General features: G+C 40.0%; 1 protein-coding gene across 1 annotated transcript; it reads right to left on the bottom strand.

Annotated features, from left to right (window-relative positions):
* Nucleotides 1–38,517: 38,517 nt before the first annotated feature.
* On the bottom strand, nucleotides 38,518–61,988 carry mfsd3 (major facilitator superfamily domain containing 3). Its single transcript, XM_053610203.1, has 6 exons — nucleotides 61,854–61,988; nucleotides 60,473–61,264; nucleotides 52,786–52,933; nucleotides 47,396–47,496; nucleotides 41,461–41,570; nucleotides 38,518–39,436 (listed from the first exon to the last, which is right to left on the bottom strand). The coding sequence occupies exons 2-6, from the start codon at nucleotides 61,179–61,181 to the stop codon at nucleotides 39,233–39,235; spliced, it is 1,272 nt and encodes a 423-aa protein (XP_053466178.1). The 5' UTR covers nucleotides 61,182–61,264; nucleotides 61,854–61,988; the 3' UTR covers nucleotides 38,518–39,232.
* Nucleotides 61,989–63,264: the final 1,276 nt, after the last annotated feature.

Below are 63,264 nucleotides of genomic sequence, written 5' to 3'. Positions count from 1 at the left end.
GTCAGTTCCCTCACTTTCAGGTTTGATTGGAGAAACGGGACCTCTCAGAAATCTTCCACTTGGAGGTCGATGTGAGCGTTTTTTCCCAGTCGGAAGGTGGGAATTTCATGAGTCCACTCCTGAGAGCTGTTTGTATAACCCAACTGATCAAAAATACGTATCAAAAACAAACAATCAAATACGTAATCAAAAACGTATACTATATTCTTTAGATTTCTAAAATAATATCTTCTGATTATCCATATTATTTCAAGAAGGTTTCTTAAGTCCTTACTGACTGAAAGCAGTCAATAATATACAGTACACACACACACACACACACACACACACACACACACACACACACACACACCTGTCACACTGTCACACGTGTCCAGACCTCACATCTGTCAACTGCTATAGAAACACACACCAGGCATTAGTTCCCCTCCCACTATCTGCACAGACTCACAGAGTGTCTGCCTGAGCCTATCAATGACATTTGACCCCCTGCAGATTTTACTTATAAGAAGCTCTCTGTCATTAGTGAGACTTTAATCTGCCTGTTTTGTGAAACATGAATTGAAATAGAAATGAGAGAAATTAGTCATAAAAACAAACATTCTTCTTGGATGAGAAGCGAAATAATAAATACACAATAACTAAGCAATAGTGTGTTGTTGTACGAAAATAATAAACAACAGGTTCAGTGTGATGTGGCCCGAGATGAAGCTGAGTTACTCTTACCACCTCTGAACTTGATTTCCTATAACACACTTGTGCCCAAGCATTTTAATCTAAAGCGATTTGCCAACGATTACAATGCGTAACAGTTTAACGAATGACACATGACGCATTTCAGCGGTTTACAGTTAGATTTAATGTTGTTTGTGTCATCACTTACGTTATAGCTACAATAAACAGTCATTCTCTCATCAGTGTTTCCTTTTCTCTCTTTTGAAAGTAATAAGACAAAAGCAATGCAGATTGTCACATTAGAGAGAAACCAGAAAGCCCAAACCCTTCTGTCCTGAAGACTTTCCCATGACGTTAAAGCAGTCCATATAGGATTTCAGTTTCAGGATTTCAAGTTTTTTTGTGATTGTTGCAGCCAAATATAGAGTTTTCTGTGCTTTTTCTGCAGAAAACTACTTGAATTAGTCACAATGCAATTGCACGAAATTGTCTTTCGCAGTGATGCGACCTGTCGGTAAATGAGACCTTTTAGCTATACTCATGTTCAACACACGTGAATCGCAGAGGGCTTTGACTGAATGCACGTTACGATGATGTCGAATCATGCTTCTTGGCCCAAATCTGCGCAAAATCTGCGGTAATTTTGAAAAATTGCAAGCTCCTCCGAATATTGCAGAGTTTGCTTGATTTCTGTGATCGTAAAATTGTTAAATCCTGGTTAAACTTACAGCTTCTGAGTTATGATTGTTTTCAGCAATTGTTTTATTTGTTTTTATAGGTCATTGTGTCATACAGCATCCACTTTCCATTTCAATTTTGGACAAATTATTACTCAGTGATCTTGAAATCATCGATGACTTCAGTACGTTTGACATGTATTATCTATTGTAGGGTTGAACAGTGCAGTGACGGATTAACTTTATCAAGCACAACATTTTACTGCACTGACACTTATTATTCAATAATATATCAATTAGTATAAACCTTTTCTTGGCTTGTATTAGTGGTGAATTATTGTCTCTTGACTGAAACATATCAATTTAGTGAGTGATAAAGCTTTGTATTGTGGCATAGAATAAACCATTCTACCAAAGTAAGTGTGTGTGTGTGTGTGTGTGTGAGAGAGAGAGAGAGAGAGAGAGAGAGAGAGAGAGAGAGAGAGAGAGAGAGATTTGGGAGGCTCCCCACTCTGAAGCCCATGTCCAGAGGGAATGCCAGGGGAAAATTAATTAAGCATGTGTACAATATGGACACTTTCTGATATTAGTACCTTTAATGATGCTACACACTCCCAATCAAACCGTTAAAGAGACAAGCCATCTGGCTAACTTTGGCAAGTGGACTGGCGCCCCTCTACACACACACACACACACACACACACACACATTTCCCTGCTATATGAAAGTTGCAAAAAAGACATACAGTCACTGTGTGTCATGTGGCAAGTGATCCATGCTCTCTCTCTCTCTCTCTTTCTCTCTCTCTCTCTCTCTCTCTCTCTCTCTCACTCACTCTCTCACACAAGTGATCTGACAGGGAAAGTAGGAAGAATCTTCACGCATGTAATGGGATAATGAAAAGGAAATATTTATATTAAGGGAAAAACAAACTATTGAAAATCCCCTCATTAGGCTTTGTTAATAAATGCAAATGTGGGTAATTAGCGAGAGGACCTTGGAGCTTCTGTTTTGCTTTTCTTGCTTGTTTGCATGTTTTTTTGCTCTCTTTTTTTTTTTTTTTTTTGAAGTTTTGCCTCTTCGTTCCTTCTCTCTCTCTGTGAAGATCTCTCCTCCTATCTTCTCCACGGACGTGGCATGATCCTCTCTCACTTTCATCAGCAACTTCATCAAAAACCCTCCTATCCACCATAGAACCAGGCCCAATTTTGCCTATAAAGTACAAAAGTGCACTCTGAATGTCTCCAAGGGTCACACAGACACACAGACACACACACACCCAGACATTCACACATTTGCTTGTTATTCTCATGAGGAGATTCCATTGAAGTAATTATTAAAGCAGCTAATTAATGCTATGCCTACTCTGAAACCTATCCCTATCCTTAACCTTGAGAAATAATAGGACTTTTAGGGTTTTCTTTCTGTCTTTATTTCTTTCTCTCTGTCTTTACCTTTTTTTTTTTTTAATAAAACCTGCGGTTTTGGTGTTTTTTTTTTTTTTAAAAGTCCCCACAAAATCAAAACTGTCAGATATTCCTAATCCAATACCTTCTCAGAAATAAAGCTACTGGGGTGGTACCATAAAGGGGACATATTTAGTACCACTTAGTATGTGTATTTTCCCTGGAAGACTTTTTTAAAAATAAACAATTGGACTTTAAGGACCACTACTTTAAGTTAAAGTTACACCGCATGCAATTTCTGAGTTGAAGGAAATATACTAAAAGTGAAATACAACACCACCAGCAACAAGAAAAAGTACAGTTTCTGAGACTCAGCTCCAGTTTCGGTCATATACACTCTTGTATATTGCATTTTTATTTTTTTTTTTATTAAATATAAAACTGTACACTTTTCTATATCCCAAATGCATCTGATTAGCCCAAGATGTCTTGAGTGTCAAACAACCCTGTGTCTTGGGTGAAATGATACCAAAAGTAATCAAATATCTATGAAAGAAGTACATATTTATGGTGTGTAGGTTTATAATTCGGGAAAATATTTGGGGTGACGTACATTTCCATTGCTTGTTAGGTTACCATTACCATCAAAACTCCAACGGAAACCTAAATAAACTAATTTCAGACACGAAACACCTATCTGACATTATCCTAGTTCTATCTTTGTAATCATGTCAATAGCATACATTTATATTATTACTGTGATCCATGCTTTATTATAGGCCTAGTGCAGTTTGATATACTACTTGTGGTTGTAATCAAACAGTGAATATCAGTCTGTGCATAAAGTTCTGTTCTGCTACCAGCCTGCCATGTGCATTAGGATTGGAAGTTTACCTACTGTAGAACTTTAAACTTGGAGTATTAGACTGGAAATTTAAGCCAGAACTTTAGACTGGGACTTCAGGTTTGGAATATAAGGACTGGAAGTTCAGTGAGAACTTTAGGCTGGAACTTTAGGCATGAGAGGGCAGGCCTGGAACTTCAAAAGTCTTGAAATGATGGCTTGGAACATCAGGCCGGGAACTTAAGGCTTTGTAACAGAGCCTGGTAATCAAAGCAGGAGAAAATATTCCTCTGAAACATGGCATAGACATGATTATTTCAATGTTACAAATATACACAAGGGCCAGTGATTTTCACAGAACAACAGAATAAAACAAATTCAAAACGTTCCCCTGTTTATGTCCAGAAATGCCACATTTAAAGGCACAGACTTCATGTAATATTTTATTTTCTCTGCATGAGAAAGCACTCTCTAAAGATTCAAAGAAAGTGTTAGCTAATTAGAGCTAAACAAAGTTTTCCATTTTTTTATGCTCCTTTTATGCTTCCTTGCATTGTACCATCTGACTTCTTCAGCTTTCATGTCACTTCATTACTTTTAATTTATTAATGTCTAATAGTTAATGTGCCAAAAATGTCAGACTCAAAAGCTGAGAAAATGGGCCACTTCTGCACTCGGGAGGGGAGGCTCAAGCTGTTTGGAGCCTGTTGTTTTGGCTCAGGGGGTTGTGAGAGGGAACAAGGGGTGCGATGGAGGGAGTTTATCCATCTTTCACCATCACACACACTCACACACACACACACATGTAGTCACACGCACTCTCAACATCCTCTGAATCGTGCCAGAGGACGTAACTATGCACAAACTGACTTACAGTTCTCAGAACTCAGGCCAGCCAGAAAGAAGTTTCTTCTTGAGCTGAGCACACACACACACACACACACACACACACACACACACACACACACATAGTGTTATCTACCAATGAACAGAAGGAACAAACAAGCAGAGCATTGACTATAGCAAAAACTATTTTTAGTCTCCAAAGATAAAGAATCCTAGAGCAGGGTTAAGAAGCTAAGAAGTTAAGAAGCAACTTTTCATAATTTATTTTTCATAATTGATTCATTTTTCATAATTTATTCAAAATGGATACATTTTACTTGGTTGACTTAAGAATATATTCATTCATCATTGCATTTGTTTTAGCTGTTTGAGAAATCCAACACATTTGACACATCTCTGTATTTTGCATTATTGTCAGTACTGACTTATTTTTTCTATAATACTATACACTATTAGTGACGAATAATGGAACAATGTAATTTAACAAAACGGCGTTCTGCTAACTAATTAAATAAGAAAATAATGATTCTTGGTAGTGTAGTTTTTGTCCTTTTTGGAGCCTTATATCATGCCTGGAAAAGTGTGCCATGACAAAGGACCGAGACTGGGCAATGACCAATACGTGATTTAATCTTTAAGCTAAGGCTCATCTTCACTAATATGGGTTTAGATTCCTGTATGTTCGTTTCCATGATGTAATTACATGAATCAAATTTAGTCACACGCTTAGAGCTCAGGTTCAGCCTCATTAATCGATCGTGTGCCCTTGACGCCTGTCTCTCTCCTATCAGCCGATCGATCATGTATTGATTGCCCACTCGTCCGGACTGCTGCTTTCCTGCAAAATCAGACTTTTCAGTGCAAAGATAGTGCAGGCAATATGTTGTTAAAAAGTGTTGAAATGTTTCTAGTGTGTGTGTGTGTGTGTGTGTGTGTGTGTGTTTGTGTGTCATGCCACTAATCACGTGGCAGAAGTGCAATGCATAAAATCATGCAGATACAGGTCAGGAAAAACAATGTGATCTCAGTGACTTGATTTGAGCATTTCAGAAAATGTTGATTTCCTGGGATAACCCCCCCACCCCCAGCCCCCCCACACGCACACCCCCACACCCCCTTGCCTCCTAAACAACAGTGCATGAAACAAAATGCATGCGTCACATTTTCAACTGTTCAGCTTGGATTAGCCTGTGGCCACTGTAGCCTCAGTTTCCTGTTCTTGGCTGACAGAAGTGAAACCCGATGTGTGTTGTAGTCTTGATGTAGTTTGACGTGTTGCTCATTCTGAGATGCCTTTTTGCTCACCACGGTTGTAAAGAGTGATTATTTTGAGTTACCATGGCCTGCTTGTTATTTCTTCTGACTTTGCTCATAAACTTGGCACTGAACTGCTGCTCATTGGATGGTTTTATTTCCCCCCGCACCATTCTGTATAAACTCTAGACACTGTTATGTGTAAAAATTACATGAAAACAGCAGTTTCTGAAATACGATTTACCTGCCTGTCTAGCACCAACAACCATCCCACAGTCAAAGTCAATGAGATCACTTTTTCCCCATTCTGATGTTTGATGCAAACTGAAGCTTTTGACCAGTATTGGCATGGTTTGATGCATTGCACTGCTGCCATATGATTGGGTGATTAGATAATTGGAGGAATGAGCTGGGTGTTTCCATTGAACTGGCCAAAAATGTATGTGTGTGTGTGTGTGTGGGGGGGGGGTGTCTAATTGGCAAAATCAGACAAGCATACCATCTCTCTCTGTCTCATGAGGAACATGATACACTGTAATTCCATGGGTTACTTTGAAAGACTATAGGTAAGGAAAGTGACATGATTGTAGTTAGATTTGTACTTGTACATTTACATAATTCAGTTAATTGATTATATAATCTGCTCATTAATTAGCTACCGATTATCCAGCCCTGGCAAAAAACTGTGTAAACAGCCTATCAGTTCACATTCTCGTTCACAGGACTAAAGCCATGTCTGGATCAACATAGAGACAATTACAAAACAATACAGTCACCTCATTATCACACACACACACACACACACACACACACACACACACTCATCTGTTCACTCACATATGCTCAATACAGAACTATGGTTTCTATAGTAACCTTTTGCTATACAGAATGTTCAAGAGGCTATTTCTTGTGTCATTTGCCCATTTGATTAATCATGGCTTTGTAAAAGAGAGTATGGTAAAGCTAAACATTGCCCCAACACACACACACACACACACACACACACGCACACACACACACCATCCACTACTCCTCTGATCCTGAGCTGGGAGTCCATGTGGGGGACAAACAGGGATATTGTTTTCCAGGGATAGACCCTTTTACCCCCTCCTGTGGCTGGAGTCCCATGGAGCTGGAGGTTAGAGAAACAAAATGAGCGTCTGCTCTAATGAGCCGCTGCTTGTCAGCTACAGTTAGAGAGAGAGGAAAAGGGGAGAGATTGTGAGTGAGAGAGAGAGAGAGAGAAAGGGGGGATAGCCCAGGGGCTAGACTTGGGCTGCACAATATAGTGTTTGTGTTATTGGCATATTGTCCTTTCTAGTACCGAAATATATCAACAATATGCCCTCTACACGCTACTCCCTAGAGTTAGTTAGTCCCTCAACAATCTGTAAAAAAAAAAAAAACATAATTATGAAAAATCATTCATTATAAAAGTCTAATATTACTTTTAGATTTACAGCATTCAGACCATTTACTGTGAAATTGAGCTCAGGTGTGTCCTTTTTCTGCAACCTGTGCTAAATTCAGCTGACTGGACACGATTTAGAAAGACACACACCTGTCTATTATAAAAACCCCTTAATTGCAAAGGCAGACCATGAGGTCAGAAGAGTTGTCCACAGCCGTTCCTCAGTAAAAGTCTTTCCCAAAAGGCACCTCCAATATTCCGACATCTAATGAATGTACGATTACATCCTTTGGCTTGAACGCCACGTGCTACATCTAGGGGGAAATCAAACACCACTCATCATCCCCACAGTGAAGCATGGTGATGGTAGCATCATGTTGTGGGAATGGTTTTCAGCAGCTGGTCAGGATTGAGAGAATGATAAACAGAGTAAAGTAGATCTTTGAGGGAAAACTTGCTCCAGATCGCTCATTACCATAGATTGGGGTGAAGGTTGATTGTCCAGTAAGACACAGCCAAGACAACAGACTTGACTGAAACTCTGGAGATAGCTGAAAATAGTGATGTCCATTCAGCCTGATGGAGCTTGAGAGGTTCTGCAGATAAGTTATGAAACCTGGGAAATTCAAAAATGGAAGGCAATGAAAGAATTCCTCTTTTGCTGCAGTGACATGTCAGACTTCCTTTGTTTCGTTTATTTAACCACACTACACGTGACACTGCCCCCTAGTGCACCCATCCACATTATGTGTAAATATACTTGTTAAATATATCTGTGCACAACACACTCACATGATCAAAGTATTAATAAGTCCTTAGTTAATTCACACACACTGTGCTCTTTCATCCTGACAGACAAAAAATAATTGCGATCAGAAGATGTTAGGACTAGATGTCTTTTTCGTTGTTTTTTTGTTTGTTTTTTTTTTATCTCTAGTGATAAGGTATTTGAGTTATTTTTAGTTTTTTTTTAGTCATTATTAGAAATGTATAAGTTTCTTCCACTTGTACTTCCTCAAGTAACAGTGCTGATCTCTACGTGAATGAAGTCTTTCGAACATGCCTTAAGTGGTTTTACTCTTCTCAGGGTATCAGGTGTTGATACACAACCTGGTACCTTGTTTACATATGCACAGGCCTGGTAACTCTAGGTGAGCATTTAGCTTCCACTCTATAGACTTGATAAATAACTCATGAAGGAAACTTTAATGGCAAGGAGAACAATGGTCTGAGTTATTTTAGAAGGGAAATCCGTTCACTATATCGCTTCCTGAGAAACTAATGCATAAGAATAAAGTTGAAATAAAGGATCTGTGTTTTGTTGGTGTCTATAGGTACTTAGTCTGGAACAGAGAGCCTTGTTCCCTAATGAGGCACTCATTCGCTTCCATTATGTGGTGAAGGTGTACATGGTGTAGATGTTAAAGCAAAAGTCAAGATGGCTGGTTTCACCAAGACTGACACAATACTAACTCTGACCAATTAGTGTTTAGGAGTATTGTCTACATGCCTGTGCTGCTTAAGCACATCATCCGACAGTAACAACTTGTGATCATCATACTGTACTAGAAAAGTCTGAGGCTGTGCTTCCTCACAAGTTCCTCCACTGGTGATTGAAAGAGTAAATTTTGTCACTGTTAGGACCCCAGTTCACCACTATGGTGACCGACACAAATTTCTCTGCTGGAATTAATTTGCTTAAAACTTCCCTGTTCTGATGTCCTGTCCAACCTGTGTTCATCACTCCTATCTGCAGTCCATAATTTTGCTATTATTTTGAAGAGACTATTTTATTATTAAGACTATGTGTGTGTGTGGGGGGGGGGTGTTTTGTGGATCAGACGTATGGCTGTTTTCACATTGTGGTTGAGTCCTCACTGGCAGCACATGTCTTGCTCTTTTCCGTTCCCACCATTCTGAGGATACGCAAAACTGCTCTCACACAATGGCAGCCATCTGGCTGTGCTTTATTATTTTACACTGAGGTACACATGCACCATCATTTGATTGATCAATCAGTAGCTCCATCACTTCATTGTGATTCGGCACTAAATATTCCTGTCATTTGATCCTTTATTTGGGTCTGTATAAGTAAACTATGAGCCACTCAAAAGATCATGGCTTAAAAGGTTTAATGATTTTTTTTTTTAAGACACTTTCATAGCTGAAGTGGGGGGGCTTGGTGGGGGGGGTCTGTGTTGGCATTATGGACTATTAAATGTGACATCAACAACCCTGACCATGGACTGCTCAACCATGAGCTGTTTAAGGGTCAGATATTACTTTTATTCCAACCATTATATGCAATACCAGAACCTTTGAACTACAATACAATAGAGTGAATTCACATATTAGGTTGAGGGGTTTTTTTTTGTTGTAAAAATCAATTGATGTCAGTTGATAATGAAGCACTTTTCATCACTTGTTTCAGTCTCAGGTCAAAATGAACAAAATAATCTGCATATTAAAGGGGGATTTTTATTATTATATTATATCATATTTTTAGTGTTGGTTCTAGTTTAAGCAAAAAATTTAAAACCGAGGACTGTCATAATTTGGCCTCATTCATGGTGACATATGATATACACAGATATAATGCACAGAACATAGTGAAAATACAGGCACAGATGCTTCATTAAAAAAGAGCTGCAAGTCATTGCTCATAAGCCCATGCTCTCTCATCACTGCCATACACACACGTGTCCATCATGTCTTCCAACCCTTATATTCCTGTTCTGTCATAATACAATACATATATATATATATATATATATATATATATATATATATATATATATATATATATATATATATACATACATACATGCATCTATATGTTGTAGTCATTGCTGGGCTTGTAGCCCATGGCCACGGGTGAAAGGCATCCTGTAAATTAATCAAAAGGTATGAATAAATGTTTTTCAGTCCGACAACATCCAAGTCCAGTATTTTATTGAAATAGGTGCTTTGCTTTGGTTACTTATATGTCATTCATATTTACCTTTTATATGTTGGTCCATGAATCATAAACAGTGGTCTGTGAAACATAGCCAGGAGGTGTGTGAATCTGTGGTTCCCTTTCAAAGGGAACTCAACGTTGTTTGAGCTTCATGCTGTGGGAAGCACCCTCGGGTGTGACCGGTATCTGAAGTACATCTATTTATAGGCCTGCCGTGGTCAGGTGATGTGGCAATTAAGCGTGTCGCGTGATATAAAAACGGCACCTGTGAACCACGCTATCAGTATTATTACAGTATCTTTAGTGAGACTGCATGTCGGTCGTTTTGTGTAAACACTCACAAAAAGACTCTTCATTACCTATCTATTTAAAAATTTTTTAATTATCTTTACTGTTCTGTACATTTAAAAAAAAGAAGAAAAAAAATATGAGTGAGAGAGAATTAAGGATGTGTGTCACACCTTGCATCTGTTTCATCATGGAGGGGATGGACACACTTTCTGTGTGAAGTTTCAGGGAGTGGAGCATGCCACAGCAGCCCTGCCCTTGAGAGGGCTGACTGTGCGCATAGTGAGTGCTTTACAATCAGGTAGCCCCGCTTGTGCTTCGCGGATCTGGGCCAGCCACTGCTGAGGCAACCAGCCAGCTCAGGTCCTAGGGCTCTTGTATGGATCTGGAAGTGGAGCCGGAGACGAGCGCAGCTCTATCTCTTGCTCTGTCTTCCAGATCCGGCTCTCCGCCAGATTTTAGAGCCCTTGTCGCGACTCCTCTTTCTGTTATAGAAAGCCAAAACACCCTCTCTGACTCCGAGGAGCCAGAGGGGGGAGCCATTGTACCAAAAATGAAGAGCAGCTCTCAAACATTTAAAGAGCTGCTTGAAGTGATTACTAGGAATCTTAAAACTTAGAAAAACTTAATTTATACTGGCCCAGGGAAGAGGAAGTGGCTCGTAGCAGGCTGGATATGTGCTATCTCCACAGTGAAAATAAATCTCCCTCACACCACAGAAAACTCCCCTTTTTCCTGAAGTGCATGATGAAATATCACACTTCTTGGGAAAATCATACACTAGACGTGTTTATAATCCCGCGACGTTGGATTATTCGACCGTGGGTATTTAGCTATGCCAAAGGTGGAAGAGGCACTTGCAAGCTACCTCTCTCTGTCGATGGCAGGAAATTTAGGGGGGGTGGGTTTGCCATCCAAGCCATATAAGACCACATCAGCACTGGTTGTCAAAGCTTATGTGGCAGTGTTGCAGGCCTACCAAGCAGACCTGCTGAGTGAGCTCAACAAGGGGGAGGGAACTGGGCCTGAGACAATGGCGGAGCTTTGCCGTGCCACGGATTTACCTCTGCGGGCAACCAAGCAAATGGCCCATCATATCGGCCATTCAATGGGTAGCTTGGCTATGGCAGAAAGGCACCTATGGCTTAACCTCTCAGGGATGGTGGATAAAGATAAAGTCTCCCTGCTGGATGCCCCTGTTGAACCTTCTGGCCTGTTTGGCAGCAAGGTTAATGTCATCGCCGACAGGTTTTGTGAGGTGAAACAGCAAACGGCAGTGTTCAGCCAGTTCCTTCCCCGTCATGTCGAGTTCACCACAAGTGGAGCTTGGACCAGCACTAGTGTGAGGGAGGCACAGAAGGCGAGTGTGGTGGCCCACCTACCCCCACAGAGAGCCAGGGGGACCGGATGGCCACAGTCACAGCCTGATCTGAGAATGATCATAAAGGCCAAGCAGACAAAGAAGGAGCAGTTCTAATGGGCCGTGGAGGGAAGTATGAGGGGACATGAGACTGTTAGGGCAGTTAACCCGCAGTATTACTGTAGGGCCTCCCCTAGGCAATGTTGTCCCAAGTTTTCAGTCTTCTCTGGTCAATGAGTTGTCACAGGACAATGAAAATCTGATGCTTTCCCTCCAACAGAATGTGGAAGAGTTACTGTCAGTAAAAGACCATCTAGCGGAGTGGAAACTACTGCCAAATGTATCTCCATGGGTTGTGACCACCACAGAACATGGTTACCCGGTCTAGTTCAGAGCTCGCCCCCCCCATTCAGATGTGTGCTTACCACAGTAGTCAGCATACAGCAGAGTCCAATGTTACTACAGGAAGCAAGATCCCTCTTGGACAAAGGGACCATAGAATATGTACCCCGTTCCCTGAGGGACGGAGGTTTTTACAGCTATTATTTCCTGATCCACAAAAAAGACGGGAGTATTTTAGATCTGTGCCATCGCAACCATACTCTTCAGACATACAGATTCAAGATGCTGACTCTCAAAGATATAGTTCCACCGATTCAGTTCAAGGACTGGTCCATCCATCCATCCATCCATCTTCTACCGCTTACTCCTTTTCAGGGTCACGGGGAACCTGGAGCTTATCCCAGGGAGCATCTGGCACAAGGCAGGGGACACCCTGGACAGGGTACCAATCCATCGCAGGGCACAATCACATCACACCCATTCATACACTACGGACACTTTAGACATGCCAATCAGCCTACCATGCATGTCTTTGGACTGGGGGAGGAAACTGGAGTACCCAGAGGGAACCCCTGCAGCACGGGCAGAACATGCAAACTCTGCACACACAAGGCCACGGTGGGAATCAAACCCCGGACCCTGGAGGTGTGAGGCAAACGTGCTAACCACTAAGCCACCGTGTGCCCTCGAAGGACACACATTTCCACATAGAAATATTGCCCAGTCACAGGAAGTTCCTGAGGTTTGCATTTCAAGGCAACATGTACCAATATCAGTTTCTTCCCCTTGGTCTAGCTATATCTCCTCACACCTTCACAAAGTGCATGGATGCCGCTCTGGCTCCCTTGCGACTCCAGGGCATCTGTGTTCTAACCTACCTGGATGACTGTTTAATTCTAGTGCGCTCCAGGAAACTGGCAAGTCAACATTGAGATGTTGCTCTCACCCACATGAGGCCCACTGTGCTGTTGTTGCTCCCACAAGTTCTAGCAAGAGTTTGCCAAGACCGTCTATGTCTGCTGCTAGTAGCACCTTATTGCCAAGCTTGAATATGGTTCACAGAGATAATATCTCTGCTAGATGGCACTCCTTGGGAGATTCCTGTTTACAGGGATCTACTGTCTCAGGCCAGAGAGTTGATTTATCACCCTCGGCCGGAACTATGGAAACTGTGGGTCTGGCCCCTGAGGGGCACCAGCTCAGATTCTGGGCTCTCAACTGAGGATGTAGAGACCATGTTGAATGCTAGGGCACTATCCATGAAAAAACTGTATGTGCTCAAGTGGTGACTTTTTGTCTTGTGGTGTGAGGAACGTCAGTCAGACCCAGTAAATAGCTACAATCCTGTGCAATAGCGACAATCCTGGAGTTCTTACAAGGGCATTTCTCAGCAGGGTTGGATCCTTCTGCAATCAGGGTCTACATAGTTGCCATTTCAGCCAGCCATGCCCCTACTGATAGAGCCTCTGTGGGGCAACATCCTCTAACATCGAGGTTTATGCATAGTGTCAGGTGTCCATAGTGTTCTGGGACCTTTCTGTGGTCCTGGAAGGCCTGTCAGGTGCCCCATTTGAGCCCTTAGAGTCAGCCTCTGAGAAGCTCCTGACTCTAAAGGTAGCTCTTCTGCTGGCCCTGACATCTCTCAAGCGAGTAGGAGATCTACAAACTCTCTCTGTTGCCCCTTCCTGCCTTGACTTTGCCCCTGGATTAGCCAAGGCTTTCCTATATCCTAGGCCAGATTATAATCCTAAAGTGCCTACATCTGCTGCCCATCTGATAATGTTGCAGGCTTTCTGCCATCCTCCATTCATAATACCAGTATAAGAGAAATTGCACCTACTGTGTCCTGTAAGGGCTCTCTTTACTTACGTCCACTGCTCCGGCCAGTGGCATAAGGCAGAGCAGTTGCTGGTCTGCTTTGGCAGCGCCAGTAGAGGTGATGCTGTGTCGAAGCAGTGCATCTCTAATTGAATAGTGGATGCAATCTCGATTGCTTATGAGACGTGTGATCTCGCTATGCCTCTGGGCATAAGGGCTCATTTCACTAGGGTGGGTCGCCTCCAAAGTGGTACCCTTACAGGATGTGTCTACATTTAATCTGACCATTCAATCTGTCCTCTAATTATGTTATCATAATTTTTTTTTTTTTTTTTTTGCTTCAGAACAAATTTATTTGGAATATATTGCACTTCCTCGAGATTATACTACACCTTTTAAGTTGGACATTTGAACTTATTCAGAATTTTTGTGATTTAAATAAATATCTCAATATGTTCTGAATGGTTGACTCCTCTGAATATACAGTATTGTATGCATGACTCTTAATTCTGACAATTTCGCATTTCCTGAATGTATTTTGTGTTGTGGATCCTCAGTCATATGCTGCAGTTGTACGCCTGGTCTTTTTTCCTTCCAATTTTTTTGCTATTCTTGTATTGTGATGGCTTTTAATTATATAACTTGAAGTTTTTCCATTGCACATATCTTTCTCTATTTATAATCAGTGGTTCTGTGGTTGTCCTGTGCTGTTGTTGCTGTCCATAAGGGTTGACATTGCCACTGTCTCTCACTGCTCAGTACTGTTGTGTTATAGCAACCTTGTTGTTGGTTTTGTGGTTGGAGGCAACTGTAGTTTCATGTCATGGTGTCGGTATAGGGCCACAACAATGATTCAATCCTTGGGGCCTCCACCACCCTTAGTGTACATATTTTCACACTTCAGTACATTTGGTGAAGTGTGAAAGCTGTTTTCAAGCTAGGTATTAGCTGTTTTAGAGAACCAATTCCTGGTCCTCTTGAAATGAGGCTGTTGGTGCAGTCTGCATCATGTTTGGATGCTATCCACTCTCAGCACTGTACACTGCTAACCCCAACCCTAACCCTGGTCTGTTTTAAGGCGCATGTGTGATCGTTATACCAGGGTGCTAGCTTTTTCTCTCTAATTATTTTTCTTTTAAGTGTAGTTACCTTATCATAGCGTGTACAATAAGTAATGCTAAATAAATAAATGATGTATGATTTACAATATTTCATTTATGCCACTTTAGCTGTGATGTTTTAGCCCTGCTTTTAATAAACATCAATGCAGGAATATATATATATAACACCAGTTAATAAGAATGCATATTTTGTTAATTACATAAAAAACAGTGTTGGTGGTACATTCAGGCTTTTGGATACTAGTGAATGTGGGTCATGGGGGTGCTCATGTGGTTCTGTTTAGGCTGGATGGGTTGTTATTGTTATTATGGTGACAGGTGGGGTGAATGCAGTAATATTCGTGTTAACCCCCCTCCCTGGTGCTCTAATCCCACTGAAGTGATGAAGTGTGGCTAGAGGGAGGACACACAGCTGTTGATGATCAGCTCGGTTAACATGAGAGGGAAGATATGTTTCCATCCAGCCATTTCACTAATTCTAAGCAAATTTCTGACCCATCAGTTGATGCACATATCCACTAATTTCTGTCCTGATATTCCGAAGCCAGTTAGTCATGCAGAGTGAGTGAAACACACACTCACTGTCATCATCATCATCATCATCATCATCATCATCATAATCTTCATCATTATAAACATTTCCATCCGGCATGTTTACATAGGCCATACACCAAATTTTCCACCAAAGTTCAAGATGTTATCTGCATATTTGCACTAATTTTCTGTTTTCATGTATTAGAAATAGTCAAACAGCAAGTGAAATATTGATTGAAAACTGGACAGTGATTTTTGGATGTGAAAAAGCTTTTCGGTTTGTGATTTTGGCTTTGTGCCTAATGAGTAAAGGGAGTGGATTAGTGTTTACATTTCTTAACAGTGTGGTAGATGCACACCAGGGGTAGCTGGGTATAAATGTGGGAGCTATGCTAAGCCCTTCTTCTTTCCTCTCCTTTTGTTTTGATTGTTGTGGAAACAAGCACAACAGCCCCACCAATGAATGTACGAAAAATTTACAGCATGGTATAAAGAAGTGAGGCTGGGGCTGATGTCTTTCTAGCCCAGACTGTAGATTCATGCAGTCACAGTCGTGATAGGTGACTACACAGAGTGAACTGAACACCCATCCATTGGTAAAAGTACAAACAACACAAGACAGACAATAGAATCATAAGTTTATTATTGGGTTGTTGTTGTCTCTTTTTGTTTGTTTGTTTTTTGTTCAACAAATGATTTTTCTGTTTCGCATATTTTCTTACATGGAAAGAACCCAGAAGAGCAATATAAATTCAAATCATGAATGCAACTGCCTATCTTCCTTTAAGTGTGCTTATGAAATAGTTTGCCCCATATCATTATCAGTATTGGGTCAGTTACTCAAAAAAAAACCCAAAATCCACTACAGATTACTAATTACTACTTTAAAATTTGAATTTGATGACATTTCTGACTCCTGCATGTAAAATGTAATCAGTTTACTAATTACTTTACTTTCAGGTTAATTTCAAAACCTATCAAACCTACAAAAATACACTACAACGTGAAACTCATAGTTTTTTCAGTAATTATAGCGCGCCTCAATGTGTGACATGATCAGAAAAAGTTGGACTTTATCATAAAACTTGCCTCAGGTGTTTGTAGAACTACCAGACCTATAAAATATCACATTTTTCTAACACGGCTAGTTTGGTATATCATGTTCATGTAAAGTGGAACTCATATAGACATTTACACATCTTGTTTTTCACCTTGTTTTCCTGCTCAGCATGACAGGAAGTTACTGTTTCAATTTCAACCCCTTTACTGTTTTTTGTTTTTTTTAAATCTGCGTATATCCATTTTTCCTCACACTGACCGTTTGAGCTAGTGTTACGCAGAATTGAGAGCCATCAGACAATAAGGCACGAGTGTTTCCACGTATTTTCCTATAAACCGTGTCTGATTGGTCTCGTCTCCGTTCACTGAAGATATAAAATGACAACACTGCTGTCTTATTTTACTGACGTTCAGTTTCGTAGTGACAAACCGCTCCAAGTGGAGAATTATTCGGGGCTAAAGAAAAAATCTTTGGGACTACAGCCCCGAATTTCCAGAGCGTGTTACGCCCCTGGCAGAAGTGCAAAACGTGAGTTATTTTAAAAATGCATTTGACTTAATATTGTTTTTTTTTAACAATAAATTTGTAATTCAAATAACGTAATTTCAGTAACTGTAATCAAATTCTATAAATAGAAAATATAAATGTATTTTATTTTATAAATGTAATTATTAATATAAATGTGATGTGTTACATTACTGCGTTATCAGAAAAAGTCATTAGAATTACTTTGCAATGCATTACACCCAACTCTGATCATTCTTATTATACCATCGATGATCCCTCATGACATAATTTATTGCTCAACACGAACTACAGCTAGGTATTACATTTTAGCCTTCCCAAACTACTATCAAAGATGCAGACAAAACAATTATGAATGTTGTTGAATAATAAGACAGCAGCAGTATTCTTCTCATAATTGTGTTGTCTGTGAAGCTATGTTTGTCAGTGTTTTGCTCGGAGTTTGAATCTACATAGCCCACGTTCATAAGCTCGTTCATTTGCATTTTGTCTAGACGTGACATCACATTTTATCCTTCTGTTTTGAGTAAACAATATGTGTTGACCCCACTTTAGTGGGGGGAACATCCACGGCTATGGAGGACAACAACATGAAGCGCTCTTTTGTCTTCTGAGGAACAACACGCGTGAGAATTCATCAGGAAAGATGCTGACCTATTCCACGGCCTCTCAAATGTAAAAGCTTGAATATTAAAATATATGAGGAACAAATTGTTCAAAATAGTTTTGTCGTTTATTGGGATAGAGACGAGGGTGTTATCGATTCAAAGTAGAGCTGAACCAAGCCAGCCTGAGAAAATCTCCAGAGAACAAATGAACTGTGGTGTCTTTATCAGATGAGGTGTCCGGACAAGTCAGCTGAATGATGACATCATCAAGAGGGCATGGTCAGATAAAATCAGTGCAGTAACAGCGTCTTCTATAAAAGTGCTTCTCAAAGCTACCAAAACTCTATTTATTATTTAGTTACTATAATTATTAGCCTGTTTAGCTAGTTCCTTGAATTAAATGTGTTTTATCCAAACCTATCTAACTTATTTTTTTTTTATAATAATAAAATAAAAGACCACATATAATGTCAACTTGAGCCTAATGTGTTCTGAAGGTGTAAAGTTCAGGTCGAACAAGTCTTTGCCTCAAATCAAAAAAACTAGAATACTATTTTAAACATTAAATAATTTGAATTTAATATTTTAATCATTCATAAAATAAATATATACCAAGGTTTTTTTTTGTTTTTTTTTTTAAAAACAGTTTAAAGGGATGACTGCAAAATTTTGATACCCCCTGTTCTTTAACACCCACGTTAGACGAATAATATTTGAGAAGAAATCAAAAGTTAAAACAAGAAAATTAAGAAAAGGACAAAACTATTTAAACAAGCACTTTTTGCTCAAAAGTATTTGATCAAACTTTAAAAATGTATGTTTTGATAAAGATTATCATATTTTTTTATCGAAAAATAATATAATATTTATATTTAAAAAACGGTCAATAAATTGCTGCATAATGACAATAACAAAGGGTTCACAATGTCCTTCTTGTTAGTTCAACATTACTTTTGCCAACTGTGCACGCTAGTTAGTGTTCTTTACATGGAAGGCTTTATGAAAATACAGCCCAATTAGGGACTAATGAGTGTGAGCAGCCCTAGCATAGAGAGGTCGAGGGCATGGGTTTGAGATGGGGAGGGGGTCATGTGGATATACAAAGCTACAAACGCTTCTCTCCCTCTCTTTCTACCTCTCTCATGCACTCTGTCTCACTTTGTTTGTCTGCCTCGTTCTCTCCATCTGTCTTAAACCCATGACATCAGCGGTTTGGTGTACAGTAAGTGTGAATTAAACACCAAAAATAACCCTTTTGTTTTGTGTATCTGTGTATTTGATATGTAATGTGTTCTGTTCATTCGTGCACTACTGTAGAAAACTAGAATGAGTCCGTTTTTACTATGACAACTTCAAGAGAGAAAGAAACAGAGATGCTGGTTTGAGAACAACTGTTTGTCACAGCCATAATTTAAGTGATTACAGGAAGTAACTTGTTTTGAGGGTGCTACACAACATTCAATGTAACTATAAATGGATAAAAAGTGTGCGTTGTTCTTTAATCAGATGCCAAATTGATGCGTCAAGGAAGATGTTTTCTTCCTTCCAGTGGATACATGCAGAGAGATAAGTACACAGACTCCACCCTAACTTCACAATATCAAATGGAAGTACAACTTATTGTCACATACGGGTCTGTGATATCGTAGTATAAAGCTGGAGAATTCATATCCCACAAAGCTTAAAGCTATATTTATACAAGATAAACCTTTCTGTGTAAATCACAGCCTACAGTGGGGGGAAAGAAATAGCACTAATGTGACTGAGAGAATATACTGTATACAGTACTTACGTTACGTGGATACCACTCACGAGGTCCGCTGACACTGACCGCATTGTCACTAGAGTCAAATGGCTAATAATTTATGGCTAAAAGACAGCATCAGTGTCATAATGTCCAAAAACATGTGAGTTTGTCCCTCAATAGCCTCTAGTATGTGTTTCACTAATATGGTTTTCAGCCAAATGGCATGAAAAGCTATTTTTAAAGCTCTATCCATGGCATCTTGTAGCAAATATGTGTTTACCACAGAAAAGCTTTCCCTGTACTGGGAAAAAAAAAAGAACAGAAAAATAGCTGATTCGGTCACAATGGATGTCTATGGGTAGTTGTTGAATTCTGTGAATAGATGTTTAATATTGTACACAATTTCATTGAGTTTAAAACTACAACTAAAACACTCTAACCATAAAGGTCACAGACACAGAAGGAACTCGTCTTATGTAGTTTTATGTATTCAACTTTCCAGTTCCATAGACAAAAAGTGACCTCATATGGATTAAAAATGTCCCAATAAAACTTCCTGTTGCAGTAAATAACTCACTACAGACTCCAGAAAATAATAATGCCATCTGGACGTATGATACAGATTTAGAGTTTAATATTTGGATGCATTTGATGGAAAGATTCAAGAACATACTCAACAAAAAAAAGAAAACGTTTCTACGCTCTCTTTCTGTGTGATCGATAGCGATTAGGTTTAAATCACTGGTTAGACAAAGGGGTGGGGTTAACACCCATACCTTTTCTTCAACTTATCCATTTGAAATCCAATAAAATCACCTCCCTCATCAGAATTCCTACATATCTTGTGTAAGATCAGGTTCATCTTGGGAGTCCAATTTAAATATGTATATCTTGAGAGCTTACCTTTCTGTGAATGTCTTATTTTGTCTCAAAGGACATCAAGGACATGCCACTTTGGTGACACCTGCTTTATCTGATGCATATTGAGAACTATCGGAATGATTGCTAAGCTTTCTACAAGAAAAATACAATCCTCTGTACTGTTCAAACCATCTCTGCAAACCTAATCAAGGTTTAACTAGAGCCCCCAAAAGTTTTTTTCTTTTTCCCTGAACACAGCGTAGAGAGGATGAGCAAATGTAATTGAAAAACAAATCATGAAATAAACAAGGAGGCAGGTTGGAGTTACACCAAATAAGATCAGTGACATTGGGAGGGTCATCAATACGCAGGTCACGAATGCTCTCTCATCATCCTAACGTGCCTCAGGATCAGTATTTAATTATATTACAGGATGTCTGGCCTTATCCACCTTCCCAAAGTCAAGCACTGCTCCTCCACAGGTCTATAAGAGAGATGTGAGATCATATTACAGTGACAGGATGGTTTTAAGTCACTATATACATATTTATATATTGCTTTCAGCGATACACATTGTCGCAAGGCAGCTTTACAGAAACCTGGACGTAGATTTTGATTTCGATCTCTAATGAACAAGGAAGCAGAGACGAGGGAAGGACATGAGGAAGACACGTTGAGACTCAAAACAGCTCCCGTCCCCTTCTGGGTGAGACCTGAGAGTGTAATTATAAGTCATTACAGTATACAGGTGTACAAGAATAAGACAGGTGTAGAAAGGATGTTCAGTATGAGAATATTGTATATTGAATAGAGAATATCATTCTCTATTCAGAAATTGTGAGAGAGTACATTAAAAAAAAAGCCTATGGAAGAGAATTTTAGGCCAATCTTAAATGTGACACTATTGATTAATAATAATATTCCTTTAAAGTGCACAGAGATCAGAAGAGACAGTATCTTAATCCCAGGGTGGGGGGGTCTGCTCTTTCTAACTCTGATTTTTTTTCCAGCAGGGGTCTAGACGCTTTTGCAAAACCCCGTCTCAGATGCTTCTACTCAATGTTGTAAACAACACCCAGTTCATTTCTGTAATCCACATTTACATTTACATTTACATTTATTCACTTAGCAGACGCTTTTATCCAAAGTGACTTACAAATGAGAAAAATACAAGCAAAGCGATATATCAAGCAGAGAACAATACAGGTAGTGCTACCATACAACATCCATTAATTAAGTTCCAGAAGAAGTGCACAGAGTAGAGGTGTAAGTGCAATTTTTTTAAAAAAACAAAAAAAAACGTATTATTATGAGTTGGTTAGGTGTTCACGGAAGAGGTGGGTCTTTAGCTGTTTTTTGAAGATGGTGAGAGATTCTGCGGTCCGGATTGAGATTGGAAGTGCATTCCACCACTGAGGAACAGTTAGCGTGAAGGTTCTGGAAAGGGACCTTGCGCCACGCTGAGTTGGAACTGCTAAACGTCGGTCGCTAATCGATCGCAGATTGCGAGAGTAATCTGAGTGCGGATCCCGGAAAATTGACTTAAGCAGGTGTATAGACGATGTCTGAATACTTTTGGACTTTTGACCATAGCATGATTGTTGGTGCCAGACAGGCTGGTTTGCGTATTTCTCTGTCAATCTCCTGCAATTTTACACACACAGCAGTCTCTAGAGTTTACACAGAGTGGTGCAATAAAGAAAAAAAAAGAAGAAAAAAGCATCCAGTGAGTGGCAGTTCTGTGGACAGAAACGCCTTGTTGTTGAGAGAGGTCAATGGAGAATGGTTCGAGCTGACAGAAAGGTTACAGTGACTCAGATAACCATTTTGTACAACTGTAGTGAGCAGAAAAGCGTCTCAGAATTTTACATGGGTAGGGTCAGAGTGTGGTGCCAACAGAATGAATCCATGGACACAGTGTGTGTGTGTGTGTGTGTGTGTGTGTGTGTGTGTGTGTGTGTGTGTGTATGCTGTAGAGCAAAGAATTAATTAAATAAATAAATTCTATAAAGAGCAGTAAACAGTAATATATGAAACAAAGTCAATATTTGGTGTGATGACCCTTTGCTTTAAAAAAATTAAAAAGTCTGAGGTACGATTAGTGCAGTTTTATTTATAAGGAAATGAGCTGTAACTTTTACTGAGCATCTTGCAGAACCAGCCACGGTTCTTCTGGAGACTTTGACTATCGCACTCGCTTCTTATTTCTGCAGCGAAACCCAGCAGCCTTCATCATGTTTTTGTCTGAGTAGTGCTCTCTTACGTAATATTCTGCTTTCTTTACTGACATACAAATAGTAACCCTTAGTAAACAGTAACACCTAGTAACCCAGCCAGATCTCAAGAGGTTCAGTAGAGGAAAGTTGCACATCACTAAATGAGCAGGCCCATATCGCTTACTGTTGTAATTTGGGTATAAGTAGTGTATTAGGATGACTAATTAATCTCTGTTGTAAAGCAAGTCATTCATAGTCTTTTCTACAGTTGTTGCGGAGAGATTAAGTGAAACGTGATCTGCACTGCCCTACAGGCGAAGACTCAGAGCGGCAAGTCACTGTGGATAAGCCACACAAGTGGTGCTGAATTAATGCCTAGTGTGAAACGTGGCCCGTGTAGTCTATCGCACCGGTCTACAGTGTACACACACTCATAGTTAATGTGTAATGTGTATAATGACAGGTTAGAGGGTGTTAGAGTGAAAATATTCTACGTGATCAAAAACGGCCTGTTTGTAATGACTAGCAAGGCAGCAACTCTCAAACGATGAGAATACTTTACGTAATAAAATCTGTGAAGGCTTGATTTCAGGTCATCAACCGAGGATTTAAGAACCTGAAGCTGTTGAATGTGTGTGTGTGTGTGTGTGTGTGTGCGTGTGTGTGTGTGTGTGTAGTAGCTCTTCACCTGTTTCTTTCCCAGACATGACGAGACAAGGCAAGTCAATCAAGTAGGCAGAGCAAACGATAAATAAGGAAATAAGCCAGTGGAAATAAGGAATGGTGGAACAGTACACTTCCACAATTGTTTTTTAACATTTCCTTCTTAACTGAAATCTGATTCTCTTTTGCATCTCAGACAGAAGTAAAGTTCTAGCATTTTAAAAATTCTGGCTACCCGAATATTTAAAGATTTGGTTCTGACTGCAGAGCAGGAGCATCACAGACATTTTGACAGCTGGTGTCTGATTACAAACCGAATGAATTAGACGTATGTCCTTTTCACTACGGCACAGAGCTAGAAAACCACTTGATTAAAGCATGACATCTACAGTACTGTGTGCACTTTTAGACAACTTTAGGCAGAGTGACTTTTTTTAACAACCATATGTGTTAAACTAGCTCCTTGAACACAACATGATCTCTGGAGAAAGCCTAGCCAAGAATAAACAGTAAATAAAACACTTCCACATAGATTTGGTGAAATATATTGATGATTTTTATTTATTTATTTATTTTTAAGTTGAGCAAAGTATGTTACAGGCAGGGGGAGAAAATAATTAAAAAATAATTTTGTCTAAATAAGTGTAACTTATACAGAAGCGCTTACTTTCCGAATGTTTTATTTTTGTGGGAAGACAGCCGATTTCTGGTCAGCGAGGTGGTTTTGATTATGTTGTGTAGCTTACTGTCTTCACAGGTGCTGCCAGGTAAACCATAGCAAACTAAAGACAGCAATACCCAATAGCAACAGGCGTAGAGCAATTTGAGAGATATGAGGTGAAAAAATGCTGTTGGTAAAAGGACGTGTTTCTCTGACATTCTGTTCTTTCTCAGGAAGAAAATGTGTACATTAGGAAAGTGTGTGTGTGTGTGTGTGTGTGTAGAGGTGGGAAAAGAAAATAACTACACCATTATCTTTGTTGAATCACAACCAGAAGTCCTTATATGAGGTTTTTAATTATTCAAATTTGTACTCAGAAAGAAGTGTATTAACCATGCTGTCATGAAGAGTGAGGACAGAAGGAATGGAGATAAAGAGAGAAGAAACTCATGAGGGAGGACAAGAGTGGACAAGAGAGAAGAGGAGAGGAGAGAGATATACAGTAAGGGGGAACATGAGGAGGGGGACAGACTGAGCAATCAAGGGATTGAGACTTGGGGGTCAAGTGAGGACACTAGAGAAGCAGCGAGTAAAAGGGAAGAGAGCAAGAGAGAGAGAGAGAGAGAGAGAGCGAGAGAGTAGACATCTCCTGCCACTGTAATAATGGCGCAAACAAGCAGGAGCGAGAGACACCACTGACTCAGCCTCACGCCATATGAGCTGGCAGCATGTCATAACCCAGGTCATCACACACACACACACACACACACACACGCACACAAACACATCCTTGTTACCCCACATATCGGATGAGACCTGTTTTTCCATCCCTGCCGACCAGTGCAAATGAAGCGAACACATCAGCATTCACCAGCCCTTACTGTCTGAATCATCATCACCATCACCATCAGCATCATCATCATCTTCATCATCTATGCACTTTCAGATGACCTGACACCATCTCAGCTGAAATGCTTGTTACTCCAATCATCATCATCATCATCAACACGAACCAGGCTTAGGTTCAAATATAGTCATTTAAAAAGCAAGTGATTCAAATTTAAGCATGTTATGCTTAATGCAGGTAAAAGGAAATGGATAAAATAAATAAATAAACTTATTATGACAATGAAGGAAATCTAATATCCTGTGGGAGATACATCATTGAAAAAATGTTTACTAGTTTGTTATATTTGTTTATGAAATTCTGTCTTTAACATTTGCTAAACAATCAGAGAGAGAGAGAGAGAGAGAGGGAGAGAGAGAGAGAGAGAGAGAGAGAGAGAGAGAGAATAATATATATACACAGGTGCATCTCAAAAAATTTGAATATAATAGAAAATGGAAATAATGCAAATAATATTTTGAGATACTGGATTTTTGATTACCGTGAGCTGTATGCCGTAATCATGAAGAATAAAACAAAACAAAAAACAGTGAAATATTTAACTTTGTGTATAATGAATCTAGAATATATGAAAGTTCCACTTTTTGAATTAAATTACGGGGAGAAAATTAACTTTTCCACGATATTCACATTTTTTAAAAATGCACCTGTGTTATTATATAAGCTAGTTTACAGATGCACCTCATATTTTTTAAAACTGTAAATCCAGATATCCTGTAAAAACAGAAGCTTGGACAGAAGTGCTGGCTTTAATTCCAATCACAGGTTTAAATTAACACTATCTTTTCTAAAGCCATGGCCAAAAGTATTGGCAGTGACATAAGTTTTCTGCTTCAGTTGTTATGGTGTTGATTCACATTGTTTCTAGAGTGATCAGATGCATTTTAAATAATTGCAAAAAGCTTCGTTGGCCAAAAAAAAAAAAAGAACTTTATCACAATAACCAGCTAACATCATTTCACTAATCATATCATCTCATTATGTTTTTTTGTTAGCAATGGTTACCTCCAAAGAAAGATGTGCAGCCATCATTGCTTTGCATCAAAATAGCCTTACATGCAAGGAAATTGTTGCAAACAATATTGCACCTGAAAGAACCATTTACCAGATCCTCAAGAACTTCAAAGAGAGAGGTTCAGCTGCAGTGGAGAAGGCTTCAGGACGGCCCAAAGTGTCCAGCAAACACCAGGAACGTCTCCTCCTGAGGAGTCAGCTACAGAATCGTGTCACCACCAGTGCAGAGCTTGCTCAATACTGGAAACAGGTGGGTGAGTGCATCTGCACGCACAGTGAGGCGAAGACTTTTGGACAATGGCCTGGCGTCAAGAAGGGCAGCAAAGAAGCCACTTCTCTCCGAGAAAAACATCAAGGAAAGACTAACATTCTGCAGGAAGTACAAAGATTTTACAGCAGAAGATTGGTGCAAAGTTATTTTCTCTTATGAAGCCCCCTTCTGACTGTTTGGGACATCTGGAAAATCGATTGTCTGGAGTAGAAAAGGTGAACACTACCATGAGTCCTGTGTCATGGCAACAGTGAAGCATCCTGAGATTATCCATGTGTGGGGTTGCTTTTCATCCAAGGGAGTGGGCTCTCTCACAATACTGCCCAAAACACTGCCAGGAATAAAGAATGGTATCAAAATGTCCTGCAAGAGCAACTTCTCCCAACAATCCAGGAGCAATTCGGTGATGATCCGTGCATTTTCCAGCATGATGGACCACCATGTCACAAGGCAAAAGTGATAATGAAGTGGCTCGGAGATCATTACATTGAAATTTTGGATCTGTGGCCAGGCAACTTTCCGGATCTTAATCCCATAGAGAACCTGTGGTCAATCCTCAAAAGGAGAGCGGACAAGCTGAAGCCCACAAATTATGATCAACTCTGAGTAGTAATAAGGCAAGAATGGATCGCCATCAGTCAGGATTTGGCCTAGAAGCTGATCTCCAGCATGCCAGAGCAGATTACAGAGGTTATGAAGAACAAGGGTGAACACTGTAAATATTGACTCTTTGCATATATTGAATGCTTTTGGCCAATAAAACCCTTTAAAACTTATGAAACGCTTATCATTGTTTTCCAGTATACCATAGAAACATGTGAAAAAAAATTATCTACAAATACTGGAGCAGCAAATTTTGCAAATCACAAAATTTATGTCACTGCCAATACTTTCGGGCATGACTGTATAGTAACTGATCATTCACAGGGACTAGTATAACAGATGTTCTATACAAACAGATTTATTATTAATTTTTTTTAAATGTGGTGCAGTTTTCTATGAGCAGATGTTTATAAACAGTCTGAGCGTAAGTGTCAGTGGAGCATTTCATCAGGTCAGAACAACCTCACCAAAAACCAGACACTGCTTGCTTTACAAACCTGCACTTGAGAAAAGATCCAGTCTGAGTAAAGATCCTGTGCTGGTAAAACCAGGAGCATTATTTGAGCTATAATAAAAAGAGGGTGTCGTGACCCTAAAAGCTTTGCCAAAAGCTTTGTGCAGCATTGTGGTTTTCTTCACAAGATGTAATGGATGTCCATGTAAGTCCATTTGTCTGGGAGAAACGGTTACAGGGTACTACAGGTATTATTTAAGCAATCAGTCAATGAAATAAATGTAGATGGTTGGTCAAAAGAGATTTTAGTAAGCAATTTAGACATCTACATGGAGTCTGTATAGTTCATTATGCCTGTATGCATAGTTTAGAATTAATAAATATGCATATTTTAACTTGTCAGAGCCAACTTGCTGGTAGTGGAATGTGGTATTCCAGTGGAAGTCCTGATATGGGGTGGTGGTGGCTCAGTGGTTAGAGGCTCTGGGTTACTGATCAGAAGGTCAGGATTTCAAGCCCCAGCACTGCCAAGCTATTGCTGTTGGGCCCTTGAGCCTCAATTGCTCAGTTGTATAAATGAGATAAATGTAAGTTGCTCTGGATAAGGGTGCCTTCCAAATGCCGTAATGTAAATGGTCAAGTTTTTCTGATTAGAAACATTATGCAACCTTAACCATGTTCTTATTATCCATATTGTAAATGGAATTCACTCACCTGGGAGTGAATGTGTATGCGCATGGCGACCTGTGATAGACTGCCATCACATCCAGGGTGTATTCCCGCCTTGTAGCCATTGGGCCCGGGATAGGCTCACAGACCTGTTTGTGAACACTGTCTAGAATAATTTTTTCTGTGTGTTTGTCAACTCCAGCTATGACCTCTAACAGCACAGCAGCAGGAGGGTAAACGCATCAGAGATTCATTTAAGTACTAAATACTTCATTTAAATACTAAATAAACACTGCGTACAGTATACTCTGCCACCCAAGCTGGATATGTCCACAATGCGACCTCAGTGGTCTAGCAGATGCAATCTCCTTTTGATTTCACTACAGATTTAATGTCTACTGAGCAGATACACCTCCATATGGACAATCCAAGCCCAATTAATTAATAATTTTGATTGCAACTGTACATTTAATACTTATTCTGTAGATAATGGTGGAGATGGAGGAGAAAAAGTGAAGGAAGAATGGTAATATATATATATATATATATATAAACAAGACGGTACAATGAGGAAAGAAAGAAAAGATAGGGGCTAACATTATGCAGAAAGCAGATCTGATCTCATCAGGTTCGGCAAACAAACAAAAAAGGCAGGTAAAATAGCAGGAGAGGAAACGGAGGGGTCATCCGATGCCGCCACATCTACGCGAGGCTCACACCTCCCGGCTAAGGTTTCCTTCTTCAACAAAGAGCCACCAGCGGGTTCTGCCGGCCCTGGTACAAAAGCTGCAGCCAAATGAGCCAACACCTCTTCCCTTTGGGGCGTCCAACAAAACACTTTTGTTCATGTAAGACTGCAAAATCACCCCTGGCTGTCGAAAGGACTCTTTCTTTCTTTTTTTTTTTTTAAATGGTAGAAGGTTTTTGTCTAAAAATGTTATTATCCTTATCATTAAACACGGAAAAGGGGTAGCTTTTCCATTGCTGTGTGATTCCCAAGCTGCCTTTTGTGACTGGGTGGTTTAAAAGTGAGAATTTTCCTGGCAGCAGTTATTTAAACAGTGTTTGTTTCCTTTATGGTAAATGATAGTATCTGTATGTGTATTTGTACTTCCTTGTGCAATGTCATTTGTTAACAAATAACAAAACAACACTGTAATATAGCACCAGGAGTCATCTCATAACATAAGCAGAAATGTAAAAGAAAAGAAAAAAAAGTGTCTGTGTTTTTTTTTGGGTGGGGGGGGGGGGGATGGGGATAGGAGGAGAAGTAGATTTCCTGTCTTGACAGGCAGTTTCAGGGGAAACTGTTTTGCGACTGTTTCATCATCCCAGATGGAGAATTCCACCACTGGGGTACCATTTGTGTCCTGCTGATATAACATTTTTTAAATGTGTATTGTTTGTAATGTAAAGTAACGAACATTTGAAACACAGGTAAAGTGTCCTTCAAAACAAGCTGAAAACACTCGTAACTTGTTCCTTCACAACAACCCATGCGCACGCTTCGGGCAAATAATGTAAAACAAAAAAACATCTACAGCACTTTCAAAGCAGCATTTTTGCCTGTCCCAGCCCACTCTAACTACACTTTGCTTTGAAATATAATCATAACAGTTATAAAAGTAACTTCTTACTATTTTTGCATTGATGCATGAATCCATTGAACACCTCGTGCTTGAAAAAATTTTCATTACTAATCTGTTATAAGTCGACACATCACCTTTATCCTTGGTCAAGATGGCAGCGCGTGTACACGCAGCGGCTCAGCACTCCATAATTTCATTGTACAGTGATAATAAAGAAATCAAATCAGGTATTGAAGAAGTATATACTTTAGTGATAGGAGGAATAAACATACATCTTCTCATTCTTGTTCTATGGTATATATTTAATAAGGCTGTGATTATGACTGACGAAGTCACTTTGAAAGTACAACCCTTTCACCCAAATTATACACTACAAACAAATTATTAATTAAATAATAATTTTAGGTAAATCATTACAATGCCCTTAATGTCCTCATGCAATAAGCATTACACTTACTCATTTATGAACCTGTCAGCAAATTAACCTTCTAAAAATGAGATATTGTTGCCTGAGATATATTAACACATTTCTGGATGGCTTAATGAACGTCTTAGATTTAATAAGATTTAGAGTTTTAAGAGTAATTTCAAGAGTTACTAGGGCTACAAGAGTGGAATCACCCAAATAGAGTTAGGTTGACTCAGGTGCAGTAAAGTAGCTATGCAACACTGATATAATGATGTGGCTCTTTTAGACTGTCCCACAACACTGAATATATGCTGGAATGCAGAGAACCCTCTTTCTCTGGAATAGGCTCTGTGGATTTTGTCTCAGCTGGAGAACTTTTCCCAATCTTGGCTCCACTGTCAGGCGCCTCTCTCCAATCAACACCACAGGACAGAATGTCCCGAATGTGCCTCACGGTCTCCCAGCTCTTCTCCTTCTCCCACACCACTTTGATCAAGATATACAGTATGCGTTTTCACTCACAGGAATCGGATCAATATTTAATGTGCGGATTTATACACTAATCTATCTCCAAACTTGTCTTCTACATAATAAAGTACAGATGTTTTCAGGAACTCTAGGAATTTAGAAAGCAGTGATAACAACTCTTGGTCAACCACATCAGCAATTCTCCATTGTAGGCATTCCGTTTAAACTCAATATAGTGTTGAAAATTTATTATTCATTCAATTATCATTGATTACAAACCTCGTAGCTCCGAGGTCCGCCAGTTTAATCCTGAACTCAGGGTACAATCTTTATTTTTTGCAAATTCTGCCATTATCCATGGGGGTTTCTTCTGTGTTCTCTGGTTTCATTTAGCCTCTCACATAGATGCTGGTAGTTGGATTAGCAATGCTAACATACTGTATTTGTGTGTATGGTGCCCTGTGATGTACTGATGTCCCATTCAAGGTGTATTCCCATCTCAAACCGAACGACCCTGACCCTGAGTAAAGCTTTTTCATTACATTTCAGTAGAGCAGAAATACAAATACATTGACTATGAATTTTTTTTTTTAAATAACGTACTGAATCTATGGTGCTCTAAGTAGGATTTATGTAAGTGCCACACTGTCCTTTTACTCATAAACATATAGAAACTAAATGTAAACAGTAGAGCATCATTGTAAAGCCTCAAAATCCCCACTGGAGGCCTTTGTGTGCAAAGTAAGAATATCATGTCACAGTTACCAGTTTCTGCCCATCACAGTTACTATACCATCATTCCCATCATTCAGTTGTTTGCTGACATGCCCAGGACCACATGGTTTTAATTTTTTTTTTTTTTTTTTTACCCTGCTCCAATACATGATTTACTTGCTTCTACAAATTCTCTGTCTCAGCTGGAAAACTTTTCCCAATCTCGGCTCCACAGTTGGGGGTCTCTTTCCAATCGACACCACAGGACAGACTGTCCCTCCTGTTCTTCACAGTCTACCAGTTGCACTCCTCCACATTTTCCACTCCTGCATAGCATTTTTCACAAGAGTGTGTTTTCAATCCAGTTGCACTAAGGCCAAATTATGCAGCTGGACGAACAATAAATCTGTTTTCTTGCATGCTAGCAGGACCTGCTGCATGACATGTCCATCAACGTAGAGTCTACCAAAATTTTGTAAATGTACGGCTGATGCATTTGCAGCACTTCAGGTGATACCACAAAATCATGGACAAGCAGTTGTGCAGAAGAATATATATATATATATATATATATATATATATATATATATATATATATATAATATATATATATATATATATATATATATATACACACACACACACACACATATATATATGTGCAGTGGCTGATGGGAACTGAAGTCCAGAGTTACCTCCTTGATATATGACAATATATATATATATATATATATATATATATATATATATATATATATATATATATATATATATATAGTTCAAGCAGCACTTGAAAACTTGAATACCTGCACTGAGTAGTTGGAGATAATTATGTGCTTTTGTGCTGGTTGGGAAGGACAGATATTTTAAATGATAAAGCATGATTAGAAAAATCAATGACTGGCTAATGAGAACAATGATAGATAGAGTGAGTTTTTTTTTCTATCATAATCTTCAATGGTCATACAACAAAGTAGATGTAACACAAAAAAAAAACAAAACAAAAGTAGCTGAAAAATTACATTTGCATTCATTTTATCGTTAGATTTGTATTATTTTTTACTGTATCACCCGGTTACTGTTGTATATCACCAGGCTGTCAGATCGATTACTCAAACTACTACAGTTATCAGCAAATAAAAGCAACTAAAAAGAAGGTAGAAAAATGGCAAGAGGTCCAGCAAATGTGGAACTTACCCTAACAGAAGAGCTCTCTCAGTCTTCAGCATAACATACAGTAGCCAGTGGTGCAGGGCGTTTCCATTGCCAGGATACAGCAGTAGTGCAAAGACCACATCAGACTTTCCTGGTATACAGTTGCATCCTGGTACAATTCTTTAACAAGAATTTCCCAAACTAGGTCTAGATTTGCATTTATTCATTTGGCTTTTATCCAGATTCAGAGAGGAAACAGTAGAAGAGTTAAGGGTGTTGCTTAAAGACCTTCAGTGGCAGCTTGAAGGTGCAGGGATTTGAACTCACCAACTGATTACTCTGGATCCCTGGTGCACCACAGGCCATCCCAGACTGAGCAGCACTGTACAGTATTTGGCCAAAATATCCACTATGTGGACAGCTGACCCTCACAGCCATGTGTGGACCTTCCCCTAACTGTTGGCACAATATTGGAAGCACAAAATTGCATAAAATGTCTTTATATACTGTAGCGGAAAGATTTCTTCACACTTGCTGGACACTAACGTGTTCCAGCATGACAATGCCCCTGTTCACACCTTGGCAATCCATAAAGACATGGTTTGCCAAGGTCGGAAGAACCTGAGTGGCTTGCAGAGAGTTTTTGGGATTAATTGAAATGACGGCTGCACACACCCAACATTACTGTCCAGCCTCTTGTGCTCTTGTGCTCTTCTGGCTAAATGGCCACAAATCCTTAACAACATATTCCAAAATCTAGTTTGAAGACCTCCCAAAAGAGTACAAAAAAGGGACAACTCAATATTAATGCTCATAGTTTTGATACTCAGGTGTCCACATACTATTGGCTATATAGTGTACCACATTCCAATGAATATTCAAGGGGGTACAGGCCTTAGTGGTCTCAGGATTCAGTGTGGAGCTTTGGGAAAAGCACATCAGGTGTCTGCATAGTGCTGGCTCAAATTTTGCCTGTTACCTGAAGACACTTAACATAGAAACAGATACTCACATATTCAATTGGAGAAAGAAAAATAAGACACCAGCCGTGAGTGAGAAGAAGCAAGGGTCCAGGTTTATTCGTTCCGTTCCACCACACGAGATCCCCACAGTTTGAGACGCCCCAAAATGCGATCTAAAAAACCAGAGCTGAAGCTCTTCTATTTATACAGTTTTCTTAGGGTCAGGATGACCCAGACACCAATGTGTTTTAGAAAGAGCTTATCAAAATTACCATTCTGTTTTAGAAAGGGCTTATCAAAATTACCAATATGTTTTGAAAAGAGCCTTTCCGAACACCATTAGATTTGAAAGAGGTACGAGACACAACATTTCGGAGAGACCTTGGTCTCAGTTATCTTGCAGGTGCAACGTGACTCAACTACCCTTATAAATGGCCCCTCTTGGTTCTCTCTTAAAAATTAAGGCCTTCGTCTGTATTACTCCTGACTTTTTCTCGTGAGACAAGACTCTTCCCCACCTCCAAGTATATTATGAGTAAGTTTCTTTCACATTTTTCTGTATTTCTGGTTTACAATTTCCTTTCATATTTGCTCTACATTTCTGTTATATATATATATATATATATATATATATATATATATATATATATATATATATATATATGGTTATACTGCTTGCAAGTGGTTTACTGTACTCCCTACTTCATAATATCATTATATTATCCTTATAATATCTTAATACTCCTTTTATTATTCTTATAATGTTCTGTTTTCCTTCTGTATGTGTGTGCGGGGTGGCATAGGCCTGTGTGTGTGTGTGTGTGTCTCTTAGTTGACCGTCCACCTACGCTCTGAGGCCTGCCGCACTAATCAAATACATGTATGGTTTGTGCCTTGCTTATCTGTGTGTTGTGTCTTAGGTAAACATCCGTTCATACATCCATCAGCCCAGTGAATTCTCAAAAAGATTACATATTACTCATACTATGTCTCCCTTGTGTTTATTTCATGTATATTTTATATACAACAATAGGAATATTCATGAATATCTGCACATCTTAATAATTCTCCAGGGCCAAATGCATAAGATGGTTAGTCCTCACCTCCTCCATCCTCTCATTTTGGGGACTTATTGTACAGGTTTTTGGGAAATATTAAAGACCATGATGATGGATGGTTCTTGGCAAAGCAGAGCAAGGTGGGGGTTTATGTAGCTCTGGCTGGGGAGGCAGTGCCAGGGCCATCAGTAACTGCTCTGCATCACAGCGACTCAATGGAGGGGGCTGTCTCCATGCCCTTACCCTCCATGAGGATTCCCCTTGGGGATTTACCTCAACCAAATAAGAGTAATTGTTGGTCAAATAATCCTACTAGAAATCACACTGACCTACTTAGTGATGCAGGATACTCACACAAGAAAAGACACCAACCAACTGCAGATGCCAAAGAGTCACAGGGAAATGCTTTTCCATGCAGCTCATCATAATCCAATGGCTGGGAATCTAGGGCAGGATAAAATACTCAACTGTCTAATGGCCCACTTTTATCGGTCAAGCATTCATGTATGTAGGTGTTGTGCGATATGCCATAATTGGTCAATCAAGGTCAGTGGACATACAGTGGTGCTTTAAAGTTTGTGAACCTTTTAGAATTTTCTTCATTTCTGCAAAAATATGGCCTAAATCATTATCAGATTTTCACACAAGTAGACAATGTGACAAAAAAAATTATATTTGGCTAGTTATTTATTTATTGAGGAAAATTATTCAATATTATCCAATATTACACATCTGTGAGAGTCAGGTGGGATTGCAATCAGGTGTGAGTGAGCTCCCTGTTTTATTTAAAGAACAGAGATCTATCAAAGTCTGAACTTGTTTGATGAAGTGTATTATGGCATGACCAAAGGAGATTTCTGAGGACCTCAGAAAAATAATTGTTGATGCTCATCAGGCTGGAAAAGGTTACAAAACCAACCAATCCACAGTCAGACAGTGTACTCAAGACCATTGTTACCCTCCACAGGAGTGGTCAACCAACAACGATCACTCCAAAAGCAAGATGTTTAATAGTCCATGGGGTCACAAAGGAACCCAGAGTAACTTCTAAGCAATTAAAGGCCTCTCTCACATTGGCTAATGTTAATGTTCATGAGGTCACCATCAGGAGAACATTGAAGAATAATGGTGTGCATGGCAGGGTTGCAAGGACAAAACGACTGCTAAGCAAGCAGTTCATTGAGGGAACCCATCAACATCCCAGAGTTGAAGCTTTTCTGTACTAAGGAATGGGCTAAAATTCCTCCGGGCCAATGTGCAGGACCGATCAACAGTTACCAGAATTTATTAGTTGCCATTATTGCTGCACACAGAGTCACACCTTGGACATACTGAAAGCAAAGGTTGACATACTTAAGCCACTCACATATGTAATATTGGATTATTTTCCTCAATAAATAAATGACCAAGTATAATCTTTTAGTCTCATTTGTTTAACTGGGTTCTCTTTATCTACTTTTAGGACTCGTGTGAAAATATGATGATGTTTTAGGTCATATTTATGCAGAAATGTAGAAAACTCTGAAGGGTTCAAGCACCACTGTAATACTGGTAAATGGAGCCTCTTCACAAAATCTCAGCATGCAGTGTTGTGGAAGTACATCTTCAGCGTAATCTCCAGAGTTGCTGGCGATCCAAGGCACTATGAGAACTAATGAGAACCAATAGCAGTTTTAAAAATAAAGAGGTGGCTAAAATTTATCCACATTCATGTGAAAGCCGGATATTAGTTGGGAATTGGCTAGTGGCTATTGGTTATTACTGCCAAAGGTGGTGCAACCAGTTATTAAGCTCAAATGGGTAATTACTTCACACAAATGAAATGGGTATTGGATAACATAATTCCATAAACAAATGAAATAACTCTGTTTTCTCAGGTTCTTTTTGTATAAATATACAAATGAAGCAAGAAATCAAATACTATTCCTGGCAAAAAAAAAAAAAAACAACCTGTAAATAAGGATTGTCCTTTTCTGAACTTATGCAAAATAACAAACACAGACACTGTTAAGTCCAGTAGCAGGTTTTTATTTGTAGATTTTTTGCAAGGTGATGCTGGTATATCAAACACTATGCATTCTGGTGTTGGCTCTACAGTGATTGCAATGGAGAGAAAAAAATCGAATAAAATAAACAATAAGAAAGTGTAGCACCTAATATGCTTGCTTGATCCAGCCTCACGTCTTAAATGATGCTACTGTATTTCATGCTGCATTTGTCAAGCTTGCATTTTTCCTTCTGAATTTCCTTTCAGTGTTAGCTTTTTATGCACGTTTACAAATTGAAATTTGTATGCCTCTGAGGGGTGTGACAATACATCGTGACACGATGCATCGAAATGCAAAACATTGACGATGTACTGATCGTGGGAATCAGCATTTAATTAATTATGCATCTAACACAACTGCACTATTTGAACACCAGAGGTCCCAATTTGCACAACCCTTATATAGGATTATAATATGATGAGTGTACGCTGGGGCCGATGACTCGTTATAACATAACATACGGCGTGTGTTATAATATAACATGTTACACAACCACATTGTAACAGCTAAAATGAGCTCTTTGGTAGGTTTCAAATTACACCAGCCATGTGCCTCTGTAATGTACAGGCCGCAGAACTCGATCACTTTAGCCGACTTTGGAGCTCTCATTATGTTTCAAACCATCATTTTACCCTGGTCAGAGATTATTCAATCAGTTTTTTTTTTTTATTTAATTTTAAGATATGTTGGACTTGTAGTACATTTTGTTTACAATATTAAACCTATTCAGACATTTTTTCTTGATTCAGATTTTGTTCTGAGTATCAAATTGGATCGAATTATGAAGCCAGTATCATGAGCGAATCGAATCATGACCGGAGTGTATCCTTACACCTCTACCATCTACAGTAAGCACACTGGAAGTGAATGTGTGAAAATTTAATGTAACTGAAAAAGTATGTGTGTAAAAAAAATTCCATAAATGCCAATATATGAATAACAATTAACAGCTAGTGAGGATGACTGTTACTCCGCTGTACATTGCCCTTTAAATAATGATTATTGGTTACTTCTCTTTATTCAATAATAGATCTTTTTTGCGTAGAATTATTCTAAATAAATTAAAACCAAACAGGGTTGTCCTCTGGCATACTGCAGTCCAGACGCAGTCCCAGCAAAGTATTTACAGTGGATTGAACCAAGCACGAAAAGTACTGTAGCGGAACCACTAAACATATGAAATAATCTGGCCGTAGTTGACATGAATCATCACTGCTTCTGTAACAGATGCACTTTTGCAGCTTTCTGTAGCCAATCACACGCTCTTGTGGAAATTATTTAGCTGAAAGCAGCTAATTGGTCTTTTTTGTTGTTGTTGCAGTTCATTTACCTTCTCTAGTGTTAAGTGGCAGCATGGCTTGTTTACCAAAAAAAAAAACCTGATGAAAAGAGGATGTTTAAAGATGTTGGGACAGAGAATAGTTCATTCATTCTACAGCTCAAGTTCTAAACAGACGTGCTCCTTCAGAATCCAAAAAAAAAAGACAAAAAAAGGCATAAAAGATAACCTTTGTTGCCATTCACTCGTATTAGCTGCTTATTCGGGTCTTTGTAAACAAGGAAATTTAGGTTGCTGAACCTTCACAATTTGTAGTCGAATACCCCTGATCTATAGTAGTAGACAAACAGATCAGTTAAGAACACACCTTATTGCATTGTTGCATAGGAAAATGTAAAGCACTCGAGTGAAGCACCACACACGGAAATTTCTATAAATGGTGTGCTTCAGAAACAACCAGAAGTCTCGCTGGTAAAGATATTGTACATCCCATAATTTAAATTTACAATATTTTACATCCATGTGAGCTAAAAGAACAGACATTAATAATAATAATAATAATAATAATAATAATAATAATAATAACGACAACACTTGGTCTACAGTAATTCAGGTAAATACTGTGACACTTTCGGAAGTTTGAAATGTGTCTTAATAATGATTAACTATTAAGTATTTTCTCCTTTTTAAAACAATGCCGATGTTCAAATCGACAAATACTTGAATGAATTTTTTTTTTAACGTATAAATTAAATTGACACATTCTGATTACAGTTAATATAGTAAGCTTTGGTGTTATTAAGGACAAAAAAACAACAACAACAGTATTTCAAAGACTACTAAATAACATAATTCTACATCATATACTTTACTGGGTTTTCATTACATGTCAGTCGCTAGAGGCGTAATTCCTGTCATAGATATATTTTAAATAATACTAAGTTGTTTTTAATATTTTAAACTTGTGAGTAAAATACTGGCTACTACTCTTTCGGCAAACCTAACGACATGCTCTCAGTTATGGCTCAGTTTTATTGGCTTATTTAGATTTCCTGACAGCTGGAAAGTACGTCGTGGGACAAACGCTAGACTAGACCGAGCCGCAGCTTCTCGCATGCTGGCAATATCTGGCTGCTGCAAGAGCTTCATACCCTGTTTTCACCTGGACTTTTCGTACGTCTTGTATCTGGGTTGTACCCTGATAAGATTTTAACCACATGTAAATCCCTCTCTGGACTTTTTTTGGTCAGGTTCTGCAGGACGCTAGTCACCTTAAACTGACACGTTCGGCTATACGTGGATAATCTCTATCCAGATATAATACCGATATTCAGGACACATGAAATGACCACGTGTAAACGGGGTCTTGGTTGTTAGTGGATACCAGGACCAGCCCAGAAAAATCAATATTTTTCGTGATCTTAAACCACTTGTGTCTGAGTAGCGATTACATCCAAGCCGTACAGTGCTGAATCACGCTGAAATGGCTTTAGAGTTCTTCACCTGACATACTGAATTGGTGCTACAACGCAGACTTCTCTATAATCACTTCACTGTAATATGCATTGAGTATAGTGTATAAAGAATGTTTGGTTTATGTGTCCAGCATTTTAAGCAGAAAACTCCCGTGCCCCCCCCCCCCCCCCCCCACACACACACACACTTTTCCCCTCCTTCTCACTTGTTCTTTTAGGATTCATACACACATTCATGCACCCACACACACCCACACACACCGTCTCTTCCTGTCCTTGATTTACTGCGGCTGTTCTTTGAGTTGTTCCTTCAAAACTCCCGTGTCCACGGCTCTCCACACGTGCAGGGCGCTGCTAGAGGTGAGGAAGAGGAAGAGGAGGAAGGCAATAGGGAAGCCCATCGTGTCCACTATGGCTCCAGCCAGGGCGCTGAAGCACAACTTCCCTAATACCTCCAGCGTGGCCAAGAAACTGTAATGAGTCGCCTGAAATATAAGAAAAGGAAATAATAATTACTACATCAGCGGGGAAATAAATAAAATATGTTTTTAAAACTTTGTCCGCTGTCGTCGGTACAGTTTTGATCAAGATGTGACGGCACACGGGCTTCGAAAACCTTCCGAGAGCTGGACTCGGATTACAAACTGAACCGATTAGACTTATTCCATTTCCACTGTGAGAAAATCTGATCTAAATCTAATCTTAAGCTTTATAAATACACACAATATATGCTTTCTTAAAGTTGAAGAGTATAGGCTTGATCAGCATGTTTTCAGAATTCTGCCACGGCGACGTCCGGCAGGTCTCAAACAGAGCAGACTATACATCTTACCGAACACGTCTTTAGCTTCAGCTTAGACGTCAGCCCTAGATGAATATTACTGAACGGTAATTAAAATAAATAAAGGGATAGATGAAGTTCACAGGGAAGCCGATACCGAGCTGAGCTGCAGGGAGAATCCAACAAGGCTTCCTATTGACCATATAGTGCACTACAAAGGGGGCTTAAAAAAACATTAGGTTTTGCCCTAGCATGTCTGTGACCCTCTGGTCTGACACCATTCTGAACCGCGGTGAGGAACGGTGGCGTTTTTCGTCTTAGCATGGTTGCTATAACAACCTGAAAAAATACATTTTGGTGTTCTGGTGAAACCGACGAACATGATCGCCTGTGATTGGTAACAACAGCCCGGAGGCTCTGCTAAGATTGTGTAGAGTTTGTATGGTTCTCTGAACTCTAAACGTGCACCTCGGACACTTCCCTCACTCGCACCGCTCGACCACTAGAGTCAAGTGAAGCACTTTTTTATTTCTGCAGACTTGTTTAAAGTGTTGTGTTTTTCTCTCCGGAGCTTTTCACAAGCACTTACAGTATCACCTTTCCGTCACCCAATACTGCCTTAGGAACACAAACGGACTGATGACTGATGACACACACACACACACACACACACACACACACACACACAACAGTGAGATGTGCAGCATATAATTAGTGAAACTAAGAGTCAGAGACCTAAAGTAACTAAAAATGCATCAATTCACGGACACACTGACATTTCCTCAGCCTTTCCTGTGTGTACTTTAATGTGTCAGGCCCCCCCTTCTCTTTTCTTTTTTTATAATTTACATTTGTAGTAATAATAGAATTTTTAAAAAATGTGCGCTTTTTAAAGATGCGTGATTGGCGTTGATGAGGCTTCTATGAAAAGAAGGCAGCGCTTCATTCCTCTTGATGTGTCGATATGAAAGCGCCGAGCTCACAGTACACAGCCACAGATGAGTGACACCGGAATGTGCCTGTGAAGTCCTCAGACTTGTCTGTGAGAGGCAGGTGTGCAACAGGGACGAGGCCAGAGAGCATTCAAACGCCCCCCACCCCCCGATTCCCCAAAAATCTCTCGCAGTTCAAAACACAAGGTGCGCTGATCTGGGGATTCAGACGTGTCGGCATGTTTGTCAGTGCATTCTGTATTAAACAACATCTACGAAGGAAACAAACAGCTACTTCGACTTCACACAGTGGGAGGTGACGGGTAAGAAAAGAAATAATAATAATTATAATAATAATAAAAAACTGAAAATCCAGACCCGGCGGCATTTCATTTAAATTTATACCACAGCGCTGTAGAATTGATTCTGATTGGTCAGAGGGTGTGTATATTAATGCACTCGTCCTGATACGAGTTGCAAATGCGTTTGGCGGCATGGCAACCTCGTCTTCCTATAAGAGCAGACTCCAAGGGTTTTATTCTTTACATGTGACCTATGTAACCATAGCAACCTAAAGTATGCTGCTAGTGTACTGCACTGACAGTGTTTATGTGGCTTAATTGAAGCAACACATCAGAACATCGAATATTCGCTGAACACCAGTTGGTGGAAATGTGCCATAAGGATGGAATGGTTTAGGGTCAGGGTTAAGGTTAGGTCTTGGATCGGTAGCAATTTTGCATGGCACCACGGTGCAAGTAGACGGGTGCATCTAGTCTAGGATTAGGTGTGGTACCTGGATGCTCTCCTCAGCTCGCTGTGTGCAGTGCATCATACAGGTAAAGGTGAGAGTAGTGATGAGGCCTGCGATAAAGTGCTGCATGCTCAGACTCAACACTGCCATGCCTGTGAGAGAACACACACACACACACACACACACACACAGAGAGAGAGTCAACTGGACAATGTATTGTATTGTTATATAGACGCTGCTTTTTATTGTGGGCGTGTACATAAAACTCTTTTTATTGCAAAACTACACAACTGACACATTATTATTATTATTATTATTATTATTATTATTATTATTATTCTTAATCAGGAATATTATTTACAGCAGAGACAAATACATTTGTAGAAATTCTTGCATGTAGCAGAAATCTACATATTTGACCATCCTGTTCACACACCATTGGATTTGTTCTTTAAATCCTACTGACATCATAGACATATGTACATTGAAATATAAAATTGAAACGGTTTACTGATGCTATGCAGAATGACTTATCTCGATAATGATCTAAATCTGTGAAGTGTCAGAAAGCTGAGAAGTGTGCAAAGAGCAACTCATTTCAATTTTATTTTGGACACGGTCTAGTATGGGGGCACGATTGGGGGTTGGGGGGTTCGATTCCCACCTCCACCTTGGTTTTGCATGTTCTCCCCCTGCTTCGGTGGTTTTATCCAGGTACTCCAGTTTCCTCCCGCAGTTCAAAGACATGTGTTGGAGGTTGATTGGCATCTCTGAACTGTCTGTAGTGTGTGAATGGGTTGGCACCTCGTCTAAAGTGCCCCCCCCATTCCCTGCCCCGAGTTTTATTGGATAGACTCCAGGCTCCCCGACATCCTGTGTAGGATAAGCGGTACAGAAAATTGATGGATGGATGGATAGTCTAGTATTCCATAAATCTGAATGGATCCCATCAATAACCAATGGGAACTGCGAGTAAGTAAACAGGAAGTGGACGAAGACGCTCACAGCTGCAGTAACAGATGACAATCTAAATGGAGTTGTGGCAGGAGAAGAAGCATGTGTACAAAGTAAATATGAAAAGCTACCACAATGATGCAAAGAACTTAAAAAAAGCCAAAACAAATAAAGAAATAAATCCTGGAGTACAAACGCTAAGACCTTAAATCAATCAGCAGTCTCGGCTTACGTTACTATAGTAACAGGACAGCACGTGCTTTTGAGAAGGTTTGGAGAGTTCAATTTGGTTCAGCAACAAGATATTGTTTGGATAACGGGTGGGTCTTTTACACGGCTCTTCTGTCTTCATTGAAAAGAAAATACAGCAGAGGTGGTAAGACTGCGAAGAAAATACTAGCAGGCAAATGGAAAAAAGAAAAAAACCCCAAAAGATTACTACATTAGAAGAGAACACATTGTGCACCTAATGTCTAGTGTGATCTCTTATTAATTATAAGCAGCTCCTCCATTTTTTTAATTTATTTAATTGATTAAAGAGAGAACAATCCTGGCAGGATGTGAAAGTACCAAGTCTTTCTTGTCGTTCGGTGAATTGGCTTTTCAGCTGGGGTAATTATACTCCTGCTTTAGCTGAAAAGAAAAGAAAGAAAAAACAGAAACGCGTAGTTTTCACGTGTTTTGCGTTTCACTCTAGCAAGTCAAACATTGTACAGTTCTATACCTAAACTGTATATATTAGCACCTTTGTAACAGTTAGATTCAAGAATTTTTCCAGGTTTAATGTGTTAAAATGTGTCAACTTTATTTTCAATTTCTTGTTTTTTAAAAAGGTTAACTGTATTATAAAATGGGAAAACATTACATGAAGTAAGTATTTGTGAAGCTGCATGAATTAGAGAATACAGGGATGTCTAAAGATAATCTATTTAAACATTTAGGGCCTAATCCATCACACGTTCACTCACTATTTTGCACCGTTTAATTATTAAATAATAAAATGTATTCTATTTTATTTACTCTCCTGTAAAGTAAATGTTCCTGAATGTGTGTGAAGGATAGGCTCACGACCCTCACTTTAGTTGAATTAATCGTTTTATCTATTAAAAAAATAAATAAATAACTCAGTCCTTGACATCAGCAATGTCTCGGAATATGACGTTGTCTAGGCAGAAAAATAAAACGTCCTGTGGACTTCAGAGGGCTGATTCTGAATAAGGTCATATTTATGCATTTAATACTGGCCTTAAATGGCATTGGACAGTTTTCTGATTGTATTTACAGTCCATGAATTTCAGTGTGAGATATTGTGGACATATTATCAAACTGTCAAAGTGGTGCTGGACTTAATACTCAATACTGCTCCTCACTCGAGCTGATATCGTTCAAGTAAAATGTGCTTAAGCCCAAGGTCTGAATCGTGTATAATGGAGACTAGTCTCTGTTTTATTCAAACTCCACACTGCATGTGTGAATTCTGAATATTTTTACATGGTCTTAATAGAGAAGTGGGCAATTTTTAAGCGTGATTTACACAACTCAACACTACTCTTAGTGACTCGACTCATGTTCTGAGAACAGAATATCGAATTTTCTAGAAGTGTGAAAACCCTGCTTAAACACAGTAAAAGCTTTCGATGTGTTACGCTCAGTACGTTTACACGGACAACAACCCGATTAAGACGATACTCTGATTAAGAAACTAGCATGTAAACAGCAATTATTGATGACCTTAATCTGACTAAAGTCATACTCGAAGTAAACACGAATCGAATGAAGACGTGTGGAGTATTCCTGTTTTAGTCGCATTATCGACGTGCGTTACAGACATGTACACACCTTAATCACACTATTAACGTCGTGTGAGAGATTTCACCGCATTTTACGACAGGACACGTACACACACGGCAGTGTTCATCCGTTTTACGGCAAACAAGAGAGCGCGGCTGCGTCCTAAACCGCGTACTTACCTGCTATATGGTAGGAGAAATACATGTATCTCGGCTACTATATAGTAGGTAAGAACACGGTTTGGGACGCAGCCCACGGCTTCAAGCAGTCATCTTTTTGCACGCATAGCACGACAAATAATTAACTGCATTTGAAGCGTTTGTAAAAATTAAAAATAAAAACACCCAAAACCGTATACGGTACCATAACGCAGACAAACTGTATGTTGAGACGTGAAATTCTGGAGAGACGTCGGGCAGCGTGGCGTGGGGACGTAATGACGTGTGCTGTTAATCGATCTATGTTCTATAACACGTAAAACATGAACATGAAAGGAGTATTCTAAAAGCGACTCATGTAAACACCTTAATCACAATATTGTCTTATTCAGAATAAGGTCAGTAATTAGATTACTGCTGTCCATGTAAACGTACTTATTGCCTCGTCTCGATTGCTCCCAGTTAAAAAGAACAAACTTACTTGTACAAGTGTAGAATGATGAAATTATCCTTTAAAAATGTAATACGTAAAAATATTATCGTACTTTTCTTTTATTTTTCATACCTGAAGTCAACTTTGCCTATCAGGAGTTCTGCATAAGTTCTCCAGCAACCACAGACACTCATACAATATTGAGACATATTTTCATCAGGATGTGATTTGTAAGGATGGGAGGATGAGGAAGAGGAGGAGGAGGAGAGAGAGAGAGGTGCATAAAGTAGATTTGCTCTGTGGAGAAAGTGACAGGGAGAGAGGGAGAGGGAGAAAAGAAAGAGACGGTGACAGAAACACGCTTGCTGACAAAAACACCCCTGAAGCCGCGGCTTCGTGGGAGCGAAGTAACAAAAAAAAACAAAACATAAAAGTGAGTCAGCTAAAACCCAGCCGTGATTTCTCTTTTTATTTTCATTAAATAAACATACGGAAAACCACAAGGGGATGAGAGAGAGAGAGAGAGAGAGAGAGAGAGAGATGCGAGAGTCAAGAGTTAGGTTATTCATTTATCAAAGTGAACAGCGAGAGCGCGCAAAGAAAAATACTGTTAGCTTCGAGATGGAAACGGTGACGAGAGAGAGAGAGAGAGAGAGAGAGAGAGAGAAACAGGCAAAAAGAAAAGACAGACAGAGAGAGACAGACACGAAGAAAGACAGAGAGACACAGAGAGAGAGAGAGAGAGACAAAGAGAGAAACAGGCAAAGAGAAAAGACAGACAGAGAGAGAGACAAAGACGAAGAAAGACAGACACGGAGAGAGAGAGACAAAGAAAGACAGAGTGAGAGAGAGAGGCAAAGGGCAAAGAGAAAAGACAGACAGAGAGAGAGACAGAAAGACAGACACAGAGAGAAAGGTAAAGAGAAAAAAACAGAGCGAGAGAGATAAAGAAAGACAGAGACACCGAGAGAGAGAGAGAGAGAGAGAGAGAGAGAGAGAGAGAGAGAAGAGAGAGACAGAAAGACAGAGAGACACAGAGAGAGAGAGAAAAGAGAGAGACAGACAGAGACAGAGAGAGAGAGATAAGAGAGACAGAAAGACAGACACAGAGAGAGAGAGAGAGAGAGAGAGAGACAAGAGAGAGACAGAAAGAGAGAGACACAGAGAGAGAGATAGATAAGAGAGAGACAGAAAGACAGAGACACACAGAGAGAGAGAGACAAGAGAGAGACAGAAAGGCAGAGACACAGAGAGAGAGATAGATAAGAGAGAGACAGAAAGACAGAGACACACACAGAGAGAGAGAGAGAGATAAGAGAGAGACAGAAAGACAGACACACAGAGAGAGAGACAAAGGAAGACAGAGAGAGAGAGGGAGGAAGACAAGAAGAGAGAAAGAGAGATAGAGTGAGATATCAAATTACCAATTTTTCTAAAACTGCATTATAAATAACGTGTTAATTGGCTATTATCAAGTCTCCATCGAAAACACAAACTCCATTTCCCATGATGCTCAGTGCAACGACGCACTGCAATGATCACATAACCGGTCACGTGGAGGAAAAAAAAAGGCAGACCAAAAAAAAAACTTCTCCCTCTCTCTCTCTCTCTCACAATTTTGATGCTGAGATACCAATCAAACTCACTTCATGATTAACTATTCCTAACACTTAGGGGTGTGCTGTTACAGGAAAATAATCAGCGACGGAGCGGTGTAATGAAGTGGAGTTAAGTTATTGTTGTGACCTAAAGTCAATTATTAATACACATCTCAAAAGTGTGTGTGTTCCCTCCCCCTCCCCCACACCACAATGACTTGCCACAGTTTACATCTCTGGGTGGGAGGGGCGGCATACTCTCATTCCTCTGTCAATCACAGAGAAACTAGCCAATCCTTGGCGTCCGTGAGCTCGTGTATGTGGAAGAGGGCAGATTTCCTCCGAGTGTGTTACACTGCCCTGTGATGCAGAAGTTTGAGGAGCAGCAGTTGGCTGGCTTCATGCGCCTCTGAGGAAAGAATGTGTTACTCTCGTCCTTCACCCGCGCTGGTTTGTTGATGTCATGAGTCGGTGGGAGGAAATTGGCAGATGAACAAATCGGGAAGGAGATGGAATGGGGGGGCCAAACATTTTTTATGAGGTTACACCCCATCACTTCTCAAGCCAGTCTTTTCAGCTACATCTGTTTGTTTTTTTTCCTATCATGTTTCAATCTTCATTTAGATCAGTGGTCACCAACCCTGTTCCTGGAGATCTACCTTCTTGAAGACTTTAGCTCAGACCATAATTGTTCCCACCTGACCATCTAATCATTGTTCTTAATCAGCTAAAACATGTGTTGGATTTTAGTTGGAGATGAAACCTGCAGGACGGCAGATAAACTTTTTAAAAATACATTTAGTGTTCCATTCCATCGAACAGCGACCATCACGAAACACACGTCACCTGACTTCTCATTTCATTTAGTTATGTACATATTTAAGGTTATTTATTTTTATTTTTTTAAAGCCAGAATTATAAAACCTGGTCATTTATTAATACTATACTGTTACCTGATAACTAATATAAAGGAAATATTTTGTCTAACCGTCTGAAGTAAGCGTGCGTGTGTGTGTGTGTGTGTGTGTGTGCGCGCGTGTCACCTTTCATTAGAGGAGAGGGCTCGAGCACAGTGAGTAGCGAGCACTGGAAAACCATGCTGACGGTCCGGATCACAAACGCACGCCTCATCAACATGCTGATGCTGAAAACACACACAATTACTTCATCGATTTATACATTTCAGTTCTTACTACATTCTAAGAAGAAAAAAAAAAGAATAAAAAGTTATACCAGGGGTAATGAGAGTGTGACAGAGAAATTTACACTTTCCACACACACACGTTTTTTTTTTTTTTTTGCCTCAGACAGAGTAATTGATTCGCTGTTAGTCGGTTAAAGAGCCTCCTGCTGAGTTTTGCTTCACAGCCTAATCAATAACACAACATGTCACTGGCTGATTAGACTCATCCTAATTAGTGACCATCAGATGCCACACACACTATTATCTCCTAATCCCAATCAGAGCACCCAGTGGACTCTATCAATCATGCAAAAATAAGTGTAAGTGTGTGTGTGTGTGTGTGTGTGTGTGTTTGATGTGGGACATGAGTGTTCCTGTCCTTGGAATTTATATCCGATATCTGGCACCATTTTGTTGAATACAGTCTGCAGTACTATAGCAAGTCTGCATTTAATCTCTCGCTGGTCAGTTCTCGTAACGTCAGGACTGTGCGCCAAATACATTACACATCGAAGACTCTACATAATAGAATATTAGAAATGTGCAACTGTTAGTATGGGATTTATGTTTTCCATGAGAAGACGTCTCTTTTGGAAGGAGTCTCCAGTGTCAGTGAGAGAAAAGAGCGAAGAGTGAAGGAACAGCTGCTGTAAAATCGGAACAGGAACTCGTTTTGTTAACTATTAATGGATAAAAAGTATAATGTGTGGTTCTTTAATAATTTTTTTAAAAAATTGGCAAATTATCATCATTGGCAAATTGTTGTGGTAAGAAAGTAATACAAGACTTTTTGCGAAATGCTTTCACTATATATTATGAAAATAATCATAATCTAATCTAATCTAATCTAATATACATGCAAATCAGCACATCAGAAAATCCCAATATAATAAGTCTTTATTGGGCACGTATACATTACAGCACAGTGAAATTCTTTTCTTCGTATACCCCAGCATGTCAGGAAGTTGGGGTCAGAGCGCAGGGTCAGCCATGATACAGCGCCCCCTGGAGCAGAGAGGGTTAAGGGCCTTGCTCAAGGGCCCAACAATATCAGCTTGGCAGTGCTGGGGCTTGAACCCCCTACCTTCCGATCAGTGACCCAGAGCCTTAACCGCAAATCCACTACTGCCCCAATTATATAGTCAATACAAATTCATATTCACAATTCAAATTCACATACACATCAACAACAGTTCGGTTTCACAATAAGTCATTTACTGTCTTCTAATCATACATGAGAGAGTGAGAGTGAGAGAGAGAGAGAGAGAGAGAGAGAGAGAGAGAGAGAGAGAGAGACCTCAGCACAGACCAGGAGGCGCCAGGAGAAGAAAGACCGGAGAAACAGAGGAAAAGTAAGAAAGAGCTTGGAAAACGAGCAAGAAAAAAATGAGAGCAGGAATTCACGTTGGAGAGAAAAAGAGTACGACAGACAGAAAAAGAGAGCAAGAAAGGAAAAGAGAATAATTGAACTGAGACAGCGCAGGGGGCGTGAGAGAAAAAAAAGAGAAAGGGGCATTAAGGAGAGAAAGACAGGGTGAGAAGGAAAGCAGGAGCAGGCGTGTGAGCGAGAGACATAATAAGAGAAGGGGAGAGGGTGAGAGAGAGAGAGAAAATGACAAAACAGTGAAAGAGAGGGGGTATGTGTGTAAGAGATGACCGATGCCTTTGGGTGTGTATCTGTGGTCACTCGAGCGCTACAGATGGAATGGATAAGAGTCCAAATGAGCTTTTAGCATCTGTGAACGTACAACAGCAGAAACCCAACCTGTGGGAAGCGAAGCCTGAATGAGTGCCTGTGTCTGACGAGCCGAGTCCTGTGTGCGAGAGAGAGACGTACAAATGACTTTACACTCCACAACACACACGCACCCACCCACACACACCCACGCACACACACACCCACCCACACCCACGCACACACTCCATCTGCTCTTGCATGATTCCATTTCTTCACACAAGAGAAAATAAATGAGGGGTCAGATCAGATTAAAATCTAATCTGCCTAACATTCAAGTTTTAAACCTTAAAACATCCCAGGTTAAATGATGGTGTAAAGAGAGGCACCGAAGCACAGCTGTAGTTAATTGAGTGCAAGTGGTGTGTTGGGTTTAAGATTCGTCTGTCTGCTAGCAGCCGAGTGCAAAGCAAACCTGGGCTTCATTAAATTCACATAATGAAGATACACAAGCCATGCAAACAGGCCACACCTACTCAACTGGGACTGACACAGAGGCCATGCCTCCTTCACTGGTACTGACACAGGGCCATGCCTCCTTCACTGGTACTGACACAGAAGCCACGCCTCCTTCACTGGTACAGACACAGAAGCCATGCCTCCTTAACTGGTACTGACAGAAGCCATGCCTCCTTCACTGGTACTGACACAGAAGCCACGCCTCCTTCAACGGTACTGACACAGAAGCCATACCTCCTTCACTGATACTGACACACTGAGCCACACCTCCTTCACTGGTACTGACACAGAAGCCACACCTCCTTCACTTGTACTGACAGAGAGGCCATGCCTCCTTCACTGATACTGACACACTGAGCCACACCTCCTTCACTGGGACAGACAGCCAGAGAATTCAGGCACATTAATAGTAGCATAGCACCTGTCAGTACCACTGAAGGAGGTGTGGTCTCTGTGTCAGTACCACTGAAGGAGGTGTGGCCTCTGTGTCAGTATCAGTGAAGAAGGTGTGGCCCTGTACCTGTGAGGCCCAGTGAAGGGGGAGTGGCCTCCACTTTGCACATTGTATCAGATTGGATCACACTGAAACATATGTTTCATATGACTGATGTTCTAAGAGGAGGTACGTTGGTGCAGACATCCCAAATACATTCAATTCCATCCATGTTTTACTTTATATTCCCTGTTATCTTTATTTTTTTTCCCCATTATCAAAATGATCAGTTTTAAGTTTCAAGTGTTTTATTTCTCACCATGGTCTTATTCCAACGCTGGTACCGTGGTATTTAATATCGTATTAAGGCGAAACAAAATCTGACCTACAATGATCCCAGAACAGCCTTTAATAACTCTAAAGGTTGAGCAGAATGATAGAATATACAGACGCATCAGCATCACAGAAACACACGGCTTCTTTACAGCGGCAGCTTTTCATTCCCTCTCAGTGCTCACGGCTCACACCTCACCGACCGAGCTGTGTTTACTTCCATTAGTCTTTCACTATCTCTGGAGGGCAGGTCAGTGTGTACACACACACACACACACACACACACACACAACCACAGAGATATAGACATGCCCTTGGTGTTCTTTCCTGCATAATGCAATAATAAAACAGAAAAAAAAAAGAAGTCAGAGGTAAAGATGAAAAGAAGGACAGAAAAATGGAACGATCAGAAATGTATTTATTGGTTATTATTATTATTATTATTATTATATTTCTTAAGCACTTTTTTTTAATTGATAAACAAGTAGTCACAAAGGATCTCATTGAAAAAAGTGCTGACTGGTGCACCTTATATGCCAACGTGAAAAACAATTGCCATTTTTACCACCCCAATTCCGAAAAAGTTGGGACAGTATGGAAAATGCTAATAAAAACAAAGAGGAGTGATTTGTACATGTACTTTGACTTGTATGTAAACAAAAAACTGTATAAAGACCACGTATTTGATGTTTGACCTAATCAACTGCATCGTGAAACGTTTATTTTGAAATTGATGCATGCAACACGTTCCAAAAAAGTTGGGACAGGGCAATTTAAGACTAGTAGTAATGTGACAAGTTGAAATAAGAAGGTGATATGAAACAGGTGAGGACATCTTCTAATTATAGTATATAAGGAGCCTCCAAAAAAGGCCTAGTCCTTCAAGAGCAAGGATGGGTCAAGGCTCACCAATCTGCCAACAGATGTGTCAGTGAATAATCCAACACTTTCAGAACAACATTCCCCAAAGACAAATCGGTAGGATTTCGGACATTTCACCTTCTACAGTGCACAGTATAATTAAAAGATTCAAGGAATCCATTCAAATCTCAGTGTGTAAAGGGCAAGGCCGAAAACCACTTCTGAATGATCTCCGATCCCTCAGACGTCATTGTGTTAAAAACAGTCATGGGGTCGGGAACACTTTGGTAAACCTTTGTCAGACGACACCATTCGCCGCTGCATCCACAGATGCAAGTTAAGGCTTTACTGTGCAAAGCAGAAGCCGTACATAAACACTGTCCAGAAGCGCCGCCGACTTCTCTGGCTCGGTAGCACAGTGCACAGGAGCACAATAGCATAGTGGAATCGTATTTTGTGGTCCGACGAGTCAACATTTCAAATAGTTTTTGGAGAAAACAGCCATTGTGTTCCAAAAGGACCATCCAAGTTGTTATCAGCCTCAGGTCCAAAAGCCAGTGTCTGTCATGGTATGGGGGCGTGTCAGTGCCCATGTTATGGGGGCGTGTCAGTGCCCATGGTATGGGTAACTTGCACATATGTGAGGGCAGCATTAATGCAGAAAGATATGTACACATTTTGGAGCTACATATGCTGCTATCCAGAGCAGAACAACGGCAAACCACATTCTGCCTGGATTACAAGCGCATGGTTGTGTAAACAGAGAGTGCGGGTACCTGCCTGCAGTCCTGACCTGTCTCCGATTGAGAATGTGAGGCGCATTCTGAAGCGCAAAATAAGGCAACGAAGGCCTTGTACAATAGCACAGCTGAAGAAATGCATAATGGATGATTGGGGGAAAATTCCGCTTGCTAAACTTAACTAGCTGGTGTCTTCACTCTGCGTCCAAACACTTAATAAGTGTTAATAAAAGAAAAGGTGATGTTACACAGCGGTAAACAGTCGTTTGTCCCAACTTTTTTGGAGTGTGTTGCAGTCATCAGATTTGAAATGAGTGTGAATTTAATTTATTTTAGTAAATATACAAAGTAAAACATCAAAGAATGTGTTAATAATGTGTTTTCACTATAGTACAGGGTGAAGTGAATTTTCAAATGACTCTTTTTGTTGGTTTTATACTGCCCCAACTTTTTCGGAAATGGGGTTGTAGTTACACTGATACATTCAAATATTGGGGATGAAATATTTTCTATTCAACATCTATTCAAATGTCTGATTATTCACTCTGAAAGAAGACCGGCACCTTTTTGTTTTTCACCGCCACTTCGTCCTCCCTGTTCGTTTCTCTCGATTACTCCGCAATTTGTGACTTGAAAAAATCTAACGGTAAGTAATAATAATAATAATGCTAAACAAATACCCGTATTACCTGTACTTTGAGAGTAAGAATCCTCCGAGAGAGGAGCCGAAAATAGAGAAGGCCATGGCGACCACGCCGTTCCACAGGCCGAGCTCTCGCGCTGTCATATGATGATCCAACAGGAAGAGGGGGAACATCGTGATGGCTCCCTGTTCACCTGAACACAACCAAAACGCAACAGCGGAATATATATTTTTTTAAAAATAGTAGTATCCAAACCAGTATTCCACCTTACGTTATTAATGTTACCAAAAGTTACTATTTATGGGGGAAAAAAACAAACAATAAAAACCCTCACAGAATTTGTAATGGTTTTAACAGGAATCTTATTGGTTTTAACGGAAACTCTAATGGTCCCTGTGGGTCTCCACTGGTAATCTGTTGCTTTCTGTTGGTGGCATGTTATGTCTAGTGGATACGTCCTTAATACATCCATTTGATAATGCTTTTAATGCTTAACAGATGATGGTTTGTAATGGTATTTGTAGTGGAAACCATTAGAATTTCTGCAATGGTTTCTATTAAGGTTTTTTCTACGTTTTCACATATTATTCAGTGCACCAGTTGCTGTTTTTATACCACCAGTGTACCACACAATGTAGATACACTATGCAGGTTCTTACCCATTACTGTCTGATGTTGGCATACTGTTTAGTACACTGGTATACAGATTTAGCCCAATGGCGGTGTAATATTTTTCCACATACTCTTTAGTACTGGGACTCGCCGGACGAACCACACAAAACACTATTTTACCTTCATCATTAAATCTGTTAATGAGGGAAATAAAAACACAAAGAACCTGTCAGTTTAATCCTGTTCACTCCGAGTACAAAAGCGAAATGCAGGGGAGGAAAAAACACCAAAAAAAAAAAAAACATCCTACCTCACAGATCTCCACACACGCGCTTATCTGTGAGCGGGAAAGTTTTGTCTCTCGCGCGCGCCGCCAGTTTGTACGGTTTAGCCGTGTATTATTCAACGCTTCTGTCATTATTTATGCGGCTTGTCTTCCATGACTGACAGCTCTGAGACCGCCGTCAAACAGACACGCGGGTGTCCGGGGGACCCCGCGACGGAGAGAGGAAAAAAAAGACAAAAAAAAAAACCTCAGAATGAAATAAAAACAGAAAGTCAAATCAAAAACACAACTAATCAGATGATAGCGAGCGCCCAAAGATCCCGCGTGAGCGCTGACAGGGCTTTCGACTGTCAACCGTCACCGCTTTCTTCGCAGGCGATCGTTTGAGACAGCCGAACTAAACCATGTAAAGGATCCGTCTATAAAAAGCGAATGTGCGAACAAAGAAGGGATTTATTCTTCATGTTCAGGGACTCTTTCGCTCTTTTCCGTCTGCTTCTACAAGGCGAGCAGTCAGTCTGTTGTGTTTTAAAACGTTGCCTCGCCTTCACTTTCGGGTGAAAACTTTCAACCTGTGACAGATACAAGCCCCTGTTCCTGTCAGATCAATACTTTGATTTCTCGCAGTTCCTACTTTGTAAGGTCAATCACAGCTGAAGTGTTTAAATAAATAAATAAATAAATAAATAAATCCTTCTGAACGGTCATTAGTGAAGAGATCAGCTCATGGAAACTTCAGAGCAGGATGGCCGGGCCTCAGTAAACTTACATCTACATCTCAAAATCTATAGGAAAAAGACCTGAAACTAGGTCATAAGTTCAAGCATTGGAAAGATGACATGCTTTTGTTTTCCCTTCGCCACGGTCCACGTGCATTTCTGATTCGCAGAAACTATAATATGGCTTTTTAGCATCGCCATTATCCACTCCATAATCCCCCTTTTCCTCTCCTAGTTTTTGCAATATATCTTACAGCACAAATGGTTCTGTACGTCGTACACACCACGGGCCTCGTTTATCAAACTGGATACAAACATATTTATTCGTAAACCGTGAGTACGAGCATTTACGCATGAAAATCCCATAAATTCGGAAAAACGTTCGTATCCTAGCCGTGCCCCCGAGTGTGTCTAAATTTAACTAACTAATGTAAACCTCCATTTGACCAACTTCAAATCATATCGTTTACATGATTTACGGAATTTTATATATGGAATATACTTGAATATACTATGGCTCCGTGTAAATGAGCGTAGTCATAAACCGTAAACAAATGCCTCAGCTGATGGAAGATCATCTTATCGTTATGATTAATATTATACGTATGTTTTTAAATATGTTTACTGGTATAGAAGTGAGTCAAAATAACTTCCACTTCTGCCTTTCAGCCTTTACGCTCATCTGTCATTTCGTGCTCCCAGCCGTCCGTGCACTTGACCTTTTATGGAGTTTTATGGGCGTCACTAAATGCAAATGAGCGGTGTCGAGAACACGCACACGCAAATCCGGTAGAAAACTTGAGTTTGGCTTACGTAAACATTCGTGCTTTCATTTGGATTGCCACAGTTAAAGTTTTTAGAAGCTGCGGACTATTTTTAAATTAGCCCAAAACATAACACCGTAGCCTAGCCCAATAACTCTAGTTACCTCACCTTAGAGCTTCTTAGCGCTCTTATTACTCTGATGAAAAATGGCGGAAAATTCACCTTTAACGTAGGTCAATATCAACCAGCATATTGGTATAAACCGATTGTTTAAATTATAGTCGCAATTATTGTCAGACCTGCTGTTAAAGAAAACTGATGAACAGCTCCTGACCAATCAGATTCGAGCATTTAACATGTTCTCTTTCCTGGCATCCATTGACTTTTAAAAAACAAAAAACATACACACACACACACACACACACACACACACACAAATTTTTTTTTTAAGTTTAAACCTCTGTCATTTGCATTACCCACAATGCTGTTTGACTACCTGCTGATAGTGGTGCAGAAAAGCCTCCACAATGTAAATATACACTCAAAGGCCACTTTAATAGGAACAGCTGTACACCTTCTCATTCAAACCTCATCCAGTTTGGGTGAGCGTGTTGTAGCTTCAATCTGCTTCAAGGTTCTCCTTCAACGTGTTGTGTGTTCTGAGATGATTTTCTGCTCACCACGGTTGTAAAGAGTGGTTATTTCAGCTACTATAGACTTCCTGTCAGCTCGGACCAGTCTGGCCATTCTCTTCTGATCTCTCTCACCAACAAGGCGTTTCCACCTGCAGAACTGCTGCTCACCGGATGTTCTTTGTTTTTTCCAAATCGTTTTTTTTTTTCCCCCACAAAACAATTTCTATAAATATTCTCAGGAACAGCCATTATTCATATCAGCTGGGATTTCATTAAACATCTGAAAACACAGAGAGAGAGAGAGGGTGGGGTGGGTATTCGGGGACGGAAACTGGGTGAGAGGATAAAAAAGACTGAATGAGAGAGAAGGTAAAAAAAAGATGGAATGAGAGCAACAGGGAGACAACGAGAGACAGAGACACTTCAACTTAAAGAAAATTGTGGCTAATATGGGACAGAGAGAGAGAGAGAGAGAGAGAGAGAGAGAGAGGGGAACGAGAGATAGATGGACAATGGTGAGAGACAGATAAAGCGAGATAGGATGTAATAGAGAAAGAGAAAAGGGGGATGAGAGAGGGAGAAAGAGATAGAGAGACTTCCCTTACTTGTTAGCTAAACGTCCCTCACTTATAAACGAAAGAATTGAATTTTAGACATTAAACATGTCCAGGCTGTTGGACTAATTCTGAGAAATTGTCTTCCTTTAAACTAACTCTTGTGAGAGAGGTCAGCTCTGCAAAACTTCATGTTACTGACTTGCTTTAAAATGATGTGCCGTATTTTTATGTCTAAAGCTGTCCCATCTGTTTCTTTTGAGAAGCCATATCAGTAAATAAAAGTTCAACTAGAACTACCACATCTAGCTCATCAGACCCCCCAAAGTGCTTTATTTCTCTGGAACCACAACAATTTGTTCACGAGTACAATTTTTGTCCATTTACAGTTGTCTAGTTATACCATTGAGGCTTCACGCTCCCCTCCTGCGACCGTATTCCCCCCTCACACCCGTCTCTCTCACTCTCATCTGGACATTTCTCAGAGAGGCTACACGCCTGACTCCATCACTGCTGAGTTTTTTGTATGTATGGAAATGGTCAAAGTGAAACATCCCTAACAACTCTCATCTCAGTACAGGCTGCTTCACTGTGGGATTAGTGATCTGATCAAGCACCAGTTTTAACTTCTATACCGATTAAAGGAAACGCAGAAGTGACGGAGGGAGGATCTCGGATCAGTTTTGTGCTACATGTCCCTAACAAAAGCCATCTTTTGCCAAACTGCACCAAGATATACTGTATCAAAGTTGTCTATAGATTTCTATCAGACAGCAGCTGTGTGTTAATGATGCGCACACACACACACACACACACACACACACACACACACACACACACACACACACACACACACACCCTACGAGTACTGCTAATCCTCCTGCCAGTTGAGGTTCAAGTCAAAATAATTAGATTCTACTCGATCAACCAATTCATTATAAACCTTCCGTTAACTTCTGTTAAGGTGATAGATGCGACAGAGTGTGTGGGCGGGGCTTTGCGTCCTATATAATTACATTCGTGTGCTGACTAACGCGTGATGCATAATTACATACATTCTCATCTAACGCATAATACAGCCCTAGGTATTAAGAAAACAAATCAATGACAGGGTGAAACGATGCTGTGAGTTATTACTGTTACTGCCTGCTTATTTTCCAATAACAGCATGTGTGTTTCCTCCCAGTGTCCAAAATAAATAAATAAATAAATTAATAAATAGGTGGATAGTCTAAATTGCCCCGAGGTGAGTGTGTGAATGTGCGCGTCTGGCGTCCCATCCAGGAAGGAAATCTTCTGATTTGAAATCATGTGTAAATGGAAGGACATGATTTCCTGTTTACCACAAAAAAAGACCATGTCTTTAGTTTCGCTGAGGAACGTGTGTGATTAAGGCATGCAGTTTCGATGCCAAACTGGAGTCTATAACCTTCCATTACCTGTTATATTTTTTTTAATGATATTTGAACGTGTGACCTCTGTGAACCTGTTTTTTTGTGAAAAAAAAAGAAGCCTGCATATCACTTAAAAACAAACCAGATAAAGCTGTGAGGATGGAGATGATGAAAAAAAGCTCTGTATGACAGATTTTTTTTAAGGGGGGGTTATTACTTAAAATCCTGCCAGTCTGCCAAGTCTACATCTCATCAGATTAATGTGTCGCCTCAGGTTTACTCTCTCTGTCTTCTACCTGCTTCTCCTCTGTAAACAAAACCAACACTGGCAAATGAATTCATTTTCATATAGAGAAACACACCGGCACACCAGGCCACACACACGACACACACGACACACACACACACACACACACACACACACACACTGGGTGCATATTTTCCATTTTCTGTTTGGATGAAAATCGCCAGAGACACAAAGAGACTCTAATCCTTACATAATCCCCATCTGCTGTCCAACACAACCCATTCAGCTCACACACTCACTCATGGTGACTTAAATCCAGAGCTGAAATGGCGTGTTGTGTGTCTTCCACCTTCAGGAAGTCAGCATGTCAAGAGGTTAGTGGAAAGGCCATGTGTCAGAGTGTCACTGCAGCTCTACGTTGCCTCATAACAACCGAGCGTGCCTTCACTGTAAGGCAAATAAATGGGAATCTTCTGCCATCTTGCGGCGAGTGCAGGAACTACATCAGAGCTCATTTGGTTTGAGTTCTGGTAAAAATTATTTCTCTCAAACAAGACTGTGTTACTTTTTCGTGAATAAACTTGTAACGATGGCGCAGTAAGAATGATGTGAGGCAAACTATTACACACGCACTACAGTACATTCAGGACAGAGCTGGAATGTGAAAGAAACCTTCAGGAGAAACTGGGAACGAGCATGGGAGAAGCCTCTGTACTAAAGAATATGATTTTAAAAAAATTTTTAAGACTTGCGTCCAGCCAATAATTCAGGAGTGGCTCTCGCATGAGTTGGGCAACTTTCTCTACTGTTTTAGAAATGCTGTAATTTGGTGACTCAGACTAGTTAGGGGAAGTCCATCTGTTTTCGGTGAGTCAGAGTGCTCGTGAGGTCGGGTCGGGTCGGCTCAGCTTGCTGATCAACAGCGTAACAGCATTATGAGTTATGAGAAAGTGACCTCTAAACCGGCTCGGTTTTATTTGTCAGGGAACAAGCTGACGCTGCTCTGCAAAGAGATCTCTGATCAGATCAGTGTGTGCTATGTAAGCTGTTCTCTTTAGGGTAGGGATCTGTTGCAGGATCTCTGCGTTATTTGATCCACTGTGGATGAATAAATAAAGTTGTTGTTTTTTTGTGTGGCTATTACAATGTCATTTTATCCTTAATCAAAATCCCACCCATCCATTTTCCATACCGTTTAATAAATGAGGTAATATAGTAAGGCCATGAGTTATGTTTCGTGGCCATGCAATATTAAACTTGTGACAGATACACCATTCAAAGTATTTATTTACTCACTATTATAAAGTGAGTGAGATGGAAATCAATAGAATTAGACCAGTGTGGCAAGAGAAACGCAAGCATAGAGATGAGGGATAACAACGTTACACTTTGCTTCGAGCTTGGAATGATGCATAAAGTCATACCGGAGTCTGAAAAGGATATCAGCCCATGCGACCTCAAGCGAATTCTCAAAGCACCGGTTCCTATCAAATAATGAAGTACAGGCCACGTATTAAGTGTAATGCTCCTACAACTTATTAAATGATGCAATTTGTGAACACTACAACCTAAAAATTCATGGCTGCAAACTGGGTACTTTGGGCTAATACTTAATTACTTAATCGCAGAAATTGGATTAAAAATCAAGTAAACGCCACAATATTTGAAGGAGCTTGCAATTCTTCAACATTACTGCAGATTTGGGCCAAGACATTTTTTGTGCAGATTTGTGACGTCATCCCAACACGCATTCAATCAAAAGTTCCTGTGCGTCGAACATGAGTACAGCCAAAAGGTTCATTTACCAACAAACATTACCGTGAATAACCATGCAAACTATTTTGCGCAGTTGCAGTTTCACCAACTCAAGTAGTTTTCCACAAAAAAAGCTTTAAAAGATACAATATAAAAAATGTTGCAGCAAAATGAAGCATTTTTGGCCACAACAATCACAAAAGACACTCCACGAAATCCTGGCTGTTTTTAAGAAACATGAGGTATTTAACAAAGAAAACGGATCGGCACTGATATCGTGAAGCCTGAAAGGTTTCTTTAACAGTTATGGAAGGAGACTCCAGTGTCGGCACTCCATAACAGTTTTTTCACCACAGGAAAGTCTTCAGGAGTTTGTGCTCTTCGGTTTCTCGGTAACATGAGCTGCATTTTTGATGTTGTATTAACTTCAAAAGCTGCTATAATGCAAGAGATAACAGGAACGAACTGTCTCAAACACTGCGTAACATTAAACGGAATTATAAAAGGTTAAAAAAAACAAATGGCTGTGATATAAGAGGAATACAATACTCTGGGAATGCCGTTATAGGAAAATAATCAACTTGGCATGATGACAGTAACGCCACTTTGCGTCACACCACCTCATCACTGATTATATTCCTACAAATAATAACGTTTTTGAGTGGAGCAGTACTTCAAGGTAAAACTGAACAACTTTTGAGGAAAGTCGATGCATAGGGTTTTGAGGTTGGTTACAAATAAGGTGCACAGACTGCACACACTCACCTAGCTTATAAGTAAGCACATAGAGCATGGTCCACGGCGTCCCCGGCACGTCCATCAGTTTCTTCCACATAGTCCACGGTCTTGTTGTGTCCCTCGTGGGCTTTCTCGCCTCTCCTGGGGCCCGCCCTCCTTCACCGTCCAGTACATTCACACCACATACGAACAACGCCACCCCTCCGTATACACAAGACAGCAATGTAAACGTCCACGCCCAGCCCACTACATCAATCACGGCTAGGAGGCCACCTCCGGCAAAGACGGAGCCTGCCTTGTAGCCCACCACCTGCGCCGTGTTGCCCAGGCCGAGCTCAGCAGTGCCACGCAGCAGCCTCACAGCTGCACCGTCCACTGCCACGTCCTGCACCGACACCAGTGCGTTCATGGCCAGCAGCACACCCGCCACACCACCCTGCTGTAGCTCAGGTGACAGGGTCGCACCCGCCAGACACACAAGCGCCAATCCACCAACTGTCGACACCAACCAGCGCCGCTTGGTACCCGCACGGTCCACTAGGGGCGCCCACAGCACCTTGAGCACCCAGGGGAAGTAAAGTACCTTGGCCAAGGAGATGCGGGTTAGCGACTGGCCAGTGCCACGAAGATAGACTGGAAGAAGTGAAGACTGCAATCCATACGGGATACCCTGCACAAAGTACAGCAGGCCGAGGAAGAGCAGCTTGTCGCTCATCACGGAATAGTAGATGCTCATGGCATAATTCTGTAAAAATGCATAAACGTGTGACCTTCCAAGATGAAATCCGTCCCACTCCGAGGGCAGCGCGTCTCTGAGATCTGAGGGCAGATTGGGTCAAAATAAAAAGATATGACTTCAAATTGAAAGAACGCAGTAAGTCTATTCAAGTGAAACACGCAAAGCGATGGATGGATGAATGGATGGATGGATGGATGGAGGGAGCGTGAAACATGAATAGTATTGTTAATATCTACAGGTTAATATCTCTCCACTCCAACACATACATGGTAACAGCCAACATTTTGAAGTGTGTAGATGGAAGATTACAGACCAACATGAATGAATGATCTAAGCTCATTTAAAATCAGAAACTAAATAATTACTGAAGGTGACAGCTTTTACTGCACTTTTAATTAGCAGGTGAATGATCAGAAATGAAATGCACAGTTTATGCATTTACAAGAGTGCAGCCTTCCTTTTTTATATATACACATTTTTAGCACTCAGACAGCGAATCTTACATGTGAAATAAAAAACAATTCTTATTCAACAGCTTCCACGTTAAACATCACAGGAAACCTATTAAACAGTAAACATATATTGAGCCATAGCTAGTGAACTGGAGTCTGAATGACTCGCCTGCTCTTCATGCGAAGAAATAACAACCTGTAATAATTCATCACTAACCACTGTGAATATTAAATGTTGCTTTGATGCGTTAAGTGAAATAAAATGCAGTGGTAAAAGGCTTCCCTCTTCTTCCCTCGCCGCAGAACAACCTTCTCTTGTGTTAAGGTCTTTCAGGCTTCAGCACTTCCGTGTTTTCCTTCCTTTTCTCCGCCCATGTTCGGATAAGACCCGCCTCCTGCGCTACGATTGGATGTTAGTTCGTTATGAAACGCCGTGCCCTGATTGGACGTCTTACACGTCATTGTAGCAACCAAGCAGTGGTGTACTGTACCTGTGAACACCTTGGATAGATGTCTCTAACTTTCTTTGATACAAATTCAGTTGCAAGATGTCATTTTATTTTTTTCTCACCGTTACATGATAACAGTGACTGCAGTAGAATTACTTTGTAAATTGTTATTATTTTGTCTTCTGGGGAAAATGTAAATATATTATGTAGCTTCTGAAGGGCAGTACTAAATGTGTGTGTGTGTGGGGGGGGGGGGGGGGGTATTTAAACAAAATAACAATTTACACTGATCATCCTGTTCAAACCCACCCCCACCCCCGAGCATCACTGAACGTTTGCACCTTTTGTAATAATTGTATGCAAGTCCCTCAGTCGTCCTCAGTATGAAAAGATGATGAAAACATCACACAGTGTAGTTGCTGTTGGAAAGGAGTCAAATATTTAGAAGATGCTGGAAAAGAAAAGAATGTGCAGGACCTGGAGGATTTTTCTGAAACACAGTCGTTGATCATCCAGGTAACGACATACAGTATTAAGAATCAATATGTAAACTTTTGAACTGGTTCATTTGTGTAAATTCAGTTATTATTGTGTCTTGTGGACTATATGTAAACATCCGCTATCTACTGCTTATTCAGGGCAAGACTAAAATGCTAATTTTAATGATTCGTCTTTTTTTAACTTTTTTTTATATTTTGCAGATTTTGCAAGGTGAATGTAAACTTATGACCTCAACTATATGATTATTTTCTGTATTCTGAGAAGTTTCTGAAATTTTGTAGAAATTATATCTTGCCTGGATGTTGATTTACCACGTATTAATCTAAATGGGCACTTATAAATGCAAAATGCAATTTTTAACATCCTTCTTCTTATTATTATTTTTTAATTATTAACAATTTGCAGATTCTGCAAGGTATATGTAAACTTATGAACCACAACTGTATTTGTCAGCTTCCTTGGAGTGCCATAAGACCCAAAAGCAAACGAGAGCTGGAAAGATCATTAGGAAAGAAGATACATTAATAACATAACTCTATATAGGGCATTGTGGCTTAAATCACCAAACAGAGGACAGTCTAGCATGTACTGTTACAGTGCCCAGTCTATTTAAATGAAAGGAAAGTACTTGACTGGATTAAGGGAAATTGTTAAACACTAAAAAGACTTATACGAGCA

Source organism: Ictalurus furcatus, chromosome 22 (assembly GCF_023375685.1).
Source record: "Ictalurus furcatus strain D&B chromosome 22, Billie_1.0, whole genome shotgun sequence".
NCBI lineage: Eukaryota > Metazoa > Chordata > Actinopteri > Siluriformes > Ictaluridae > Ictalurus > Ictalurus furcatus.
The sequence above is the reverse complement of the archived record's forward strand: the minus strand, read 5'-3'. Positions and strand labels throughout refer to the sequence as shown.

What these genes read in the sequence shown, in the direction of transcription:
- mfsd3 (XM_053610203.1), bottom strand. Translation starts at nt 61,181, where the DNA reads ATGAGCATCTACTATTCCGTGATGAGCGACAAGCTGCTCTTCCTCGGC. An exon ending in GCCCTCTCCTCTAATGAAAG is followed by an intron (nt 41,571 to 47,395) that starts GTGACACGCGCG and finishes GTTCTCTCACAG; the next exon opens with GCATGGCAGTGTTGAGTCTG. An exon ending in GAGCTGAGGAGAGCATCCAG is followed by an intron (nt 39,437 to 41,460) that starts GTACCACACCTA and finishes CTTATATTTCAG; the next exon opens with GCGACTCATTACAGTTTCTT.